At 35.2% G+C, this 72,089-nt stretch overlaps 2 protein-coding genes across 5 annotated transcripts; one reads left to right on the forward strand and one right to left on the reverse strand.

The window, feature by feature from the left end:
* Window positions 1-1,978: 1,978 nt before the first annotated feature.
* LOC127100853 (uncharacterized) lies at window positions 1,979-4,222 on the forward strand. Its single transcript, XM_051038154.1, has 7 exons — window positions 1,979-2,117; window positions 2,203-2,289; window positions 2,512-2,610; window positions 2,679-2,820; window positions 3,096-3,300; window positions 3,845-3,905; window positions 4,017-4,222. Exons 1-7 carry the CDS (start codon window positions 1,979-1,981, stop codon window positions 4,220-4,222), a joined length of 939 nt encoding a protein of 312 aa, XP_050894111.1.
* A 20,459-nt stretch (window positions 4,223-24,681) lies between these two features.
* Window positions 24,682-29,437, reverse strand: LOC127128522 (uncharacterized). Of its 4 annotated transcripts, XM_051057877.1 has the most exons (8): window positions 29,069-29,437; window positions 26,945-28,826; window positions 26,658-26,842; window positions 26,483-26,568; window positions 25,958-26,236; window positions 25,633-25,842; window positions 24,977-25,101; window positions 24,682-24,891 (listed from the first exon to the last, which is right to left on the reverse strand). In XM_051057877.1, exons 1-8 carry the CDS (start codon window positions 29,117-29,119, stop codon window positions 24,821-24,823), a joined length of 2,889 nt encoding a protein of 962 aa, XP_050913834.1. In that variant the 5' UTR covers window positions 29,120-29,437; the 3' UTR covers window positions 24,682-24,820. The 4 variants fall into 4 exon arrangements, 3 of the variants coding, with proteins under 3 accessions (XP_050913834.1, XP_050913826.1, XP_050913842.1); XM_051057869.1 differs by having other exon boundaries at window positions 26,658-28,826; XR_007805948.1 differs by lacking the exon at window positions 24,682-24,891 and adding an exon at window positions 25,424-25,540 and having other exon boundaries at window positions 24,976-25,101; window positions 26,658-28,826.
* Between the last annotated feature and the right edge of the window lie 42,652 nt (window positions 29,438-72,089).

The raw sequence follows: 72,089 nt of genomic DNA on the forward strand, positions 1-72,089 counted from the left end.
TATTTGCATATTTTTATCTCTTGACACAGATCAAATTTATGAAATCATTGAAAACACTGTCCAAGTGAACCAACCTCTCAATGATGTTCAAGTGGATGAAATGTTCCTTGAGATCAATATGACCCAGTCGAATGTTCCCCGAGGTCATGTGGATAAATTGTTCCCTGAGGTCATGTGGATGAATTGTTCCCTGAGATCAATATGACCCAGTCGAATGTTCCTTGAGGTCAAGTGGATGAAATGTTCCCTGAGGTCATGTGAATGAATTGTTTCCTGAGATCAATATGCCTCAGGAACATGGTCCAACTGAACAGGTGAATTAGCACGTATGAGGGTTGTCACCTGATCTCTTTTGGGAGAAAAAGATCACCTGATCACTGAAGGGAGGAAATCAAGTTTTGGTAGAATGTTACGCAAATTCTAACAACAAAATATATATATTATGTTTTTCATTTTTTATACGAACTTAGAATCTAATGTTAATATTAACTGACAAAAACTCATACTATGCAGCATTTCCCAACCGAGGTTAGATGGAGAGGTATTCGTCCAGACCAAACTGAGTGTACCCTGATGGATTTTGACATTATTGACTACTATGACTGTGAGATCATTAAATCAGAGAGATACATGATGGATCTGTACCTCGATTATGGGTGGTATGAATACGCTAAAGGAAAAAAACCTTAAGGTGGGAGATATGTTATTATGTCACTACCACTCTGATTCTCAGATGATGTACATCAGGTTGTGGAAACATCCCCGAAGGAACATTGTTGGAAGGAAACGTTGTTAATTTCATATGTCTTTCTAATTCTTATTAATGAAGTTTAATGTTGCTCTTTTAGTTGTTTAATGTGGCATATGTTATTTGTTGTTTACCAAGTTTTTTTTGGGTTTTTTTTATCTAAGTTGAAGTTGTATATGAACTCCTGCAGTTGATCTACTTGATTTGTTTCATTTCATTTTTATTTTTGCTGTTGAGCTTTATGTAGTTTAGAAATATCGATCTTCAGTGTTTCCACTTATCATACATGTGTTGGTGAAGTTATTTGTCGATTAAAGTGTCACTTGAAATATTCAATCATTTTAGTTGCTAATACTTATTATGTTTTATACTCTGAGTTGGAATCCAGAAATATTAAAATACAATATTTAATTCAAAATGTGGCCCATTTATACAGTACAATATCACTGTTATACTTTAATGAATGTAATTCAAACAAATAAGTCATTCCATTGAATTCAAACAAATTTTGTATTCCCTTGGATTTAATAAGTCACTTATGTTTCCAAAGCATATATTGCATAAATTCACTTTATTATGTATATTTTCAATGAACTTCCATGATTGTTGCCGCCTATATAGAATTAATGCAAGTGGTTGTTTAATCATTTTGCATGTTTTAAGGCTATTTTAGATTACTATGATACTGACCATCAATAAACTGCCATTTGCATGCTAATCAATGTCATCTCATCATAAATTGTATAATATCATTACTAAACCATTAAACATCATAATATATTAACTAAATGTTTGATATTCCATGAATGGTGTTACTTATATATTTATAATTTACAATATATATGTTACAATCAGATAATATTATATATCTTTGGAAACCATGGAACAAGCAAACATGTGCTTTTTACAAATACTTTGAAGAAGAAATTGGCTAAAAGAGCAAGGATTCTTAGAAAGATAATTCTTCAATAGAAAAAATGCAAGAGATTGAAGACCATAAACGAGGAAAATAATATATGCACGTCTAAATGCATCAGCATAACATCTTCAAGTAAAAGAACACCATTGGCTAGAATTGGTACTAATATTCTAACTCTTATAACTATGAACACTCAATTTCAAGGTACCAACATTGCTTCAACAAGTTCTTTTCGACACAACCAACAACTTTCTGGATCCAGAACTCAGTCAACTACAATGGTTAATATCAAATCCAAAAAATGAACAGCAATGCAGATTAACAAACTTGGAGTTAATTTGGCAAAACTATTTGATGAGACATTGGCTCATAGAGAGCCAAATATAGGTTATGATACACGTCTTGAACCTAATGATCTTTTCGATGACTCTTCTGAGGATGAATCTTATGGTACATTTATACTATATTGCGTATTATTTATTATTTAGATTCTTAATTATAGTGTATATAATATTTTATACTTTTATTGGTTTAGGTTATAGTTCAGAGTCCGATTCAGCATTCGAGGGGGGCGAAAATTTGAATGCAACAGATTATACTAACAATAAATCATCTGATTCAGGTTTGTTAAGAGAACATTATATTATATTAACCGTGCAAATACTTATTATTGAATATATAAGAATATTACCTTATACATTGTTATTAGGAGGTTACTGCGATATATGAGATCCAACAATACAATGTCAATAATATGGAGCAAATATGTGGTATCACGAAAGGACATGAAAGAATTGAAACGCGTAAAATCCTAAGTTTTCTATGTGTTGTGGTGATGGCATAGTTAAACTGCCTTTGTTAAAGCAGTCACCAAAGGCTTTGCAAGATCTTTTGTCTGACAATGAAAATAATGAGTCAAAAAAATTCAATAACAAATTCGAATGTATAACATGATATTTGCATTTACATCTCTTAGTTCTAAAATGGATCATTATTTTAACAACGATAAAGGTCCTCCTAATTCTCGTATTCAAGGTCAATCTTGTCACAGGCATTGTAACATGTTACCAATTCCAGGATACAGTCCAAAGTTTACGCAGCTGTATATATATGATATAGAGAAGGATATACAAAATAGAATTCACAGAATCAAGTATGTATTACCTATATATTTACAGTCGCAAACAATGATATTAGTTTTAAGTGTTTCCTTGTTGTTCCACCGAATATGGATTTATGACACATACTCTTTATCCATGTTTTATTGAAACGTAGGACCAAAAGTTGTGTTGACATTGAGATTGTAAGCAAATTGTCTAAGATGTTATATGAAAACAACGTTCATGCTCAATCATTTTGAATGGCCATGGATATATTGAAATAAGGGAATGTTTCTGATTTGAAACTTTATCTAATTTATGAGCGTAGTACTGATGGAAGGATATATAATCAACCAACAGTTTCTGAAGTAGCTATTTTGATTACTGGGGATGTTAATACCGCGGAAAGAAGAGATATTATTATGCAAAAACAATACGGTGAAGTTCAAAGGATAGATGGGTACCATACCAGCTATTTAGGGTATCAATATCCATTATTTTTTCCGTATGGCGAAGATGGTTATAGACCTAATGTAAAATATTGAGATACATCTCCTAACATTCATATTGATCCAGAATCTAAACATTCAAAAATTCAGCATGAAGATGTTTCGTGGGAACAAGCAACAAAGAGAAACGGAATTACAATCAAAGAGTGGTTGGCATTTATAATACAATCTAGACCAAATGAGCCACCTAAAATTTTGAGATCAAGAAGGTTCTACCAATAATTTTTGGTCGATGGATTTATAATGATGGAGTCGGAGAGGCTTAGGTGGCTTAGAAAAAACCAATTGAAACTCAGAGTTGGAGAGTATCACAATTTGAGTGAATCAATTTCTAACGGTGATACTTCAACAATCCAGCATCAAATTAAGTGATTATGAACTAGAACAGTTTTCAAATTAGATATTAAAAGTTGGAGATGGAAAATTGGCTGAACCTAATGATGACTGTGCAGATATTGCCATTCCATCGAAATTCTTAATCACTGAATTTGACGATCCCATCGATTCCATAGTTTAGTACACATATCCAAACTTTGAAGAAAATTACCAGAATGAACATTTCTTATAGTGTAGAGAAATTTTAGCAGGAACTATTGAGACAATTGATGTTATCAACCAGTATGTTTCAGGTTTGATTCCAGTTTTTAATTTCTTTACACGTTTCTTATATTTAAATATTTTAAATATCATTGATATATTATATTATATTATGTATTAACCTTATATATTCTATAACGTAGGAGAAGAAAATGAATATTTAAGCTCAGATACAATGGAAAAATATGATGTCGATGACAACGAAGACTTTGATGTTTTGACCACATATTTTCTTAATGCACTTACAACCTCAAGTATTTCTAATCACCGGATTAAATTGAAGACTTTCACACCAATAATGCTTCTTAGAAATATTGACCAGTCTGAGGGACTTTGCAATGGAACATGACTTATTGTTACAAGATTGGCAAACCATGTTATAGAAGTGAAGATTATATATGGAAAGAATGTTGGGGATTTAATATATATTCCAAGAATGGACATTTATCTCACACAATCTCCATGGTCGTTTAATCTAACAAAAAGACAATATCAAACAATACATTGATTGTAGATATGTATCTCCAAGTGAAGCATCTTGGAGAATTTTTTCATTTCCCATATGTGGAAGGAAACCATCTGTTGAAAGGTTATTTTCAGTTATGAAGGGGAGAATTATGTATATTATACATAAACTGATAGTATTAATACCATTTTGGATAATCGAAGTGTCATAGAGTTGATGTTTACAACATGGTTTGAAGCAAACAATAAATATTTAGAGGCTAGAGACTTAACATACAATAAATTTATTTTGAAGTTTTTTTATGTCAAGAAAAAAAAGAGTGGAAGCCCAAAAAAGAGGTTACACAATTGGTAGGTTAATTTGGGTTCCTCCTGTCACTGGTGAATTGTATTATCTACGAATGATCTTAACCCATGTCAGAGGGCCGCGTAGTTATGACAAGATAAAATTGTTAACAACGTCAAATATGATACTTTTCGTGATGCATGTTTTGATATGGTGTTTATAGGAGATGATAAGGAATTCATAGCAAAATTTACAAAGGCAAACCATTGGGGATCGGGTCATTTTTTTAGAGTACTTTTTGTCCATATGTTGTTGTCGAGTAGCATGAATAGGCCATCATATGTTTGGAATAAAACGCAAGGTTTATTATATAACGGTGTACTCTACAACCAAAAAACACTTTCAAGAAATAAAGGTATCAATTAATGAGTTTAAGGATAGTATTATGCATGTGTCTGTATTACTATTCAAATTATATTCATAACAGAATATCAGTGCTTTTACAGGATTGAGTTTATCTGATGAAAAAATTGCCAATTTAACATTGATTGAAATTGAAAAACTTCTTCAAAAGATTCGCAAAAGTTTATCTGACTATCCCAGAATGCCTAAACCATTAGGATATATGCTTGAACAGTTGAGGAATAAGCTGATTTATTAACAATCTAACTATGATCCAGCTGATCAACACGCTGAATTCAATCAGTTGTACCAACGTCTAACAGGTATTATAAAATATTAGAACTTTTCATCTAGTTAGCTCTTTGACAACTCAATAATATTGAGTATTATGGTTGCAATTATGTTACATGTAAAACTTTCACTTATCTATGTGTGAAAATATAATTGAAATCATGATATGGCTTTACCTTTTATGTTAATTGATGTTAACTTTAGCAAAGTTATAATACATCACCAGTTATTGCATATGTATTGACTTCTTATAGATGCATGCTGATTATTTGATAAAGAATGTTGTATTTGGCAGAACTAAAGCATGACTGATAAAATACCATGTAGATTGCTTATGAAGTCATGTATAAAAAATTGAGCATCTCGTTATTATATAATAAGTTTTGCACAAAGGCCTTAATAGTCTGTTTATTGATTTAAGTTTGTTGAGTTTTTGTAGCATATGTTAATATTTGTTACAGTATTAAATTAAAAATAATATGATCTAATACATTATTATTGTGTGTTTATAACATTGTCGTAGAAAAAGATGAACAAAGAGATGTGTTCAGATCAATCACCAATGTCGTTGAGAATCAAAGAGATGGAGTATTTTTATATGGATATGGAGGGACTAGAAAGACATATATGTGGAGAACTTTAGCTTGTTACATACGACCACAAAAGTATATTTGTTTAACAATTGCTTCGTTCGGAATAACTTCAATTTTACTTCCAGGAGGTCAAACAACACATTTGATGTTCAAAATTCCAATACCGACATTGGAATCATCTACATGTAATGTAGAACAAAAAAGTGATCGTGCGGAGCTACTCAAGCTTGCCAAGTTAATAATTTTGGACGAAGCTCTAATGGGTCAGAAGTATTTTTTTTGAAGCATTGGATAAAACACTCAAAGACATTATGACGGGGTTCAAATCTTCAAACATAATATTTGGAGGAAAGATTGTTGTCTTCGATGGTAATTTGCGACAAATTATATCAGTTGTACCAAGGGGAAGTTGTAATACCCCAAAATTTACCCTTCATTTTTCCTGGAAGCATGGGATTATGTCTTACATTTCATTAGCATCATACTAGGTTATACTCATTGCATACTGCATTAGTGACTTGGAAATCAGGGTTTGATTGACCGTTCCTTAACCAGAGGGAGCCCACACGAAGCAAGACTGAGAATTGAACTTCATTCTACAAGTATACAAGTCTCAAGGGTCTCAAGGTGGTCCAGGTATCTCATTTTGGTCTATAGTTAATCAATGGAAGATTCAGAGCTCTCAGAGTGTGCATTTTCATTTAATCAGAAATTAGGGTTTCATGGCTATCTGCAACAGGCAATTTTTGGTTGGAAGTAAAGGGGGCTCATTAATGTAATGATTAGAGAGGCATCTTGGCCTAGGAAGATTCACAATTATCTCACAAAGATCCATTGGCAATCAGTGCAATCAGTTCCTAGTCATTTTTGCCCTAAATTAGGGTTTGGTATAAAATCGGTTTATTTCCGATTCCTTGGGTAAAACTATTTTCCATGGCCATCCATATGTCCACAAGGGTCTACATACAAAAAATCAGCTCTTTATTTGAGCCAGAGGTGCTTTAATTGATCAATGGAATCGGGAATCAGACAGTTTGGGAAAACTCAACTATGGGGCCAGAAAAGTCAATTCTTGACATTTTGAAAGTGGAATCTCAAAATCCATGCCTAAGGGGGCCTACATGTGAAATTTGATCAAGGTTGGATCATGTATTCATCATTTAATCAGGAGTTGGAAAAGTTACTAAATTTAGAAATAGTTGACTTTCCATTTAAGGCAAGTTTTTATGATTTTTGCACCCACTTTAAGCCCATTTTCCATCAAGATTCAAGCTCCATTTGAACATTTCTCCAACATGAACATTGTTCCTCCTGTTCCAAGCATTCTAGAGATATAAAGTTTGTTTCATTTGGATTAAAATTGAGAAAGTTATGCTTGGTCAAAGTGAGACATTATTTTAGGACACTTAGAAAATTTTCTAAGTTCAAAATCTTCAAGATTTGTCAAGACTTATGGGCCAGATTTCTTGCATTTCAAGGCATCTTTTGAGAATACTTTCTTCATGACAATTGTACCTTGCTATGTCCTCTTTCACATCCTTTTGGAATCATCCCATTTGGATCATTGGTTTGAGAGATGCACTCATCTAAAGTTGGCATCATGGACTGTATTTTTAGGCAGCATTTAGGCCAAACTGGCCCAACCATTTTGCAATTATGGAACCTGAACTTTAAGGTCATTTTTCAACTATTTCCATTCACCATTTCAACTTGTGTTCAATATGAAAGATGTTAAGCTCCATGCCCTCTTCCTACTGTTTGCATTGCCTTGCCATTTGGTCACATAATCATCAAGATACAAGGTCTCAAAGTCACCTTGTTGGATTGTTTTCTTGCCAGACCAAGACAACCAAGTCAGACCACAAACCAACCAACACACTTTTTACCTCATTTGGCCATTTGCTTTTGTTTCACTCACTTAAGTTTTGCCACAATTAGAGTTTCCTTTCACACCTCACTTTTTGCACTTTTGCTCATGAATCCAAACCAAACATTTCAGCCCATTTAAACACTTAAAACCCTACATATTTAAAGCTTGGAAACCCTAATCTGAAAGAGGGAGGCTGCTATATTTCGATCTAGGCAAGGCAAGAGGAAGAAGACCAACTTTCATTCCCTTTCCATTTTCACAAGTTCTTGAAATTTCAAAGCACCAAGAGCATTTTCCTTCTCTTTCCATTCCTCCAATACCAAGAGGCAGTGGACCTTGCATCCACTAGGTAAACATTTTATCACTCTCTTCCATGCTCATGCTATGCTTGCTCATCATATTTTCCATGTTCATTCCATGCTTGTTCACCATGCTTATCATGTTACCATGCCATGCCATGCTTACTTTATGATGTTTAACAATATGTCATGCTTGTTTATGAAGCCCTCACCATGAGGCATTGTCTTTAAGTTTGAGTTTATGTTGATAAATTTCTGTGGAATCCGTGTGCATGAGGGTGCCTTGCTGTTCACTTTTCTCTATGTTCAAGTCACTATTTTTCATGAAACAAAATACCATGGTGTTCTACTCATTTTGATTTTGCACTTGAACTTTGCTTTTTATACCATGTCATTTGGTGCACTACATTGTTAGCATTGTCGTGTGGAAGATTGAAAGAGTATGCTGCGTTTTTTCGTTTTTTTTCCTGCATTTGCATGAGGTTAGGGTTTGCATGAAAGGGACGATGAGGTGTCACGCTTCGTGCCCTTAGATCTCGCGCTTTTCTTTTAATCCCAGCCGCTGGTCATTATTTTGTCATTTAGTGTTTAAATGAAGCCTTGCCCAATCGATGCACATGTTCACATAACTTATTAAAATGTACATTTATTTTTTTGTCACGCTGAATTTTAATGAGCACTTGGACCGGGCCTGGCGCATCAATTACTCTTCACACACCACTCATCTGGCCCATTATCACATTCATTTTCATTTCCTTTTTTTAATTCATTTTATTTTTCTGTTTTGTTTTTAAATAATAAAAGTATTTTATTTATTCATAAAAATACCAAAAAATACTTTTCCCATTTCTTAATGTTTTATTTAATTTTATTTAATTTTATTTAATTTTATTTAATTTTTATTTTCATATTTATTTATTGTTAATATTTTATTTTAATTATTTATTTCAAGTGGTTTATTTTAACACATTTTTTTATTAATTTTATTTTCATGACTTAGAATTATTTTTAGGTTCTGATTTTTGGGATGAGGAATGACCAATGTCTTATGGTCAACCTGACCTTTTCTTGGAATTTTATTTCCCATTTTCAATTTATTTTGGATTTATTTTTGACCTAGTTTGCTTGGTTGACTTTTCCTTTGACTTCTGTTTTATTTCAATTAATTCAATAACCAATTTTCATTATTTTTAAAATCTTTTTGGGGGATGATGATGTCCTGACCCCACCTTACTTATTTTAATTTTTCATAATTTTCTTGATTAATTTACTATTTATTTGATAATTTTTAAGTTGACTTGACTTTTCAGTTGACTTTTCTATGATTGATGTTTGACTTAGGGATTGCTTATGGAAATTGAAGAGGTCTTTCGATCCTCCCTTGTTCATCTCATATGCCATATATTAGAGGCCTCTCATCTTGATTTTATTTGATCCTTGCATCATTCCCCGATTAAATTATTCAGTGATCCTTTGTGTGTATAGTTGCATCTGTCTGATCCATCTGATTTTTTGTTATATTTGTTTCTTTCATCCATACTTCTATTGATTGATTGTTTAACATGTTTATACTTCTCATGCATTGTCTGATGCTCATTCATTTCATTCTTTGATTATTTGATTTGATCATATACTTGTTTATATATCTGATTGTTTGATAACTGTGGCCTACTTGTATGGTGTATGAGGCATATATTATTATTGTTTGATTGCCATGAACAATCCCCATTCATAACAAATGTATCCCTCTCCCACGAATTTTATAATGTTTATTCTTTCATTCTTTATTCATCTGTTAATATAAGAACTAAAACGAACATCCGATAACCATTTCAAAACAAGATCAAAAGCTCGATCCAACGTCGAGTAATCATTTTCAAAACTTAAAAGAACCAACACGTATTCATCCATCCTTTTGTAAGTCGATTGCTTCATGCATCACCATTTCTCTTGTAAGTCGATTGCTTCAGGCATCACCATCTACCACCTGTAAGTCGATTGCTTCGTGCATCGCCATCTACCCTTATCCCTGGTTCCTTTCCTTGCTCCATCCGTCGATTCTTATTCTGTTTAGGTAGAACCCATTAGATAGAACCCTTTGTATGATAACATAGGTAGCATTCCCTTATTTCTTTGTATGATAACATAGGTAGGATTCCCTTATTCTTTGTATGATAACATAGGTAGAATTCCCTCATTCTTTGCATGCTAACATTAGGTAGATGCTCCCATTTGTAAATCCTAACACATAGGTTCACATTGCATGACAACTCTAGGGCAGAGCTCCCCCATTTTTAGACCTTCCATGCGTCTCCAATCCTGTGGCATGTCAGTTCGTCCTATTGCAAAGAGGTAACTGCCTAAGACTCGATTCAGCGAGCTGCGACACCTACTTCTAGGATGTGAGCACATTGCCACTCTCCTTTGACACAACTGGTGTCCTCCTTTATAAGTCCATGTTCAGATGGCAACCCCTAGTTAGTTGAACTACGACAACTCTGATTCTCATGTTCAGATGAGATACGTAGGCACGAGATGCGATGTCTTGCCGAGTTTTTTTTACTGACGACTAACAACTAATCTTTGCTTGCTTTTGCGCTTGTTGCGATTCTTTTCTCTCGCCCTCGTTGCGATCGAGACCTTCCATTTCTCTTGCCCTAATTGCAATCGAGACCCTTGTTCCCGTAGTTAGCTGAACTACGTTTTGCTCTGATTCTCATTCCAGATGAGATACGTAGGCCTAAGATGTGATGTCTTACCGAGCACACTCCTCTTTAAACCATAGGTAGCCGACCTACGAAGACTCTGATTCTCATATTCAGATGAGATACGAATGCAGTGGATACGACATCCGTGCGAGTCATTTTCTTTTGACCCCTCCTTTAGTAAATAGTACATTAGATAAACACACACCCTTTAGACAAGAACAACAAGAGTGGATCCCGTAGACTACTACGGATGCGTATGGATGCTAATACCTTCCCTTCGCATAATCGACTCCCGAACCCAAGATTTGGTTGCGAGACCTTGTCTTTTCCTTTCCTTTTTCTCCAGGTTTTCTTCGAGCGTTTCCTTTCACTCCTTTGGGATAAATAACGCACGGTGGCGACTCTTCTGTCATTTTTCTTTTTTTCGGCGGTTGTTTTTTTTTCGCATGGTTGCGACAGAAGTCATTCTGATATAATTCATGCCACTCCTAATTCGTCATACATATGGGATCATTGCAAGGTTCTTAGGCTTATAAAGAACATGATACTTCAACAATCCAACATCAAATTAAGTGATTATGAATTAGAACAATTTTCAAATTGGATATTAAAAGTTAGAGATGGAAAATTGGCTGAACTTAATGATGACTGTGCAGATATTGCCATTCCGTCAAAATTCTTAGTCACTAAATTTGACGATCCCATCGATTCTATAGTTTAGTACACATATCCAAACTTTGAAGAAAATTACCAGAATGAACATTTCTTATAGTGTGGAGAAATCTTAGCAGGAACTATTAAGACAACTGATGTTATCAACCAGTATGTTTCAGGTTTGATTCCAGTTATTAATTTCTTTACACGCTTCTTATATTTAAATATTTTAAATATCATTGATATATTATATTATATTATGTATTAACCTTATATGTTCTATAACGTAGGAGAAGAAAATGAATATTTAAGCTCAGATACAATGGAAAAATATGATGCCGATGACAATGAAGACTTTGATGTTTTGACCATATTTTTCGTAATGCACTTACAACCTCATGTATTTCTAATCACCATATTAAATTGAATATTGTCACACCAATAATACTTTTTAGAAATATTGACCAGTCTGAGGGACTTTGCAATGGAACATGACTTATTGTTATAGAAGTGAAGATTATATATGGAAAGAATGTTGGGGATTTAATATATATTCCAAGAATGGACATTTATCTCACACAATCTCCATGGTCGTTTAATCTAACAAAAAGACAATATCAAACAATACATTGATTGTAGTCATGTATCTCCAAGTGAAGCATCTTGGAGAATTTTTTCATTTCCCATATGTGGAAGGAAACCATCTGTTGAAAGGTTATATTTCAATTATGAAGGGGAGAATTATGTATATTATACATAAACTGATAGTATTAATACCATTTTGGATAATCCAAATGTCACAGAGTTGATGTTTACAGCATGGTTTGAAGCAAACAATAAATATTTAGAGGCTAGAGACTTAACATACAATAAATTTATTTTGAAGTTTGTTTATGTCAAGAAAAAAAAGAGTGGAAGCCCAAAAAAAGGTTACACAATTGGTAGGTTAATTTGGGTTCCTCATGTCACTGGTGAATTGTATTATCTACGAATGATCTTAACCCATGTCAGAGGGCCGCGTAGTTATGACAAGATAAAATTGTTAACAACGTCAAATATGATACTTTTCATGATGCATGTTTTGATATGGTGTTTATAGGAGATGATAAGGAATTCATAGCAAAAATTACAAAGGCAAACCATTGGGGATCGGGTCATTTTTTTAGAGTACTTTTTGTCCATATGTTGTTGTCGAGTAGCATGAATAGGCCATCATATGTTTGGAATAAAACACAGGGTTTATTATATAACGGTATACTCTACAACCAAAAAACACTTTCAAGAAATAAAGGTATCAATTAATGAGTTTAAGGATAGTATTATGCATGTGTCTGTATTACTATTCAAATTATATTCATAACAGAATATCAGTGCTTTTACAAGATTGAGTTTATCTGATGAAAAAATTGCCAATTTAACATTGATTGAAATTGAAAAACTTCTTCAAAAGAGTCGCAAAAGTTTATCTGACTATCCCAGAATGCCTAAACCATTAGGATATATGCTTGAACAGTTGAGGAATAAGCTAATTTATTAACAATCTAACTATGATCCAGCTGATCAACACGTTGAATTCAATCAGTTGTACCAACGTCTAACAGGTATTATAAAATATTAGAACTTTTCATCTAGTTAGCTCTTTGACAACTCAATAATATTGATTATTATCGTTGCAATTATGTTACATGTAAAACTTTCACTTATCTATGTGTGAAAACATAATTGAAATTATGATATGGCTTTACCTTTTATGTTAATTGATGTTAACTTTAGCAAAGTTATAATACATCATCAGTTATTGCATATGTATTGACTTCTTATAGATGCATGCTGATTATTTGATAAAGAATGTTCTATTTGGCAGAACTAAAGCATGACTGATAAAATACCATGTAGATTGCTTATGAAGTCTTGTATAAAAATTTGAGCATCTCGCTATTATATAATAAGTTTTACACAAAGGCCTTAATAGTCTGTTTATTGATTTAATTTTGTTGAGTTTTTGTAGCATATGTTAATATTTGTTACGGTATTAATTTAAAAATAATATGATCTAATACATTATTATTGTGTGTTTATAACATTGTCGTAGAAAAAGATGAACAGAGAGATGGGTTCAGATCAATCACCAATGTCGTTGAGAATCAAAGAGATGGAGTATTTTTATATGGATATGGAGGGACTAGAAAGACATATATGTGGAGAACTTTAGCTTGTTACATACGACCACAAAAGTATATTTGTTTAACAATTGCTTCGTTCGGAATAACTTCAATTTTACTTCCAGGAGGTCAAACAACACATTTGATGTTCAAAATTCCAATACCGACATTGGAATCATCTATATGTAATGTAGAACAAAAAAGTGATCGTGCGGAGCTACTCAAACTTGCCAAGTTAATAATTTTGGACGAAGCTCTAATGGATCAGAAGTATTCTTTTGAAGCATTGGATAAAACACTCAAAGACATTATGACGGGGTCCAAATCTTCAAACATAATATTTGGAGGAAAGATTGTTGACTTCGGTGGTAATTTGCGACAAATTATATCAGTTGTACCAAGGGGAAGTCATTCTGATATAATTCATGCCACTCCTAATTCATCATACATATGGGATCATTGCAAGGTTCTTAGGCTTATAAAGAACATGATACTTCAACAATCCAGCATCAAATTAAGTGATTATGAATTATAACAGTTTTCAAATTGGATATTAAAAGTTGGAGATGGAAAATTGTCTGAACCTAATGATGACTGTGCAGATATTGCCATTCCGTCGAAATTCTTAATCACTGAATTTGACGATCCCATCAATTCCATAGTTTAGTACACATATCCAAACTTTGAAGAAAATTACCAGAATGAACATTTCTTATAGTGTAGAGAAATTTTAGCAGGAACTATTGAGACAATTGATGTTATCAACCAGTATGTTTCAGGTTTGATTCCAGTTATTAATTTCTTTACACGCTTCTTATATTTAAATATTTTAAATATCATTGATATATTATATTATATTATGTATTAACCTTATACATTCTATAACGTAAGAGAAGAATATGAATATTTAAGCTCAAATACAATGGAAAAATATGATGCCGATGACAATGAAGATTTTGATGTTTTGACCACATATTTTCTTAATGCACTTACAACCTCATGTATTTCTAATCACCGGATTAAATTGAAGATTGTCACACCAATAATGCTTCTTAGAAATATTAACCAGTCTGAGGGACTTTGCAATGGAACATGACTTATTGTTACAAGATTGACGAACCATGTTATAGAAGTGAAGATTATATATGGAAAGAATGTTGGGGATTTAATATATATTCCAAGAATGGACATTTATCTTACACAATCTCCATGGTCGTTTAAGCTAACAAAAAGACAATATCATATTATTGTATCATATGTTATGACAATTAACAAAGCTCAAGGACAATTGTTGGATTATATTTGCCACTGAGTGTCTTTAGCCATGGTCAATTGTATGTTGCAATATCGAGAGTAAAAAGCAAAGAGGGCCTCAAAATATTAATCCACGACAAAGAAAATCAAGCATTGTAGTCTACCACCAATGCTTTTTTCAAAGATGTTTTTGAAAATGTATAAAGTGTAAGTTACTAAATGCATTTGACCATGTTGATATATGCTTTCAATGTGTATAACAAACATATTAGTTAGAATCATTTTAAACCATGTTAGAAGTTTAATTTTATTAAGTTTTACATCTCATCAATTTGGATAATCATTGAATTTTATTTTTGTGTCTATTATGATAATTTATTCAACAAGAAGTAGTTGTGAATGAAATGAAGAGATTCATATAAACTACATTGGGTTCAGTATGATATCTCATTTAGTAGGAAGTTGAGATGAATGGATGAAGAGTCCTACAAACTTTTGGTAGTAATTAATATTCCAGTCTATTTTAAAAATTCATATCTAATAGTTGATAGGAGTTAAACCTCAATGCAATGTTTTTACTACAAAGAATTTTCATTCAATTTTGTTTTGGTTTATAATTCAATTCGGTTTTTTTGTAGATTTTTGATTGAGGATTCAAGTTGCAGCAGATAAACAAGTTGCAATAGATAAATAGGTTAATGTATTGCCTTATTGCATGATTTTTGGTTATGGAACATTGTTAACGATGTTTACATTTATGTATTGTTATTTATGCAATATTTGACACATGGATTATCTCTAAATATTTGTTCTTGCCACATGGAAATTTATCTGCCTTTTGCAAATTCAAGCAACATATAAGTGGTTTTTTAAACTATACAAAATTTGTAAAATTATGAAAAATTCTGAATTGCTTATATGAAATATATACTCAATATTAACTGTTAAAAATATAGTCACAAAATGGTTGAATATTTTTTTCTTTAAAACATCTTTTGAAACTGTTATATATTAACCACTTCAATTTTCAAACAATTGTATGTATTAAATACTTCAATCTTTTATCAATAATATAAAATAACAACCTCAATTTTTTATTTAAGTAATACAAGCAAATACCATCTTAATACATATATTGATTGTTCAAATGTATACAATGGAATATTATGCCATGCATCAACATAATGAACTTGGTATAAAGCATGCATCAACACAACTAACATCAGACAAACTTTGAAATAAAAAACCCCTTCCACCAACTAATTCCATTAACAATAAAAGATAGAACACCAGACATCAACCCCTAATTAAAATATTGACATTAAATCTGCATGAGTTCTCATGCTAAAAGATAACACATCTCTGATTTCAAACTTATTCTCTTTTGAAAATTCGCATAACTTCTTCTCATATGAATTATGTCAAGCTATATGAATAACACAATTATATCCATTTCTAGTTTCTAGATTTATCATCTTTATCACGTCTTTCTTTTCATCAAATGCTTTCTTTTATATGTGGATTGGGATGTGTTGCAAAAATTATCAAATTTGATTGATATGTGAACTCTCAATTTGATAAGAATAAAATGTATACCTTGATAACGGTCAAGACACTTACCATCATATTTTCCTGACTTATTCGATTATGTTATATTATAAACCTAATTTACATCTGTAAAACCCCAATTTTAACCCTAAGATCCCTCATGTTATCTCATCATATGCATTGGCTTTAGGGATCACACCTTGGCATCCTCTTCACCCCTCATTCATTGGATTTGTATTGAGAGAGATCATCAAGCATATTTGATTGTATCATACTTTGTTTTTCATTATTTACTAACCAAAATACCAAAAATATATCTATGTATAGCTTTGTTTCTTTTGTGGGTAGTGTGTGCATTCACCAATGCCTCATCAAGCTCATATCTAGGGTTTGAGACCCTCAATGCAAGGATATCAATCAAGAGATGGTTTAAATTGATTCTAGACATCATATATGGATCCCCATGATCTTCATTTATCATTTTGATCAATAATTCATCAAGAGTTTGAAGCTTGTTTGCCTTGGAAGCCCTAATTCATCTGGGTATCTTGTGAGACTTCCTCAACAAGTTTCTTCAATATTTGATTAAATTATTTTAAGGGATACTTCATATTACATCATCTTATACATATATGATCCTCCATAAGTCCAATATATCAAGATAACTTCAAGTTTACAAGTTGGTTCATGGTGGTTGACCATAGAAAGTCAACTGATAAAAACTAGGGTTCCCTAGACCCTATCTCCTACAATTTTTGTCATATGAAAATCATTCCAAGATAAGATTTACTCCTTATGACATTCCAAACAACTTTCATGTTGAGGTCAAGAGCTAGTTTTTCTTGGAAACTCATTTTTTATGGTGAAAGATTATAGGTCATCTTGTCTGAACCCTAATTAGGAGGTCAACTTCCAAGGACCATAACTTGCTCAATTTTTATGAGATGAATTCCATCCAAGTTCCATGATAAAATTCAAGATGTCCTCTCCAACTGTTATTCTTTGAGAAACTTCAAATTCAACTTGCAAGGGCATGTACCAAGAGGAAACATTATAGGTCATTTTGGGTCATTACCATTGAACAAGAGATTTTCCTCAACTTCTAAAATGCATAACTCCTTCTTACCAAATCCAAATGAGGTCATATTTGTGACCAAATTGAAGATGTTTGAAATATCTACAACTTTGATTAAGGAACTCTTTCTATTTGAAGCCCATAGCAAAAGTTATTAAAGGTGGAAGAGTTGAACATTTGGCTTGGTACTTAGAAAATTTTCATTTATGTTTGATTTCCCAAGCTTCCACCTCAAAATTTATCATGATAAAAGTTTCAAATCGAAAAGTGTTCAACATGAAAGTTGTCCCCCTTGATCTCACCTTTCCAAAAAGTCTAAGATCACCTCATTTGGCCAAGGATTGAATGACTTGCGCATGGATTTTCTTCAAGGTTCCATTTGGATGAATCTCATGACCACTTTTCATTTCCAATTCCATGACTCCATGATAAACTTTCAGCATTGCTCATGATCAATTTTGGACCTTTTGACATCATTTGATAGGCCTATCACACGCCCATGCATCCATGCAAGTGAGAATTACTATTTTTGTCATTTAGATGGAAGTGTGTGGAAATCAATTGCATTGCCTAAAAATACAACCCCTTCTGCTCAAAATTGGGGACACCTTGCCCAAGCTTTGATCATGCACCCATACCCCTCACCATTAGAGGATAAACTTGAAGGTTTTCAATTGAAAATCGAGTTTCAATTTCACTTCTGTTTTGAAGTTGAAACTCCAAGAATCCAAGCCATTCTTTGATCCAATTCACTTCTCGCAAGCTTCTGAAGTCAAGCCAAGGCCAATTGGAAGCAAGATTCGAGCTCCCACGAAGGTGATTTTTCAGAAACTTTCTCTCTTCGAATCTCTCTTAATTTTTCACCGTTCTCTTTGATTTTTGGTTGGCTGAAGTCCTACCAATGTAGGCAACAAGATTGAGTTGCTTTGAGGTCAAGTCGAAGCAACTCAGTTCATGATCCTCAAAATTCAAATCCTTGTATCTTTTGATATACTTGGAATTAGAGAAAATTAAGGCCAAATTCGAGATTTTGAGCATTTTTTCTTTGAAATAGTTTCCTTATTTTTCATTTTTCATTGAGATGAAGGTGGACCAGTCTAGTGAGGTTCACCGAAGAAGATGACCGTAGCCCTAGCTTTGGTGGTGTATTGGCACGCCTCCTGACCATCTGATCATGTTTGAATGTTTTAATCTGAGACATTCCTTTTAAATACCATGTGTGTGGCGCGTTGACTAGAGCGCATCGTGGATAGCACACGCTTGGCTATCGGATCTGCCACCTCAATTAATGAGGGAGATCTGATGGCCCTCGTTTTTTCCAATTTCTTTTTATTTTCTGAATTTTCAATTAATCCATTTAGTTTGTTTAATTCATAGAAATTTTATTTTTAATCCAAAAAATATGGGACTTCCACCAAAAATCTTTAAATATTTTCCTTTTCCATACTATGAATTAAAATTATTTTTTGGATTAATTTTGATATTTTTCATGAATTAAATGTTTTTGTGCAATTGTTTAAAATTACTTCTGACTTTTCAAAAATAGTGAAATTTTTTGTCTAAGGTTCTTTGACCTTGTTTGACCTAGGATAAATGCCTTGGCCATTTATTTGGTGTTTTGAAGGGATTTTAGGTTTTGACCAAATTAAAATGCATTTTAATTCAATTTTAAATTGATTAAATGTTTAAAAATATTGTTCAACCATTTTTATGGTTTTGTGATGTTTGACTTTCTGTTTAGGTCTTTGTCAATGTTGGTTTGACTTTTGTTGGATTAAAACCATTGGATTTATGGGATTGATGAAATGTACATTTCATCTCCCAAAATGAATGAATGGTTTTGATTTGATGAAACTCCTCTCATGATCAATTTGTATTTCTATCTTCCCCTCCCTCTTCATCTCCATACATATTCTTTCCCATTCCTTCATTTGACCAATGAAATCTCTAATGTCTAAATGCTAATTGATTCATCAATGACTTTGTGTCAGATGAATCAATGCAAGTATGACTGAGATATGTCCACCCTCTTGATCTTTTCTTTTAGTGTGTGGTATGTTTTAGGAGGTTGGTTCTTCATACAAAATCTCTAACATGCATTAACACCTAAATTTTTATTGCCCAGCCTCAGATAGTTGTGACTTCTACATAAGTCCAATTATGATTGCTTAACATAGAGCTAAATTTGACCCTTAAGACATAGCATTCTAGTAAGTGAGATTGTAAGTCTCCCATTCTTCATGGCATTGTATGGAGACTTGACCTTTTTCCTTTCATGGGAGCTAGTGGCATACTTGTTGAATTATCCAAGTTGGAGCTCTTCTCATGGAAGATGTCTTGGTTTAAGGATTCATACTTGTGAATGAATGGTTGAGTGTTCTCCAAAGAATCACTTAATCAACTAAAAATCACCACTAACACTTGACTAACTTTTGACTAACATTTGACTAATTCTTGTTAATATTGCTTTACTTTCAAGTCATTTACTTTATGCAATTTAAATTTTAGTTATTTACCATTCATTGCCATTTATATTTCATATAACTTGTTTATGTTTATGTTTATGTCATTTTCACTTTGCTCACTTGAGCCATACTTTGATATTGTATATATTGTTTGTGTATTTTAATTTTGTTTGTGGTCTTAGGACCCTAAAACACTTAATAACAACAAAAAAACACTAAAAAAACATTTGGTGGACTATCGAACTTGATTTGAACTTTTGGACTTAGAATTAGGCAACATTCCCTATGCAAAAAGGACCTGACCAATGCCAACATTCTGAGACTGAGCTATTGTGAAGTGTGCCTTCATCTGATACAAGCCTTGGAATTTGTTTAAATTCATCTGTTACTTTATCTTTGTACTTAATTGTTATTTTGATCTTGTGTCTGATGCTTTGCTCTGAGTTGATCAAGGAATATTTCATCTGATACATTGGAAGACAAAGAAGACTGCTAGCTATGGGAATTGCTTGCTTGGATGTGGCTATCTTTATTTGATGTCTTGATCTTCATGATGTATGGATATTTCTCATTTCTTATTGATTATTTCTTGATAAAAGTTCAAAGGAAAAATTGGGTTTCTATATGACATTCTTGTCTGTTGGATTGCATCTCATTGGTCAGATCTTTTCAACTCTTAACTTTTAATTTTGTGCTTAGGATAGCCTCTTCATCTCCTCCCACTTCTTAAATTTCAAAATCTCTCCCTCCTTTTCAAAACCTTCTTTGCTTGTGATTTTCTCAAACTTAGACTTTGTTTTAATGATTAGAAACTTCGACCTTATGCCAATGAATTTTTAAATATTTTTCTTAATCAAATTTGTAAATAAACTTAACCATGTTGACTTAAAATTTCAAAAGACAAAAATAACTAACAACTTCATTCAAACTTTTGACCCTTTGTGCCTTTTCATGTAAATTTTTGTTAAAATCAATTCACCCACTTTCTTTGAAATTTTTACCATGAACTACGAGGTTTTGATCCCTTATTTTTATGTTCGTACATAGGCACAAGACCGAAGGTTTTGTCAAACACAAAAATATAATCAATGAATTCTTTTCTCATCCCCACACTCTATTTTTACCAAACATCATTTATATCAAAAACACATACACACATAAAAAAGGGCTCCCTAGGAGTATCTAGGACACTTTGGGTGCTAACACCTTCCCTCTGTGTAACCAACCCCCTTACCTGTAATCTCCGGCATTTTATTATTTTTGATTTGAAAACTTCTTATATTTGGGTTTTGTTCGTACTTTTCCCTTTTCCTTTGGAAACAATAAAAGCACGGTGGCGACTCTGGTTTTATTGACGTCAAGTTTATCCATAACTTGATGATCATGAATTTACCGCTACAACATTGTTGTTATCATAAGCTATTTTCTCAACCTCATTAATCCAACCATCCTTAATGAGAGCTTCAATCTTTTTGTCCTGCTCTTCTTTGAACTATTTTCTTATATTAAGCACATGTGTCTTTATTTCATCAATCATGTAGCTGCAATACGATTATTATTGGATCAACCATAAATTTCAAGACAATTAAAATGCAATTATCATGCAATGAAAGAAACAGTACAAATCATACAAATAAAGTATATTAATGTCCGTTAGAATACAGTTCATAAATTATCATCCAAACTATTGTATCGGATTCACAAATTCTAAAATGAGGATTGAAAATAATGTTGAAACCATAACATTAAAGTTGAACAGGCCTTCAGATAATTAAAAAGAACAATCCAAGCTGACAAAATAAAAAATGAAAATTCGAGCATACCTTCCTGAAGAATACATGTCGTAGATGTTGCATTGTTTGTTGTCAGTACTTCCAATGATAGTATATTTATGAACATGAAACCCTAATCCACAAAATAAATAGCCATATGTATATGGGCTTGGATATGGGTGGTTATTAACCCGCATACCCATAAAATTTTGTGGGACCCTAATGCACATAAAATATTAAGACATGACAAATGAAAATATATGGTCACTTATTGATCCATAATTAAATTATTATTTTTTTTGTATAAATAGACATGTTTCATTTACTACATCAGTAATTTAATTTATTTATTTTTTACTCAAAAGTCAACTTTTTAGTAAATTAAATATATTTATTTTCTTATAAATTACACTATAAATTATATAGTTCAAAACTATTTTCCTTTAGTAAGGATACCACTGAATATAAAAATATAGATTAGTGGGATACTAAACTTGGCGTACTTTATGTGCAGAGATTTTAAACAGAAAAAAAGGCAAAAGCAATGTGTACTTCAAAATATTACAAAACCACATTACTGATAATTGACGCATATACGGCTACCAGTACATTTCTTGTTTTTCTGCTTGCATTTTCTACGATGTTTTTCCTGACATATATATTGGTACCCATGTAGCTTTCTTCACGAACATCATTTGAAACAATATTGTTCAAAACAGTTTGTTTTCTCCCTTCTGTTCGCAGTACATTACCTCCAACCGGTTTCTTATTTGCAATATGTGTGTTCTTTGCAACTGATTTTTCAATCTGACTCACCTTCTTCATGCTTTGCGAAATATTGTTACTGTCATCGATCTCATCTCCTACCTTAATAGATTTCATAACAACCTTTCCTTTTTCCGAAGTTGATTTTGCAACATGACCATCGTTGGTAAAAACGCAGTTTTGTTTGGTCTTTGTAACAATTGCATTATCATTCCCACCTTTCCTAGAAATCCTCCCTTCAGTACTCGTCACATTACCTATAACTGGTGTCTTCTCAGCTACCTGTTTTTTTCTTTGCAATTGATTTTTCAATCCTACTCACCTTCTTCATGCTTTGTGAAACAACGTTATTTTCATCGATCTCATCTTCTATCTTAATAGGATTCATAACATCTTTTCCTTTTTTCAAAGATGGATTTGCAACCTCAACATATTTGGAAACCAATGTGGTGTTGACGCTCTTTGTAACAACTGCATTATCATTCTCACCTTTCTTAGCATATTTTTTCTTTACGGAAGGTTCGGTAACTTCCATCACCATACACTTAATCATATCCATAGTTGTGTTCCCATAGAAAAATCAATATCGATATTATAAATGTCAATGTATAAGATCTACATAAATATATAATAGATTACGAAATAGTAAAAAAAATATACTTCCAAATATTGCAATCGTTTCAAACAGTAATATTCCATGACTAAAGAATTCATTTTTCAAACATATTGTACGCAAGGTATGGACGTTTGATTGCAATTTTTGCAGGAAATTAAAAAAGCAATGGTAATAAGTTGACCCATTATAAGCAGAACAAATTAAAAATTTCTTACCTTATATCTGACAAAGAATCATCTAATATGTAGCCATGGTATGGATCAATCTCTCGAATTAAATGTTAATATATTTGTTTTACATAATTGAGAGATATTTTGACGATTTAGTTTATGAAATGATTTCCAATGACCTTGCCATAAGAGTTAGGGTTGAAGAAGCTGAGTTTTTGATATTTTCCTCCACAATACTCCCAAGCCAATATAGGAGTGAGTTACATTACATATATATGCTACTTCATTTAAACTTTATTGTTTGTTAACTATGTTAAAACTTTTGAGTTTCTCATCTTACAGGATTTCAATCAAAGTATTATTTGTGGGTAATTTTTAGAAGAAAACAAACATTGTCCTATATGTTAGGATGATGTTTTAATCAGACAGTAGTTTCTAGTAGTTTGAGGATTAGTGCTAGTTTTGTATCAATGCATAGTCCTAATGTGCATCTAATCATAGTTTATGTATGGTTCCAAACTATTGAATTTATCATACTTTTGTTTAAGGTTTTGTTAGAAGTTTTTTTTAAGGTTTATTCATAAAAAATTATCAGATATTTCAATGTATTTAAAAAGTGATTTTTTTAATAATAAAGGTTGATGAACTAATAATTATAAATTTGTCAATACTATTTTAGTTATTTATTGTTGGTAGAAAAATAAATAAAATAAAATAATAAATGAAAAAATATTGTTGAAAAAAAGTGAAATAACAATATTAAAAAATAATATTTTTTTTATAAATAAAAGTTAATCTTTCACATTTATTAAAAAAATTAAATCATTGTGTTTTTTTAAAATATGTTTAGGAAAGAGAAAAACAATTTCAACTACTTGTCGATTATAAGAAAGTGAGACATATAACAGATTAAATATAATTTATATTTAATTTTATTTTAGAATAAATGTACTTTTAGATGTACTTGTCGAATAAAATTAAAATTAAATTATTTTTTTAATTTTATTCTAAAAATGCGTCTATTCTAAAATAAAATAAAATATAAATTATATTTAATTTGTTATATGTCTCACTTTTTTATAATCGACAACTAATTGAAATTGTTTTTCTCTTTCCTAAACATATTCGAAAAAAACACAATAATTTACTTTTTAATAGGTGTGAAATATTAACTTTTATTTATAAAAATAAGATTATTTTTTAATATTATTATTTCACTTTTTTTCAACAATATTTTTTCATTATTATTTTATTTTATTTATTTTTCTACCAACAATAAATAACTAAAATAGTATTGACAAATTTATAATTATTAGTTCATCAATCTTTATTATTAAAAAAATCACTTTTTAAATACATTGAAATATCTAATAATTTTTTAAGAATAAAACTTTAAAAAAAAAACTTCTAACAAAACCTTAAACAAAAGTGTGATAAATTCAATAGTTTGGAACCATACATAAACTATGGTTAGATGCACATTAGGACTATGCATTGAAACAAAACTAACACTAACCCTCAAACTACTAGAAACTACTCTTGGATTAAAACATCATCCTAGCATATAGGATGATGTTTGTTTTCTTCTAAAAATTCCCCACAAATAATACTTTGATTGAAATCCTGCAAAATGAGAAGCTCAAAAATTTTAACATAGTTAACAAACAATAAAGTTAAAATGAAGTAGCATATGTGTAATGTAACTCACTCCTATATTGGCTTGGGAGCATTGTGGAGGAAAATATCAAAAACTCAGCTTCTTCAACCCTAGCTCTTATGGCAAGGTCATTGGAAATCATTTCATAAACTAACTCGTCAAAATATCTCTCAACTCTGTAAAAAAAAATACATTAACATTTAATTCAATACTAGATATATAATCAGTTGCAAAAGTAGATTGATGCAGCGAAATAGTTAAATTTATATAGGATGTTTCTAAACATGGTTTTAAATTGCGGTTGCGGTCACAGATGTGGTTACATTTGCAGTTGTTGCAATGCATAATGATAGATATTTGAAATACAAAACTTAAAAATGCTTACAGATAAGACTTTTCATTATATTTAAAGATTGAGAATTGTAAGCTCTAAAATTTTCATTTTTGGTGAGAAGAAATGACCGAACATAGATGAAATTGTCTGATGTCGTTGCATACGTGATTTTAATATACACCGAAATTGCGGCCTGATACCGTTGAGGAGACAACCGCATCAGCAATATTGCGGCTGCAATTCCAGCTGTGGACCGCACTCAATCTTGACTGCATTGCGGCCTGATGCCATTGCAGAGGCGATCATATCAGCAATTTTGCGGTTGCGGACCGCAATTTACACCATGTTTCTAAATTTATAAGAAAAACATCACCTTTCATTCTCCGGAAAGAAATAAAGGTCAATGCTCTGATTATTTGTTCCATATTTCCTGAAACTTTGTGGCCACACAGCTGATCTTTGAAGCAAATCTGCATACAACACATTAGGGAGATGTCTTGTCTCCTCTAGAACTTTAGGACATGCTAAAGTCGACAAATGGCTCATTAATTCAAAGCTTCTGTTGATAAGCTGCAAACTTCCCCTATTTCACAGAGAATGAATCCAACTTCAGACAATGTTTTCGCTTTAACAACTACCGAAAATTGATTAATTTCAAAAGACGGTAACAAAAGTCACAAAAAAAACAAATTTCTTACCTCCATATTGGATCAGCAATAGGCAGTGGATCAACTAAAGTAGAACATCCATATCGGGAATCAGCTTCATCGTTTTCGGAACCTGTAGTGCTTTGATCATAGTCCACGTTGGAATCAACTTCGTCTTTCTCGGAATCTGTAGAGCCTTCATCATAGTCCTCGATGGAATCAACTTCGATCTCACTATCAAGATAATCTACGTCTACTACCTCTGCTTCACAATCCTCACAAAACCAAATAACTTCATCTGTAAAAACCACAGGACCATCTAAACAATACCTGAAAAGGGAAGTTGGGGTACATTTGGCGAAAGGTTTTTAATATTGTGAAACAAACATTTTAGAAAATGCGAAAGCCATGTTAAGAAAAAATATGATGACAAAACACTATTGCTTCTGATACAGAAATGGAAGTTCATTGTGTTATTAACACCATTGCTTCTAATCAAAGGAAGAGAATGATGGTATTCACACGCTATGTTTCAATAATGCTGCTATAACATAATTGTGAGTAACTAACAAGTACCTATGCAGTGCATAATATTCACATTTATTGCAATATACCAATGTCTCTTCAAAGCCTTTATTGCCGCACTTAAGACAAACAGATACCTGCAACAAGTAGGCAAAGTTATAAAGCAATCGTTCAAAAAAGCTGTATAACTCCAGATGAAGAGATATTTTAAGAAAATAAGAAACACCTGAGGCAACTGAATTATTCCCATTTCCGCTTCCGCTTGAGAACTTTCATCTTCAGTTTCAGCACTGATCTCTGAAGCGGCATCAATCTCCATTTTTGAAGGTTGCTGATCATTTTGATGAACAATGTGATTTTGAATCTCATTCAGAACTGTGCTTTCTGACATTTCTGTCTGTTTAACAGCTACTGGTGCAGATAACTGAGTATCAATAGGAGATTGCGGTGGTGCTATTACTATTGCATCAGAATCAGAACATGAATCTTTGATCAAAGTATTAATATCAGAACCTGCATGAGCATGAGACTCTATTGAGATTGAGTGCAGCTGATCATTTGTTTCCACACCACAATTCTGAACCCCGTGATGTTCTTTGCCTTCTATTTCCAACTGGGAATCGATTTGAATTGGAGGTTCAAAACTTGATCCCACTACTGGAGATGGTGGTGTGAATACAAGAGAAGACACAGGGACTTGTGGTGGTACTATTTCGGCAAAATCACATCTCATAGGTTCTGTCCTATTAGACCCTGCTGAGGCATTCGACTCTACCTGAGTCGAATGTGGCTGATCATTCTTTTCCACAGTAGTATTTTGAAACTTGAGATGTTCTTTGCCTTTGGATTTTTTAGTTTGTGAGCTTGAGACATGTTGAGACTGTACCTTAAAACTAGATCTTTTTACAGGGATCGGTGCTATTTTAAGCGAAGCCAAACGCCCTGATGGTGGTGTTAATTCAGATACTTGAGATTTGACTGAATTTGACAGAGCATTGACCTCAGATTTTGATGATTTCATGGGCTTTCTTATCCCATTATTCGTCTTCATGTACTTACCTCCTGTTGCTACTCCAATCTCATGCTCGAAACCATGATCCTTTGCATCAGTGTTATCGTTGAGTATCCTTTTAGAACTTTCAGCTGGAACTTTCTTGTTCTTGAAACTAGGAGCTTCATGACTCACATTTTCTCCCTTCAAACCGCAATCCTTTACACCAGAATTATCCCCGAATTTCCTTTTAGAACCTTCAGCTGGAACTTCTTTGTTCCTAATACTAGGTGCTTCACAACTCACATTTTCTACTGCGTGCCCGTTTTCAGATTTTGAAACTTCCTCACGTTGAACTATCCGATTGACTTGAGAAGAATTTGGAATTTGTCTCCTCTCTTTTCCATTTGAAGCTTTTTGTTTCATTGATAGCTCACGTAGTGCTAATAACATTTGATGTTTCCTTCCGTTATCATGTTCTACAAAATTCGTGCGACCAAACTTAACATCACAAATTTTACAATATACAGAACTTGACCCCGGCATTTGATGTGGTAAGTACTTATCAGCATAGACTCCCGGTGTTTGTTGTGGTAAGTTCCTCTTATCAGCATAGTGTTTTGGTATTGGAAGTCGCATGCCCTTGCTATAAGCATAATCTTTCGGCTTTTGATGTGGTAAGTGCCTCTTATCAGCATAGTGTTCCGGCGTTTGTTGCCCAAAGCACTTTCTATCAGCATAGTCTTCCGGCATTTTATGAGGTAAGTGCCTCTTATCAGCATAGAGTTTCGACGTTTGACGTGGCGGGTACCTCTTCTCAGCACAGGGTTCCCGCATTTGTTGTGGTAAGTCCCTCTTAGCAGCATAGTGATCCGGCGTTTTATGCGGTAAGCACTTGTTATCAGCAAAGTCTTCTATGGCTTGATGTTGGAAGCATTTTTTATCAACAAAGTATTGTGTTTGATGTGGCAAATGTCTCCTATCAACACGTGACGGCATTCGATGTAGTAAGTGCCTCTTATCTACATACCGATCTGGTGTTTTATAAGGCAAGCCCTTGTTAGCAGCATAGTCTTCCGGCATTTGATATGGTGAGTGGCTTTTATCAGCAAAATCCTCTGGTGTTTGATGTGGCAAACACTTTTTATCGGCATAGTCTTCCGGCATTTGATGTCGTACGTGCCGCTTCTCAGCATAGTGTTTCGGCCTTTGATTAGTTAAGTGCCTGTTACTGGAATAGCGTGATCGATGTCGTAAATGCCTGTCATCATCAGCATAATGTGTCGGCATTTGATTCGATAAGTAACTATTATCAGCATCATGGTGACCCCTATCATAGTGCATAAGATCTTTGAATGACTTAGAATGCAAACCATCTCTATAACTGTTCTGAAGTTCTTCACTCTGTAAATAAGCATTCAAATATAAAGCAGTGTGTTAGACATAAAATAAGTCATGCCTTTCACCTTATTTAAGCTTTTAAAACAATTGATTGATACTGCATTGTTAATCCCATACAGTAACATCAATACTCAAAATCACGGTAGAAAATAAACATGAATACTCAAAAATAAACATGAATACTCAAAAATAAACATGAATACTCAAAAATAAAAAATTACACAAAATTAAAGAGAACATCATACTTCATAATTAAAGAGTACAATAACATCAACACAGCCACGGTTCGATCCCATGACTGCGATCAGGAGGGGGCTGCAACCATTTAATGGAAGAACTGTCCCCGAAATGGATTAATCGATCCAGTGGACCGGAATGCGGATACCGGTGGTGAAAACAAACAAAAATGCTAGAATATTATCAGTTTATCACTACGATCACAACAAGTCCAAACCTAAAATTTTAACATTTAAAACAAACATCTTTTTTATTTGCACATTATGATAGTTAGGATATTGTCATTTTTAACCGTACACAAAAAAAAAAATCAACCTATTTCAAAAAAAGATAGAAAAAGAGAAACAAGAATCTAAAAATTCACTTTAGAAAGAAAGAAAAGAAAAACAGAACATTGATAGAAAAATTATTTATGAACAAAAAAAACAAAAACCTACCATCGTGTGTGTCGTATTGATGGGTTTCTCCAAAAAGAACGACGAAAAAATCGAAAAGACGGTTTTTATGGGGCACTGAGCCCACGATTCTTGAAACTGTGGAGTGGGGAGTGAGAAGAGAGAACATTTAGTTATATTTTGTTCTGTCCATTTCCGAAAATAATAATAATAATAATAATAATAATAATAATAATAAGGGTAATGCTAATTTGTACCTAAAGTATAAGGTAAGATATTAATCACGGTTATATTTGAAAGATTTGACTTTTATTTTAAATATTTAAAAAATAATATAAACAGATAATTGTGATTTATTGTCCGTGTAAATTTTTTTATACTCATAATATATAACAATTAATCTTATATAAATTATTTTCTTTAGTTCTTATTTTGTGTCTTTATAACACAAGTTAGTTACCTTAATAATAATTCTTCTATTTTATTTTTTGAATTTTAGTTTTTTTTATTAAAAAAATGACATGTAATAATTTCTTGGATTTAATGATAATATTCTGAAAAGTGTAAATAAAAAAATTTTACATTTTCATTCAATAAAAATATATTACTTTATCATAAGTATTTTAAAAATTTTAGTCTGATTTAATGGAATATATGATCGAACAGTATAAAATAAATTTATATTATAAATGAATCATCCATTTTCTCTAATTTTTTTCTCAGAAATACGAATATTTAATTGTTGAAAATTGAAATAAATTAAATTTTAAGAGAAATATTATTTTTATCAGATATTCTCAAAGAGTGGTTTGAGATATATTATCCTGACTCTTTGTGTTTTAATAATCTACATATTGGGAGTGACGTGGGCATTGCCAACTAGCCCATCTCATTTTACATATTATTTTCATTTTTTTATATTATTAACTTAACATAAAATAATTAAAATATTTTTTTTCTGTCTCAAAATAATTATAATAGTTTGCCATATATTAAAGAAATATAATAAATAAAAAAGAAAATATTATTTTTAACAGCTATCCTGATTTACTATTAATGTATTTGAATTATCATAATATAGAATGACAAAGTAATAAATTAAAAATATTACTTAAAAAGCATACTTAAAAAATAATAAATATTAAAATTATATTAAAAACTAAAAATAATTTTCTTTTAAAATAAATAATTTTATAAGATACATAATTGTTATGGGATAATACTTTGGGATAAAAGAAATAATATATTTTATATTTTATTTTGTTAAAGATTGTGGACACATATCCTTAAGTTACCGTGCTTCCAAAATAATTTTAAATAATTTATTTCATGTTTCAAACAAAACAAAAAATTTAATGGCAAGAAGAGTGGTAGTGGTGCATGCTTTAAAAATGCACAAAAGAATATTTGTATCATACCTTAAATTTTATTCTGAGTTTTTATCTGCATCAACATAGTAAAAATTATTTTATTTTTATCATGCACTCTTTTAGTCAAAAGTATTCATCAAGGTTTAGATGAAGAGTCAGGAGTTCTGGCATTGTATTTAGTTTTGATGACATTCATTCAATCATTTATGGATTAAGAAGTCAAAAGATTTGATTTCTCAATTGTAGTGCATCGTTAATTCCATTACATCATGTTTCAAAGGTCTAAAGGGTGACAGTCAAAAGTATTGTCGTCATCTAAAACTTTGTAAGTTTTGGTTTTAATTGAGAATCAATAAGTAAATGGTCGAAGAGCAATTTATTTGCATCTAATTGTTTATTCACTATTATTCGATTAGGAAACCAATACATTCACAGTTCATCTGCATTTTCTACTTATCAGAGCATGCATTTTGTATCGTATAACGCTTAAAATATCAACCAGAATAATTTTTTGGATCTACAAACAAATCAATTGAATCGTTTCTCAACTGTATGTCGAATTAGTGGACGAAAAATTTCAAAATCAAGCTTGCAGATATTAGTATTCTTAATCTATGATTCACATAGTTTAATCTGATGTTCTCGTTTTAATTTTTCGACTATTTTTTCGGTTGCATATTGATCCGTCCGAGTCTTCTAACCAGTCATTTTTTATTTCAAAATCTAATTAAAACTTGTATGTTTTCCGAGAAGTTTGTTTCACGCTATCATTTTAATGTGTTCAGTTTATTTTTTGGGGACATTTTTCATCCGATTTTTATTTTTTATTTATCCGATTATTTTTATTTTTATTTTCCAAAATAATCGTGAGAATTATTTAGAATTGTCTATGTCTTCGATTTGATTTTTTTTTTCATGTTTGTGTATTTTAATTTAATTAATAAAATTTTAAAAAATATTATTTGCTTCTTACCAACCAATTAACATAAGTCTTTTATTTTTATTTAAAATTAATTTTAAAAAATTTGACCAAGGGAAGGATGCCACTTGACTTTGTTTTTTTCTCTTCTTTTCTTTCCTCCCTTTCTCTATCCCCACGTACGTTGCTCTTTCTTTCTCGCTATTCTTCTTTCTCTCTTTTTTCCTTTCTCTCTCTTTCATTCTTTCTTTTCCTTTTTCTTTTCTCTTTTACTGTTACCTCATTTCTCACACATAAAAATATCTCAACATCTCATTTTCACAACATAAAATAACTTTCATCTCTCCATAAACTCACAACATACAATCTTCTCTTTTTTATCTCTTCACCAACTTCAAACTTAACTCTTCAATAACATCATCATCTTCTTCACTTCCATCATCATCAAGAGTTAAAACCACCGTCCTTTTACACCAACCGAACACCATATTAACCACCCTTCTGCCGCCTTGCTTCAAAACGTGTTTTAGGTTGATAGTATTGATTGTTCATCAAGAGTTAAAACACGCTAATGAGAGAGGTGAGAGTTTTTCTTTAAAAAAAAAATATGTTTGTTTGTGTATGGAAAGAGAGTGATGAGAGGAGTGAAAGTCTTCATTTTTTTTCTTTCGGTTACTACACCGTAAAGAATAAGAAGGGGAGTGATTTATTTGTTTTTGTTATTATTTCAATATTCCTTGCCATAGGTCAGAAGTCTATTGAAGAGTTTTAATTTTAAATAAACTCCTTTTTCTCTATGATCCACCAAACCGCCACACTATTTTTCTTTTATTTTTTTTTTATTATTAACATTATTATTTATTTATTTATTATTATTATTATTATTATTATTATTATTATTATTATTATATTTGTTTATTTACTCTTACTATTGTTATTTTTATTATAATTATATTTATTTATTTACTATTATTATTATTACTTATTGTTATTATGTTTATTTATTGTTATTATCCTTATTCTTATTCTTATTCTTTTATTATTTATAGTTATTTTTATTATTATTGATTATTATTAATATTTATTATTATGGATTATTTTAGTAATTTTTATTATTAATTATTATTGTTACTATTAATTATTATTATTATTATTTATTATTATTATTATTATTAATTATTAATGTTATTGATTTATTATTATTATTGCTAATATTTGCATTATTACTAATTTTTAGTTACCTTTGTTAATTATTATTATTGATCATTTTATTTTACTAATTACTATTATGGTTGTTGATTTTATTATTGGTAGTTATTTGTTTTTATGTACTATTATTATTTATTATTGTCATTATAATTATTATTTTTATTGTTGATTATTATTATTATTATTTATTTTTATTATTTATCATTATTATTTATTATTATTATTTATTATTTATTATTTATTATTTATTATTTATTATTTATTTGATTAAATTCATTATTATTTAAATTCTTAAAAAGAAAATTTGATTTATTTGTCTCATCAATTTTTCACAAATACGTTACAATTTTGAAGTTAAAAATTTAATTTAACTTCATAAACTCTTTAAATGCAGAGAGTTTATTGACATGTCTCAAATTGGATAATTCATACATGAATCACTTTACGACTGCTTAAAATAGCGCTAAATTCAGTAGTCTAATTGTCGTTTCTTTTTACCTTTAAAAATATCGTTTAAATCATCGAGTGGTTGAATGTTTAGATGCATTGCAATTTCGGAGTTAAAAATTTAATTTAACTTCAGAAATTGCTTAAACGCATAAAGTTTATTGGCCGGCCTCAAATAGGGTGATTCCTACATGCATCACTTTACGATTGCGTAATATATCGCTAAATTCAGTAGTTCAAAACTCTGATTTATTTCTGGTCCCTTGACTTTCTCTTGGATCTTCTTACGATGAGATCGTTGTCTATTTACAGTTATTTATTGAGGTTATATTGTTAATTATTGTATTGTATCCCCGTGGGATAAATTATACCATCATTCTCGTGATGGGTAATAAGTTTACCCCTTTTCTATTTACTATTATTATTTCAGTTAATTGTTAATTCAAAGATTAAAATCAATAACTTTCAGAAAAGAAAAAAAAATAAACACTCGATCCAACGTCGAGTTTTTTCTCCAAATTAAATCCAAATTGAATGCAGCGTTGAGTACCTCTTTCAACTAATTTAAACTCTTTTCATAATCAACTTGCGATGTTTGATCCAACGCCAAGTCGTTGATGCAAAATATTTTTCGTAATAAAAATTGAAAGACAAATAATCAAGAGATGCACATCTCTTTATACCTCATGATCAGGGTGGGCCCTGCGCAAGTGCAACATGTGCTGCAGCATAGGCCCCCAAATATTATAGGGGCCCAAATTTTAAAATTTTCAATTTTTTTTCATAAATATTAATAAAAATAAATAAAATATTATTAAAAAAAGTTAATAATTGAAAGAAATGTTATTATAAAAACTCAAAATAATTATAACAAAATTTATTTTTAATTAATATATAATTGTAATTTTTTATATTTTTTTAATTATTATAATTGTATTTTTTTTTTAAAATTGAGCCTATTTTTATAATTAGAACGGAGTCTCCGATATGATTGGGCCGACCTGTGCAAGTGTAACATGTGCTGCAGCAGGGGCTCAAATATTAGAGGACCCCAAATTTTAAAATTTTCAATTTTTTTTCATAAATATTAATAAAAATAAATAAAATATTATTAAAAAAACTAAATAATTGAAAGAAATGTTATGATAAAAACTCAAAATAATTATAATTAAATTTATTTTTAATTCATATATAATTATATTTTTGATATATTTTTTAATTATTATAATTGTATTTAAAAAAAAAATCGGGCCTATTTTTATAATTAGAACGGGATCTCCGATACGATTAGGTCGGCCCTGCTCGTGATGGTCGAGTGTTCGAAGCGCACCGGATTCAAAATGATTATTAGTCTTTCAAATAAAAAACATGTTAAACAAACTTGGAATAAAGGGACAATGGAAACTATGAAAACCTTGAGTAAACGCATGTTTGATGCACACCTCTGCTCAAATTTTTACTCACCTTCTGTAAAGATCAAATCTTTATAATAAAAACAACTTAACCAATCTAACTTGTTTTTCGTCCTTGTGCGACTTCGAAAATGTTTTCAAAAACGAGTATGCTTTATCCATATCGATGTGAAAGAAATAAAGGCTTCAGTCTCCAAGAGCGAGCAACAAGCAAATGTTTAACCATTCAATATGTCTAAAAGATCAATCCTTAAAAGCAATCAATTTGTAGTTCTTTCTAAGTAGAAATATGTAGCCTTGAGTTCTCCATATCACTTGGAGATATGTAGGAGCAGGATTTTAAAATCTTGTCAGACACCCATTTAACAAAAAATGTTCTTCTTCTCTTTTTTCTCACTTGATAGGTAGAAGATCATAAACTAATATCATGCTAATACTCTTACACAAAACTAACTAAATGGGTCTTGTTGAATACAACGAATGTGAGGGAAGTTAATACATTCCCCTTGCATAACCAACTCCCAAATCCGATCTGATTGTGAAGATCAGTTTCTTTTTATTTTTGTGGATTTTATCGATATTTTCCCTTTTCCCCTTCGGGCATAAATAAAGTTCGACGGCGACTCTATTTCGTTCATATTTCGAGTGTTTCTTATGTTGGGGTATTTTTTGCGCTGCGGCAACTTGTTCATTTTATTCTTGCATCTTGTTGCTACAAGCACGAGGTTGGCTGAGAATGTCATCACTCACCCCAGTCAACGAGAAGCCACTCATATTCCCCTTCGCAACAAAGTAAGTTTATTTTATTTCTTTGAATTGATTACTTTATACTACAACTAACTGTAAATAATTTATTTTCAATCTTTTCGATTTAGGTGGTTTGTTCTGGGATAAACTACAAAGATGTCACAAACACGCTATAATAGTCTATCATAATCTTATAGACCAACTTGGACCAAACAATGTATTACAACAAAACAACTCTAATTTGGTTTTAATATTACCTAATTACAAATCTTTTAATCATGTATTTCTCTTATACAATTTATCTGGAGGTCGTATATGGGTCTCGACCATGAGGTTAACCCCGAGGATGTTGCAGTTTGGACAACAAAAACAACAATCATCAGGTTCACTACTATGGAGATGCACCAGAGTGGCCGTGTCAAACTATAGTTCGGCATGCAACAATAAATTCTAGACCCTCTGACGTCTTTAGGAGACTGACATCAACTAAGAGTTGATGCCCAACGAGGTTATTACGACTGGAAAGAGTTCGCTAAAGAGATGTGTCATCAATCGAAGAATCGACATCAACACATCTTAAACGAATCTATCATACAAGGTGCTAGACCAACTCAAAATTATATGAATTGGTATAGGTCGGTTACAATGACACAATTTGTGTCTGAGCTGGGGTATTTGATCGACCTACGCCAACGAGTTTCGTCATCATACGTCTAACAATAAACCCCCGCCCAACAACAAACCTCACAACATTACCAAACCCAAGAACAATGTCAACTCACCCAAACACAACAACCAACCTCACAACTTCACCATACCAGATACACCCAGCCACAAAACATCAAACTCTGCAACCAATTCATGTCACACATCCAAACACAAAATCAAGTGCATGACACATACATCAACAACCATATGTCGCCACCACATCTTACTATAGCCCTGATGATTCATATGATTCTACCATATCCCACAATAGTCCTTCACCAATGTACACTCCAACATCACATCACCAAAGCACCAAACAAACACATGACTTTCTTACACCACAAGAACCATTACTTTGTTTAAAAAACGATTCAATATCTCAATTCAACCAACCAACATGTCCATACATAATCCAACCGCCATGATCCAACTACGAGAACATGAGCACCAAACTCGACTACGACACCCCGGGCTCCTGGGGAGAAATGATTGAAAATTTGTTAAATATGTCAGGACACTCGCACCAACCACTTTTGCCTCAGGCCAATACTAGGAGACCCCAAACACTTTAGAGAAATCGTGGGAGACCCTGAAGGCAAGCAAATGCACCAAAATGTGGAACTTGGAAGGTGTTACAATCGAGCGAGTCATTGATTTTCTATTCAATTGTTGTGTAATTCAATTTTATGAAATAATATTATAAATTATTTTTAACTTTCTATTTTCTTTCAAAAAAATTTATTGTTAAATTAATTAAAAAAAAACTAAACGAAGCAGTAGCCACTATCTATGGTGTATACTCCTAGAGAATGCATGCATTCAAAAATAGAGTCACCACATATAATGACACCCATCTATACAAAATTTGAAAGCATGCGCCACTCATAGTGGCTACTCCTCTTACCACCAATTTTATTTGTTTGAAACATGGTTTAGTTTGATAAATTATTTAAAATATTAATTATTTTGGAATATAATTAAAAAATATTGGTTATTGAAAAAAATCTAAAATATATATATATATATATATATATATATATATATATATATATATATATATATATATATATATATATATATATATATATATATATATATATATATATATATATATATATATATATATATATATATATATATATATATATATATATATATGAGATTAATTACTATACACTGTCAGTGTAAAAAGTTTTACACCGTCGATTCATCACCATCATCCGTTTGTATTACTTTATAGATTTTTAAAATAAAAGTCAAACTTCTTTTAAGATCTGACGTTTATTATTAACTGACGGTGTAAAATCCTTTTACACTGTCAGTGTATTTCAATTAAACTCTATATATATATATATATATATATATGGAAAAAAAAGCTAAACCGAGATATTTATTTGTTCTTCACCTCTATTATTTCCGAATCATAAATCGATAACTTAAATCAAAATTGAAATCAAAATACCCTCGCCACCACCACCCCATCCCTGTCCAGTTCACATGTTCATCCCCACAAACATCCTATAGTTCTATGATCACTCTCAAAATCGACTCTCAACCTTTTGTTTTTATTGACCTCCAAACTCATGGCCAGCAACTTCTTATGATGTCATGTGGAGGACCCTTTGTCGTAATCTCGCTTGTGAGATGGTTAATCCATTTTTGAAAATCAATTTCTTCTTTGAAATCCAAATCTGGGTTCTGAAAACTCTCTGTCACTCTCACCGCCGCTTTAGAAGTGGAGAGAATCAAGTCTAAAAGTAGGTGAAAAACTTATGTCATGTTTGGAAACCATATTTTGTTTAGAAACTGCATGTTCATTATGTTTATAAACCTAGATTTTCTTCCCACCTATTTTAATTAGTTCCTAGATTTTCATATCTATGTACCATAAGATTCAAAAACTGTTGAGAATCAGATCTTATTTTAAATTTTTAGTTTTTGATTTGATGTTTTTTTCATAAATCTTGTATTCACAAGGATGAAGAAACACCATATTAAAATAGGATAGAAAAAACTTTTGAATTTTTGCAGAGAGAGAAGCTGAGTTTCAAAATATTGAATGAAAAAAAGAAAAAAAAGAAAAAAAATAGCCATGAGTAATCGTTAAACAATTGTGAATAATTTTAATCATAATTGTTTTATTAATAAATTTTTATTTAAGAAATATTCTAAATGACATGAAAAATGAAAAAAATGATATTATTTAATGTTAGCAGTGTGTCAAAAACAAATGACTCATCAATATTTTTTTAATCAAAAATGAAAAGGGATATCAAAACTGTTTAAAAATTAAATTGAGGGATTAATTCCATAAATATATTAAATGAGGACTAAAAGTGTAATTTAATCATATATTTATATTGCTAAAACATAATTAAATTATAAAAATTTAATTGTGTTTTATTTGATTTATTTTATCTTGTTTAATGGAAGAAATAACACTATTATAAGGTTTATAATTTATTGGAATAACACTATTATTTTAATGTTTATAGATTAAATATATCTGTTATTTAATAAATTAAAAATTAATTAATTTTATGAGATTTTAAATTTGAGTTCAAATAGAAGATTAATAATATTAGTATTTAGTGATAGATTTATAAATTTTAAGCATTTAATTAATTAATTAAAAAGAAAACTTATTTGATTGAAATTAATTCTAAAAGGATACAAGAATATTTAAATGAATAGTCAAATTGAATAAAAAAGATATTAGAATGGGTCGGTGAGTTTCAAGAGTATCATATATTTTTTTAATGCATTATTGTGAATAACTTATCATTACTTATAAATTAATTTTGTAGAAAACACATTGTACCAATATCAGATAATATTAAATTACTTTATTCCACCATTTTATTTTGTAAAAATGGATGAAATCACAGAAGCCACAATGAAACGAAGTTTCGTCGGCGATTTTACGATGCACACTATGGATTGAAGATTGTGATCTCAGTGCTCCTTGAATCAAAAATGTTAATCTTGAATCGACATTGTTGATCGGTGTCGATCTTGACTTGAAGTTGCTAACATCCGATATGATCTACTATAATGAAAGTGGAGATTAGAGATTGTGTACCCGATTTTTTTTTACAAAGGTGTTTATACCTTGGGTTTGATGGAGCAGGTAGAATAAGCGAGCCTTGTACCATTAGGCCTTTGGTCGGCTTGGAGTAGTGGGTCCCGAGGCCTTTGGCCGACACGAAACAGTTGCTCCCAAGACTTGTGGGGCATTCTGGGTGCCGAGGAAGTCTTTTAGTAATCGTGGCCAGCTTTTGAAAATGGTTGTGGAGTCATAGGTTGTCACGCGTTGCTTTGGTTTTGCCAAATTTTAGTGGGGGATGAGCATTAAATGCAATCCCATCATTGAAGCATTTCGATGTTTTTTCTTGAGTGTGACCTGAAAAGGTACAGAGTGGTGTAACATAGCTTACAATGCACTCGAGTGTACTTAAGTTTGGGTGAGTTCCCAAGATGAAATATGATTGTTTATTTATCCTTGCTTATTACTTTCAATCTAATATGTTTGATTGCCTTTGTCTATATGAGGATATGGAGAGAGAGAGAGAGAGAGAGAGAGAGAGAGAGAGAGATAAGAGAGCAGAGAAACTTGTTTGCCCACTTTTAGATTGAATTTCCATTGCCTTCTTGAATCTCTTCCTCTTCCCTTAGAGCATTTCTTTAAGGAGTAACAATCGTTACACATTCAAACGAGATTCCTTCCATGGACTCCCTGAAGAACGTCTCTTCAACGAAGTTAGATAAGGGTGAAAACCTTGTCGAGAAACGAATGCCCCATCTTGTATTGACTGGTTTAGAAATAGAAGTTACTCGTCAAAGGATGGAAAGCACCCGTGGCTTCGTTAAAACATACTGGGGTGATCGATAAGGAATCTAACGATGTTAGGGCGGTCTGATACTGTATCTTGGGTTACTCCCTACGTTAACATTGGGGGGGGGGGGTTGGAAGTAAGTAGGGGTGAAATATTAAAATGGGATTAATTGAGACTATATATATTTTAACGTGAAGTTTAGATATTAAGTAACACAAAAATATTGGAACTTTGGAAAGCAATAAATTATGGGAATTGGGAATACGTAAAGCGTTTGGGAGCGACAATAGGAACAAAGGATTTGTTAGAATTTATTAGAAAGCTCCAATTACGATGTAAGGGGGATCACTTACTTTAAGGTGAATTTTTAGGCAACATGATGATGATGATGATGGTTCCCTTACCCTCTCATCAGAGCCAAGAGTTTTTATTGGTTAACCCTATTTTATTTTGATCGTTCATATATGTTGTATGATTATATCGATATATTTATATTTTGGCCAAATGGGGTTTCCCTAACCCCTTTGGTAATTGATCGTATGGTAATATCTCATAAGTGTTAAAATTGTGAATTAGGTATACTATATATTATATATGTATGATTGTTATGGTTTTGGTATGGATCATTGTTACGATCCGTGATCAAATGGGATAAGTCCCATTTGGTCACTATTTGGTGATTGATAAGTATATCGATGTATAATTTGGGCGACCAAATGTGATTCGGGAAAATCTCTTTTGGCCACTGTGTAATGAAATTGATGGTATTGTTGCTATAACCTGTTGATGATGATAATTTTTTTTTGTAAAAATACCAAATGTTGTATGAAATCAAATTTTTCGAAAAAAAATCATGTTTTTGCCAAAAAAAAAATGAGTTTCGGTTCGGAACGGAATCGCACGACTCTATGGAAAAAGTTGAAAAATTGAGAAAACTCAAAAATCAGAAAAAGTCAAAAATTGGGAAAAAATCATAAATCAGAAAAATTGGGAAAAGTCGGAAAATCAGAAATCAAGCGGCGGCGGTCCGGCGAGTTCGGGAGATTTTGGGCATTTTCGACCGTTTTGGCATTTTTCAAGTTCTGAAGTCTCTTCCTTGTCTTTCGTGTAATGCTGGGAATAATTGCAACCCATTTATGAGATTAAATTCATTTTTGAATAAAATAAAATATTTATAGTTTTCTTTTGAAAAATATGATAGAAAGAGAAAAATGGATGACTTTGGGAGCAATAAAATTAAGATAACTTTCAATTGAAATATTAATGAAACTGTGATTCTTTTTGGAGGTCTTTGTTGGTGATATATGAGTCATACTCGGAACCTATTTTTGATGGATAATTATTTAAATAATTTTAGGGGATTTATACTTGTTTGAGTGAATTGTATTGCTTAACTATTAGCATTCTCATGTATGCATATATATTGGAGTTAGGTGGAACTTCGGTCTATTCCGTGGCCTCAAATCTATTTGGCGGGATCGTAGAAACCTAATTAATCCTGAGAAAAAAAATTAAAAACCAAATAACCCTCATTATCTAATAATAATAATCGGTTAGCATTAACTGTGCAAAATGGAATCACGGTTAGAAAAGTCAAAATGGTCCTCCTTTGACTTTTCAAGTCATTGAGGTTGACCAGATGACTTATATGGTTTAACAAATAGAAAGATGAGGTGGTAAAAATTTGGGTACGACAGTTGCCCCTATTTAATCAGCTTCAAACTGAGATGATGATGACGGTGAATCTTCGTCCTCTCATGGTGGACATGATTAAATATAAAGAGGGACCCTAATTTTGACCATAGAGTTAGTAGACCTCGAGAATGGGCGAGAACGCTCTAATGACCCCCAAGCCAACTTATGGTGGAACCCCTGATGAAACCCCTAATAAAATCCCTGCCAAGACTTTTAATGAAAATCTTGATACAACCTTCGATGGAATCCCTTATGAACCCTGATAAAATCCTGTAATGTAATTCTTTGATAAACCCATTGATATGATCCCTTAATATAATCCCTGGACACAATCCTTTGATATAATCCCTTGGTATAATCCCTTAATACAACCCCTGAAACTTAGTAAAAATCCGGATACATTTTGATGGAACGTGTCATACGGTGAACTGACTTGGGGTGTTTTGCTTTTTATCGCAATGTCGCGGATAGCAAGAGTCGCCACCGACTTTTCTTTTATCCAATAAGGAAAGGTGGAAAAGAACAGGAAAGACCTCAATAGATTTTGGGTTCGGGAGGTACATTATACAAAGGGAAGGTGTTAGCACCCTTTGTATCCATGGTTATCCATGGGCTCTTAATTGCTGGATCACTTATATTTTTGTCTGAAAAGTGTTCGTGAATTGTTTAAAAATGTTTCGAAAAGAGAGTTTAACTTTGTAATGATTCTCGTATGAATGTATACAAAGTATTTGTCTCGTTTGATTTTGAAAAACAGTTTAGAAAAATATAACTTGGTAATGATTCTAGTATGAATGTATACCAAGTGGTGATTTTCTAGGACTTGCAAAGTGTGAGGGGTGGAAAATGTTTTAGGTTATGATCCAGTAATTGAGAGTTATATCTTCCTAAGGTCGTTATGGGCATTTCCTATCCTTATGAGGGTAAAACTGTCCTCACTATTGAGAAGTAAGTAGTTTTATCCTTTGGATGTAAAAGGGTCATTGTAGGGTCATCGATAGGTCATTGAAGGCAACAGTTGTAAGGATACCTTAGCATTCGAAGGGACGATCATCATTTAACCGTAGGCTACACCGAAGGGTCATCGAGGGACAAAATCGTAATTTCGAAAGCAACATCCGAGGGACCATGATTTATTTTATGATGATTTAACCGAAGGGTCTTTGCTAAGTGTATCCCTACATTCGCGGGACATGACCGTTATACCGTAATACCGTAGGGCAGCAAAGAGAGGTCCAAAATCACATGTTTAAAGGTCATATTTTAAAGTCAATTAGGTGATTAGGATGAATCTCCACATTAAAATCAATACATTAAAATTAATACATTAAAATTAATTAAGCAATTTATGGTGGATCTTCATAAGGGTATCCCACAAATAAAGTGGAAGGCCTAAACAACACTCTTTTCCTGGGATATGTGAACCTTTACAAAATTCAGCAAACGGGTTAGAATACCAATCAGGGTGCAATCGAGGATTACACCGCAAAAGAAAACACAGCAGCATGAATGTCAGGCAAAACAGTGCATAATTAACATAGAATAGATCAGGTTACGCATAGGACATAACAAATATCAACGGCTGTCTCGTTCGCCTCTGCCTCGCCTAGCGAGGTCCTAGCGAATGCTCGCTACATGCTCGCTTAGCGATGTGCTAGCGAGCGGCTGCGGGTTTTGAATTTCAGAACAGTATGATCTCAGCATGCTGCATGCCTTATTGCATTCAATTACAGAAATAATATGGTCAAACACTCAGGATATTCAGGCGTACTGGAATTCACATGCAAAGTCTAATTACATATCCAAAAATTCAATCATGATGCATTATGTATTTAGAGATTTACAAATTGGAAGCATAAAACAATAATGATACACAAACCTGTTTGCAATGGAGTGGTAATGCTGAATTGGCAAGTCACTTTTGGTATCGGGTTGAGTTGGGCGGCGGTAACTTCGGTGCGGATGAGCGGCCGTCAGGGTTTCTTCACTCCGACTTCTCTGGGCTACTCTCCGGGGTTGCTATGCCAGGGTTTCCGGCCGTCTCCGTCTCCGTTTTTCCTTCTCCCTTTTCGTTCTGGAGTTGGGGTATTTATAATATTCCTTTGATGACCTAATGGGCTCAGAATGAAGCCCAAAATTTTCTGTTGTCTGTCAGCTTCGCTAGGCGAGCGTGTAGCGAACGTGTAGCGAATGTTCGCTAGGCGAGCGTGTAGCGAACGTGTAGCGAACGTTCGCTAGGCGAGCGTGTAGCGAACGTGTAGCGAACGTGTAGCGAACAGGCCAGTTTGGGCCATTTTCTGGATTGGGCCATTCGTGAGCTGAGCCTTCGTTCCTTTGAGATCAGTGTCATAAAAATGAGTCGGAGTGCCTTGAAAAAATGTCTTGAAATATTAATGGGCAAATTTTGGGGTATGACAACTGCCCCTGTTCAATATTCTTGAACCGAGAGAGTCAGAATGGTATGTACGCCATTCGTGGTCTGGAGGTGGAAGATTATTGAACACTTAGAATGCCCCAAAAATTTGCACTTGTCAATTAGTTAGTCTTGATGGAGATGGGCTTAAAGATGCCATCTAGGAAGTTTGATGATGAGAGCTTCAGAGTACGTCGTACGTTAGAAGATATCTGAAGTCATGGGTGTCACTGGGTCATACGCCAGACCGTATAGTGAGTCATTCATTAGGCCGTCGACTTCACTGGGGAGTTAGAATGGGTCATACGCCGCTGGGGATAATAGATCAGAATGGATCATACGCTAGATCGTATCTGAGTTGCAGAACGGGCCGTCTGTTAGGCTGTATCTGACGAAAAGTAGTCGTACGCTAGACTACACCTCGGGATGTACCGTACGCTAGGTAGTATCTGAGGAATGAAGATCCGAATGGGTCGTATGCTAGACCGTATCGGACTTGTTGGAGGAGTCGTATGATGTGCCGAATCAGGATGAGATAAGAATCCGAATGAGTCATACACTGCTGGGGATAAAGGATCAGAATGGATCATATGCTAGATCGTATCTGAGTTGTAGACTGAGCCGTCCGTTAGGCTGTACCTGATGATGAAGGGGGTAGTCATACGCCAGACTACACTTCAGAATGTACCGTACGCTAGGTAGCATTTGAGGCCTTGAAGGTCCAAATGGGTCGTATGCTAGACCGTATTGGAGTTGCTGAAGGTCGGAATGGATCGTACGTTAGATCGCATCTGAGTTGAAAGAGTCATATGTTGAGCTGAATCAGAATGAACCGTACGCTAGGCTATATCTGATAGTATTTGTATATGTTGTATTTGCAATAAATGTCTGGGATGGGCTTATAGATGCCATCACTAGGAGGACGTCAGGATGAATGTTGTCATGGAGTGTATCTGAAAGATGTATTTGAATCTGAACGTAATCGATGAAGATGTTCGTCTGAATGGCTCTCTATTTTGACTGTATCAGGAAGATAATTAACCTGAAAAATAAAGTTAGCTTCATGCCATGTCATGATGCATGAGACGTTTTATGCTTTCGAAAATAACTGCGAACGATGTATGCATGCGTATGCTGTGAAATGATGTAATGAATGAATTATGCATCTGAAAAGTTCTTCCAGAGGACTCTACTGGGGAAAACAAATCTCAATCTTCTGGTTGGAGATACTGGTATCGGTGATCCTTTCTTAGCTGGGGATACCTGATTCTGTCTGAGGGTAGAAATATTTAACAGAAGCCTGGCTGGGGGTGGAAGAGATGACCAATTTGTCTAGTAATGCCAATTGCTTTTGAGGAATAACTGGCTTTGCTGGGGAATAGAATTAGCAACGGATTCATTGGAAAGCATGGTTAGACCTTCTCCACGATCCTGAAGTCTCGTAGTAATCGCTATTTCTATTTTATGCACGCATTTTTGGTGAACATCGATCATATCCAAATGCATATATTAATTCGAATTAAATCAATGGACGTTTATGCAAACAAAACAGAGAAAGTAAAACAAGAGCATTTTTTTTTGAAACTAAAATTATATTGATTTCGAAAGAGGGCCTATAAACAGGCAATTTGTGTACAGGGAGACAAAAATCCTAGTAAGAGGAAATTGTCAAGAAAACAAAGAGAAAGCTATGCCGAAAACGTCCTATTGACTTTAATTCCACTACTGCCATTATGTCTTCAAGCCTCTCATCTCCTGCTGTCGGATAGAAGTGATTAGCTTGTTCAGTCCTTTGAACTTGGATGAAGCTGTCTGAGAACGGGACATAGTCATACGCTTTAATCCCTAATTTTTGCCTGGACCGCCTTTTCAGGTTTTCAATCCACCAGGATACCCCTTTTTGCCCAAGCCGCCTTTTCAGGTTTTCGACTTGCCGGGTGCACATTTTTTATGTTTATCCCTAATTTTTGCCCGAACCTTTTTGGTTCGCCGGGATGCCCTTACTTTTGCCTAGGTACGTCGACCTAGCAGGTCTCTTTTATGCGTAGTATTTTTTGACTATGTCTGCGTTCACGGGATGCGGGAAGTCTTCGCCGTCCATTGTAGTAAGCATCATGGCTCCAACAGAGAATGCCTTCTTAACTACAAATGGCCCTTCGTATGTGGGAGTCCATTTGCCTCTGGGATCACCTTGTGGTAGAATGATACGCTTTATTACCAAATCGCCAATTTGATATACCTGTCTCTTGACTCTTTTGTTAAATGCCTGGGTCATGCGCTTCTGATATATCTGTCCATGACACACAACCGCAAGTCTCTTCTCATCAATCAAGTTTATCTGATCGAGTCGAGTCTGAATCCATTCATCTTCATCTAAGCCCGCCTCTTTCATGATTCTTAGAGAGGGAATCTGGACTTCCACTGGTAAAACGGCTTCCATTCCGTAGACTAAAGAAAAAGGAGTTGCTCCTGTCGAAGTGCGTACTGAAGTGCGATAGCCATGAAGAGCAAACGGTAACATCTCCTGCCAGTCTTTGTACGTCACCGTCATCTTTTGTATGATTTTCTTAATATTCTTATTAGCAGCCTCCATGGCGCCGTTCATCTTTGGCCGGTACGGAGAAGAGTTATGGTGTTTTATTTTGAACTGCGTGCAGAGTTCAGTAATCATCTTGTTGTTCAAATTGGTACCATTGTCAGTGATAATTCTTTCAGGGATGCCATACCGACAAATGAGACCATTCTTGATGAACCGTGCCACCACATTCTTGGTGACAGAAGCAAATGAGGCCGCCTCTACCCACTTTGTAAAGTAATCAATAGCAACAAGGATGAAACGATGCCCGTTAGAAGCAGTAGGTTTAATCTCTCCAATCATATCAATGCCCCACATTGCAAAGGGCCAAGGTGCTGTCAACACGTTCAATGGAGCAGGAGGCACATGTACTTTATCCGCATATATCTGGCACTTGTGACAGGTTCTGGAGTGATGATGGCAATCAACTTCCATGGTAGACCAATAATACCCTGATCTCAGAATCTTCTTGGCCATCGTATGCCCACTAGAATGAGTCCCAAAAATACCATCATGCATGTCTTCCATAATCTTTTCTGCTTCCTTTTTATCCACACAGCGAAGCAAAGTCGAATCGTGGTTACGTTTGTATAATACTCCATTACTCAGAAAGAACTTAGCGGAGAACTTCCTCAGGAATTTTTTGTCATTGATGGATGCCCCTTCAGGGTATTCCTGAGCTTCTAAATATCTTTTTACTTCGTGGAACCAAGGTTTTTCCCGTACTTCAGCAGCGTTAAGTTCATAACAATATGCTGGTTCATCTAGTCGTTCAATGGTGATCCTGGGAGCTTCATTGTCCCATCTGACTCTGAACATAGATGACATGGTGGCCAAGGCGTCTGCCAACTGATTCTCTTCTCGTGGGATATGTTCGAATGTAATCTCCTCAAAGTATGGGATTAATGTTAACACCCGCTCTCGGTAAGGGATGAGATTCGGATGTTTAGTATCCCATTCTCCTTTGATCTGACTGATTACTAACGCTGAGTCTCCATACACACTCAAAAACTTGATTCGCAGGTCTATAGCAGCCTTGAGTCCCAAAATACATGCTTCATACTCAGCCATATTATTGGTACAATGAAAACATAGTCTAGCAGTGAAAGGTGTATGGTAACCCCCGGGAGAAATGATTACAACACCAACGCCATTGCCCAATGCATTAGAAGATCCATCAAAAACCATAGTCCATCGGGATCCCAATTCAGGTCCTTCATCCGGTCCAGGTTGTTCATAATCAGTAACAAGCATGACATCCTCATCCGGGAACTCAAAATTCATAGATTGGTAATCATCCACCGCCTGATGAGCTAAATGATCAGCTAGCACGCTTCCTTTGATTGCTTTCTGAGTAGTATACTGGATGTCATACTCTGTTAAGATCATCTGCCATCTTGCTATTCTTCCGGAGAGAGCGGGTTTCTCAAATATGTATTTGATAGGATCCATCTTAGAAATCAATAAAGTGGTGTGATTCAACATATACTGTCTCAGTCGGCGAGCAGCCCAGGCCAAAGCACAACAAGTTTTCTCGAGCAGTGAGTATCTTGTTTCACAGTCGGTAAACTTTTTGCTAAGGTAGTATATGGCATGCTCTTTCGACCAGACTCGTCATGTTGTCCCAACACGCACCCCATTGAATTTTCTAACACAGTTAAATACATGATTAGAGGTTTTCCTTCAACTAGTGGCATCAGAATTGGAGGTTCTTGAAGATACTTCTTGATTTTATCAAAAGCTTCTTGACATTCCTCATTCCATATCATCTCTTGATTTTTCCTCAGTAGCTTGAAGAGGGGTTTGCAGGTGGCGGTCAAATGGGAGATAAATCGGGCAATGTAATTCAAGCGTCCCAAGAAACCTCTGACTTCTTTATCTGTACTGGGAACTGGCATTTCTTGAATAGCTCTCACCTTGGCCGGGTCAACCTCAATCCCTTTACCACTGACAATAAAGCCCAGGAGTTTGCCGGACCTTACCCCAAAGGTGCATTTGTTTGGGTTCAACCTCAACTTGTATTTCTTCAACCTCTCGATCAGTTTGTATAAATGATCGAGATGTTCCTCCTCAGTATGAGATCTGGCTATCATGTCATCCACATATACTTCTATTTCATGATGGATCATATCATGGAACAAAACCACCATAGCACGCTGGTACGTTGCCCCTGCATTCTTTAAACCAAATGGCATTACTTTAGAACAGAACGTGCCCCAGTGCGTCACAAACGTAGTTTTCTCCATGTCCTCAGGCGCCATCTTAATCTGGTTGTAACCTGAGAATCCATCCATGAATGAGAACACCTTATGTTGAGCGGTGTTATCTACCAGAACATCAATGTGCGGGAGTGGAAAGTCATCCTTGGGACTCGCTTTATTCAAATCTCTGTAGTCTACACACATTCGCACCTTGCCATCCTTCTTCGGCACTGGTACCACATTAGCAACCCATTGAGGATAAGAAGTAACAGCCAGAAAACCTGCATCAAATTGTTTCATAACCTCGGCTTTGATTTTCTCAGACATTTCAGGACGCATGCGACGAACCTTTTGCTTAACAGGACGACAATCTTCCCTCGTTGGCAGCCGATGTACTACTATATCAGTATCCAGTCCCGGCATGTCGTCATAAGACCAAGCAAAAATCTCTACATAGTCATGTAACATCTGAATCAACCTTCTTTTGACACTGTTTTCCAAGCCTGCTCCTATTTTGACTTCTTTCTTGTCTACTTCGGTACCCAGATTTACAGTCTCAACTGACTCCTCGTGTGACTGTATAGTCCTTTCTTCCTGCAGTAACAGTCTGGCAAGTTCTCCAGGTACTTCACAATCTTCCTCACTTCCATCCTCGGCTTGGTAGATCGGATTTTCAAAGTCATAATGAACAGTAGTAGAACTATTGTCAATAGGATCCAGAGTGGGTATGGATCTGCAATTCGTTACGTGAGTGTGTGTAAGAAAACATAGCTCGTTTGGAAGATGACAGAAAAGATAAAGAGCGCAATATTTGAATGCAAAAAGTCCATTGATTTATTGAATATGAATATGCTTATGAAGATGACAAAACCCTTAACAAATTAGCTATTGTGCCCCGGGCATAGACACAACGCTTGGAGAAGTTCAATTGTAAAAAAAACAAAAATTTGCAACACCAAAATAGACAATAACAATTACTCCTGACTAAAGGAAATCGGGATAGTGTCTTCAGCCTTCCAATTATTGAGTCCGTCACCAATTGTTGGGAAAATCCAGCTATCCAGGTCGCAATCGCTGTCAGCATCTTCTACAACATTAATTTGACTCTTGTCAGAGCTGAACCCCAGGCCAAATTTGTCAGACTTGTACGGTACGTCGATCAATTGACCCCAGCCAGTACGACCACCATTTTCAACCACGGCTTGAGCGTCCTTCAGAGAAATCATAGCAGGAGGAGTCCGAATAACCTTGGGCACACCGGAAGTTGGCTTAAGGACAGGATTGGTCGGAGGAACTACTTCAAATGACTGACAAGGAGTCTCAATGAATTCACCATCCATCTCGACGTATCTGAAGGTATGCACACTACTGACAATGTACTCTTCTTCTCCACACACGGTGACAATTTTGCCCTTTGTGGGATACCTCAGCTTTTGATGGAGAGACGAGGCTACAGCGCCTGCCCCATGAATCCGAGGGCGTCCCAGTAAGCAGGAATAGGCAGGACGAATGTTCATTACATGAAAGGTAGTGTTGAAGACTTGAGGTCCTATCTTGATAGGAAGGACTACTTCGCCATGGACAACACTCTTCGCACCATCGTAAGCACGTACCACAATGTCACTAGGTTTCAGCTCAATGCTTTTACAATCCAGCTTATCCAACACAGCTGTCGGCAGCACATTCAAGGAAGAGCCATTATCGATCAACACATGAGACAAAGTGATTCCCCTACACTCAATGGAGATATGCAGGGCTTTATTGTGATTCTTTCCCGCTGGTGTCAGGTCAGCATCGGAAAAGCCTAGGCCATTGTCAACAGCCAAGTGAGCAACATAATTTTCGAACTGATCGACAGATGTTTCCTGAGGCACATGAGCAGTCTTCAAGAATTTTATCAATGCATTGGCATGAGATTCAGAAGATAACAGCAAGGATAACATCGAGATCTTAGACGGGGTATGCCCCAACTGTTCTACCACATCGAAATCACTCTTGCGGATGATTTTCAGCACTTCTTCCATTTCCTGTTTGGCAACATTTTCGGGAGTAACTTCGACTGGTGTCTCTGACTGAGAAGGATTGACTGGTTCCTTTCCTCGAGTTTCAAGGACAGGAGGTGAGATTTCTGGAGAGAAGATCCTTCCGCTTCGAGTAATTTTACTAGTCCCAACAATGCCACTAGTATTAGCAGCATTATCCACTTGCTTCACGCCATGGACGTAAACATCACCGCCATAATTCCACGGAATAGCTTTGCTTGAGGAATACGGGATCGGGCCAGGTGCAGTGATGATTAGGGGAGCAACCCTGGGCTCAGCAGTAATCTTCACAGGCGCCCTGGTAGCGGTAATCTTCACTGGAACTTTGGACCTAGCAATCACAGATATTTCTTCAATAGGGTTTTCCGCCTTAGGAATCCTTTCGAAGAGAACTGTACGATCGTCCATCAGCCGTTGAATACCATTCTTCAATTTTAAACAGTCCTCGGGCCGGCGTATGCAGAGATTGCAATCTTCAGCACAACCTGGAAATAAACCAGCTCGCAATAAATTTCTCTTTATGATCGGGAGAGGAGATGTTAAGTCCGCCACATTGGAAATGTGAGAATCGTCATCCATAGCATTAACAGTCTTGTCATGGTTAGGCATAGGAGCAGTGATGACATTAGGAGTCTCCGGAGGCTCAAACTCAATTTCTCCAGCTTCGATCATATCCTGAATCTTATTCTTCAATGACCAGCAATCGTTTGTATCATGCCCGGGGCTATCGGAGTGATATGCACACCTGGCATTGGGATTATAACGAGAAGAGGTAGTGTTGGGATTTGTAGGAGGATCTCTAAGGGTGATCAAATTTGCCTTTAGCATTCCCTGCAGTGCCTGTGCCAAGGTCATATTGATCCTGGTGAACTGCCTTCTTGGCCTGTCTTGTTTGGGCTGGAAGTTTTGAGATGGTGGTGCTGCAATCGTAACTGCTCCAATGTCGTGGTCACGGTTTTTCTTGTTACGACCCTTTTGACCGTACACAGCATTTGATTCATTCCTCCCCTGATAGGACCTTTTGGTGCTTGCAGAGGCAGCCGCCTGTATCTTTCCACTTCGGATGCCGCTTTCAACACGTTCACCTGTTAATATAAGTTCAGTGAAACCTGATGAAGAACTTCCCAGTAGATGGCTGTAGAATGGGCCGGTCAGTGTGCCCATGAACATGTCCACCAATTCTCTGTCAGTCATAGGGGGTTTGACTCTGCCAGCCAAATCTCTCCACTTTTGAGCATATTCTTTAAAGCTTTCTTTAGATCCCATAGTCATATTCTGCAACTGTAGCCGGGTAGGCGCTAGTTCAGAGTTATACTGGTACTGTTTATAGAAAGCTGTTGCTAAATCAGTCCAGGTGCGGATGTCAGAGCTCTCGAGCTGATAATACCATTCCAACTGTGTGCCAGACAGGCTCTCTTGGAAGAAATGGATCCATAGCTTCCTATCTGTGGTATGCGGCTGAATCTTTCTCACATAAGCTCTCAGATGCATCTGAGGACAGGACGCACCATCGTACTTAGTGAAAGTGGGGATTTTGAATTTGCGAGGAATGGTTACATCGGAGACCAGACCCAAACTTTCGAAATCCAGTCCGGGCGCCTTCTGACCCTCCATAGCTAGCATACGTTCTTCCAGCAACTTGTACTTATCATCTCTTGGAGAGTACTGTTCATTTTCATAATCTTCATCGTCATCCTCAGGGTTGGAGAAATCAGCATTCTCTTCCTCTGAATCATTCTCCGCCCCCTCTTCTGGACCATTCGGGATTCCAAACTTGACTCCTGCGGCCTGTCCTTTACGCCTTCTTCCCGGGTTAATGAAACTCACATCTTTCTTGTCTTTCTTCTTTTCGAGCAAAAGAGCCTTCAGTTCCTCCTGCCCCTTGGATAAGCTTAGCATCATCTCCTTGAATTGAGCATTCTGAGTCTGGAGATCTTTGACAGTTTGTTCGAGATCCATTTTTCTGTTTGTAATGAAGACCGTGAGAACATTGAACTTGTAGAATACCTGTTATGCAATGTTATGTCATGCTATGCAATGTATGAAATGTTTTCAAGGACTTTTGGGAATTTAACTTTGCATAAACCACCCAAAAGAGGGGAACTTTTATTAATAATTTCTTTAATCAATGTTCATTACAAAAAGGACATAATGAAAATACAATGAAAGCTCAAGTCTCCCAGGGACGGCTTCTTTTTGGGCGAAGATATGCATTGATTCTTCGTTCCTCATTAAGCTGGCGGGTGAGCTCGAGTACCTTCTTCCTTTCTGCACTGAACTGGGCTTCAAAAGTATCCCTTTCCTCTCTTAACTGGATCCAAGATCTCTTCAATTCTTCAACATTGGTAGGCATATCTGAATAAGGAATGATCTGAGGAGCACCTCCTTCAGCTTCAGGTTCGACAATCTGAGGTCCGATTGCAAGATATGGCATGACAAGTTCACGAGCTCTGGCGCGTACCCATCTGAGATAAGGTCCCATAGGAATAGAATTTTTCTGTCCTAACGTACCTCTATTCACCATGCCCCAAGCTCGTACAAATCTTTGACGGAGGCCTTGGGAATCGTTGTCATAGTCGAACATGATGCCTTCGATGATCATTTCATGTGGACAATCTCTTCGAGCACAACCAAACTGTCGCAGAGCTAAAGCAGGATTATAAGTAATACCTCCTCTTATTCCTAGGAGGGGTACATTAGGGAACTCGCCACAACGGTCAATGATGGTAACATTTTACTTGAACTGAGGACACCAACAGATGTCTGGGTGGGAGAGCGACATTATCCTTTGAGACCATTTAAAATTCTGCTCGTTCTTCAAGACTGATTGAGGAAGGTGCGAAATAAACCACCTAGAAAACAAAGGTATGCAGCACATGAGAGTCCCTTGCTTCTTCATGGTACGAGTGTGGAGGGAATGCAAAATGTCTCCCAGCAAGGTAGGTACAGGGTTATGAGTGAGAAATATCTTAATAGCATTCATGTCTATGAATTGGTCTGGATTAGGGAATAACACCAAGCCATAGATTAGCAATGCCAGGATGTCTTCGAAAGCACGGACATTCATAACTTTTAAGAATTCCCGGGCCTTATTTGTCAGGAATTTGGCAAGTAAACCCTTAACTCCACTCCTTGTTACCCAATTAGCTTCAATGTCGGACTTCGTCATGTGTAAAGCTGCGGCAACTTCTTCAGACTTCGGAACCTTTTCTAAACCACTGAAAGGTATTTGATCAAGGATAGGTATCCCAAGCAGTCTGGAGAATTCTTCCAATGTGGGTACCAACTGATAATCTGGGAATGTGAAGCAATGATGTTTAGGGTCGAAGAACTGGAATAAAACTCTCATCATATCTTCTTTGAAACCAGTGGTAACCAAATTGAGGAGAGAACCATGTTTCTTGATGAACTGGGCATGATCGGGGAGCTCTGACACTAAATTCTTCAGTTGAGGAGAGATTGCTACAAAATTAATCCGGATGGTCTTCCTGGGAGCCATAGCTTTACAAAACAGATCAAAGTTAAATCCCTAAGTCCTTGAAATGGTTAGTACAATGTTATGATGTTAAGATGTTATGATGTTATGAGGTTAAATAAATAACAAGCACAAGCAAGTCACACAACCATCATTCCTAGGTTTTAAGGCTTGCATGAGTTCCATAGGTAAGTACCCTCCCCACTGAAGTTTGGTTGGTTCAACCTGTCCTAGAATAGTAACCGGGTTCTAAAAGGATCTCCAATCATTGACCTTCCTTCAAGTCCACTTCAGTGCAACACCAAGTGGTTGACCGAAGCTTCCCTAAAGTCCAATCTCAAAGAGTGTAGTATCGAGTCTCAACCAACCCCAGTCGGAACCGAAGTCAGTTATCTCACTACTTTCTAATGGCCAGGATGAGTCAATTAGGGTTCTAAAGGTCTGGTTAATGCTTTAATGACACCACGCAGATGCCAAATTTTTCCTCAAGTGAACATGAGGAACATCAGGACATCCAAAGTGTCACATTAACCGTAGCCATCATTTTAACCATTCCAGTATACGCCGGATAGTCGCGATGATCTATTGCTACTTACCTAAGGTACACTAGATCCGGGTGTAGGATCTTTCACTCAAGAATACCCAAGCAATCCCTTAAAAGTAAATCAGACAATTTTAAATAAGTGATCTTGTTTTTTTTTAAGGTAACCTCTCTTTTTAAAGTGTCCCCAGCAGAGTCGCCAGTTCTGTCATACGGTGAACTGACTTGGGGTGTTTTGCTTTTTATCGCAATGTCGCGGATAGCAAGAGTCGCCACCGACTTTTCTTTTATCCAATAAGGAAAGGTGGAAAAGAACAGGAAAGACCTCAATAGATTTTGGGTTCGGGAGGTACATTATACAAAGGGAAGGTGTTAGCACCCTTTGTATCCATGGTTATCCATGGGCTCTTAATTGCTGGATCACTTATATTTTTGTCTGAAAAGTGTTCGTGAATTGTTTAAAAATGTTTCGAAAAGAGAGTTTAACTTTGTAATGATTCTCGTATGAATGTATACAAAGTATTTGTCTCGTTTGATTTTGAAAAACAGTTTAGAAAAATATAACTTGGTAATGATTCTAGTATGAATGTATACCAAGTGGTGATTTTCTAGGACTTGCAAAGTGTGAGGGGTGGAAAATGTTTTAGGTTATGATCCAGTAATTGAGAGTTATACCTTCCTAAGGTCGTTATGGGCATTTCCTATCCTTATGAGGGTAAAACTGTCCTCACTATTGAGAAGTAAGTAGTTTTATCCTTTGGATGTAAAAGGGTCATTGTAGGGTCATCGATAGGTCATTGAAGGCAACAGTTGTAAGGATACCTTAGCATTCGAAGGGACGATCATCATTTAACCGTAGGCTACACCGAAGGGTCATCGAGGGACAAAATCGTAATTTCGAAAGCAACATCCGAGGGACCATGATTTATTTTATGATGATTTAACCGAAGGGTCTTTGCTAAGTGTATCCCTACATTCGCGGGACATGACCGTTATACCGTAATACCGTAGGGCAGCAAAGAGAGGTCCAAAATCACATGTTTAAAGGTCATATTTTAAAGTCAATTAGGTGATTAGGATGAATCTCCACATTAAAATCAATACATTAAAATTAATACATTAAAATTAATACATTAAAATTAATTAAGCAATTTAGGGTGGATCTTCATAAGGGTATCCCACAAATAAAGTGGAAGGCCTAAACAACACTCTTTTCCTGGGATATGTGAACCTTTTACAAAATTCAGCAAACGGGTTAGAATACCAATCAGGGTGCAATCGAGGATTACACCGCAAAAGAAAACACAGCAGCATGAATGTCAGGCAAAACAGTGCATAATTAACATAGAATAGATCAGGTTACGCATAGGACATAACAAATATCAACGGCTGTCTCGTTCGCCTCTGCCTCGCCTAGCGAGGTCCTAGCGAATGCTCGCTACATGCTCGCTTAGCGATGTGCTAGCGAGCGGATGCGGGTTTTGAATTTCAGAACAGTATGATCTCAGCATGCTGCATGCCTTATTGCATTCAATTACAGAAATAATATGGTCAAACACTCAGGATATTCAGGCGTACTGGAATTCACATGCAAAGTCTAATTACATATCCAAAAATTCAATCATGATGCATTATGTATTTAGAGATTTACAAATTGGAAGCATAAAACAATAATGATACACAAACCTGTTTGCAATGGAGTGGTAATGCTGAATTGGCAAGTCACTTTTGGTATCGGGTTGAGTTGGGCGGCGGTAACTTCGGTGCGGATGAGCGGCCGTCAGGGTTTCTTCACTCCGACTTCTCTGGGCTACTCTCCGGGGTTGCTATGCCAGGGTTTCCGGCCGTCTCCATCTCCATTTTTCCTTCTCCCTTTTCGTTCTGGAGTTGGGGTATTTATAATATTCCTTTGATGACCTAATGGGCTCAGAATGAAGCCCGAAATTTTCTGTTGTTTGTCAGCTTCGCTAGGCGAGCGTGTAGCGAACGTGTAGCGAATGTTCGCTAGGCGAGCGTGTAGCGAACGTGTAGCGAATGTTCGCTAGGCGAGCGTGTAGCGAACGTGTAGCGAACAGGCCAGTTTGGGCCATTTTCTGGATTGGGCCATTCGTGAGCTGGGCCTTCGTTCCTTTGAGATCAGTGTCATAAAAATGAGTCGGAGTGCCCTGAAAAAATGTCTTGAAATATTAATGGGCAAATTTTGGGGTATGACAGAACGTATCCCACGTGCGGGATAGGTTGATAAGCTAGGGATAAGAGAGGTGGAGACCTACTCCCTGGTTGATAGCGATCATTCAGGATGACCGACTACAGGATAAATTTTGGGAAACTCACGATGAATGAGCTTGCTGGGGAAGTCCTTTTTTGAAAAGGTGTTTATGGAAGTTACTTACTAGGGAAGGCCAATAAGTGTCCCTGCTTAGGGAAATGTATCGATATAGTTGGGGATTGGACCTCTAAGGGCGGTCACGAATCCTATGTCATGTATGCATGTGTATATGTATGCATGTTTTGAATTGATGTATTTTTTTATGTATGATGCATTATTTAGGCTGACGTTTTTTTTATGATATGTGTATGAAATGTATGACTTTGTGGGAACCGGTGTTTCCGTGACATCCTGACTCCCCGACCTTTGAGACGTTGATATGTCCATGGAACAGGCCATGATGCTCTTGATATCCAGGAGTATGCAATATGCTTTCGAAAAATGAAGAACTATCGTGCTGGTTAGATTGTGATTGTTGATTTGTGTACCACATGTTTTACTTGGTAGTAAATGTTGGAAGAGTATGATCCCTATGACATTTTCGAAATCAAAGTAAAGTATGTTTTCTCTTATAAGCCTTTTTATCATGTCCAATATTTCAATGCATTATTCACAAATAATTGACACTTTGTAATCAAGCGGAAAAGTTGAAAAGCAAAGAATAAAATTTGAAAACCAATTTTATTTATTGAGATTTGGCCCGTAAACGGGCAATAGTATAAAAAAACATAATTCACGTAAGGAGAGATTACCGAAAACTGGTAAAACACAAAAATGAAAACGGCAACGAGAATAGATTTATTTATGTCCCTATTAAACCTAACACATGTTACTATCCATATGTCTTCGAGGTCACAATACTTTGGTTAAGACTACAGTGATTGGATTGATTGCTCCCATCTGAATTCCTATTGTAGTATGACCCAAGTGCTGCAGTCATATGCCTTTTGGATATCCCTAATTTTTTCCTGGACCACTCTTTTCAAGTCTTATTCCAGCAGGATGATATACCCTCTTTTTCCTAAGCCGCCCTTTTGGGTTTTCGACTTATCGAGTTTTATTTTATATAAGTCCCTAATTTTTACCTGGATTTCTTTTTAAAGTTTTCAATCCACCGAGATGCCCTAATTTTGGCATAAGTTTCCCTTTTTGGGTTTTTAACTTAGCAGGATTTTTATTCTCTTTTTTCTAGGCATATTATTTCTTGACTGCATCGGAGTTTATAGATCGTGGTAACTCCAAGCCATCCATGGTTGTGAGAATTAAGGCTCCGCCAGAGAAGGCCTTATTTACAACGTATGGCCCTTCATAGTTCGGGGTCCATTTTCTGCGGGGATCTTTATGGATGGGTAAGATCTTTCTTATCGAACGCTTTCTTGAGCCTTCACCGATATAGTTGCTCGTGACATACTGCAACCATGCGTTTCTCTTCTATGAGGTTTAATTAATCGAACCTGGTTTATACCCATTATGCCTTGTCTAATTTAGTCTCTATTAGGAATCTCAAATAGGGGATCTCGACTTCGATAGGGAGTACGAATTCGGTACCATATACCAGAGAGAAAGGAATTGCTCCTGTCGTAGTGTGAACTGAAGTTCTATAGCCATGTAGTGCAAAGGGGAGCATCTCATGCCGGTCTTTATAGGTTTTCACCATCTTCTGGATAATCTTTTTTATATTCTTATTAGACGATTCTACTGCATCGTTCATCTTTAGTCTATAGGGTGACAAGTTATGGTGTTCAATTTTGAAACTCTCGCGTAACTCATATATCACATTGTTGTTTAGATTCAACCCATTATCCATGATAATTTTGTTAGGAACCCCATAGCGACAAATGATCTCCTTTTTTATGAAACACGTGATTACTTGCCTCGTCATATTGTTGTAAGAAACTGCTTCTACCCACTTTGTGAAGTAATCGATAACAACTAGTATGAAACAGTGTCCGTTTGCATCTTTTGGCTCAATCATCCCGATTATGTCTATACCCCACATAGAGAAAGGCCATGGAGCAGTCAGAACATTCAAGGGAGTAGGTGGCATATGTACCTTATCTGCATAGATTTGGCACTTGTGACACTTCTTAACGTATTTGAAACAATCAGTCTCCATAGTCAACCAGTAATATCCTGCTCTGAGAATTTTCTTAGCCATGGAATGTCCATTGGCGTGAGTGCCAAAGGATCCTTCATGAATCTCTTTGATAAGCATGTCTGTTTCGTATCCATCTAAACATCTAAGTAATACCATGTCATGATTCCTTTTGTAAAGTATATCCCCATTGGGGAAAATTTGGGAGGCCAATCTTCTGAGTGTCTTCTTATCTCCATTGGAGAGATTTACAGGATACTCCTGCTTCTGAAGGAATTTTTTGATGTCATGAAACCATGGTCTACTATCAATTTATACCTCTACGGCCATGCAATAGGCAGGCTCATCCAAACAGTGAATTCTTATAGCTGGTGCTCCATTATACCACTTGACCTTGAACATGGATGACAAAGTAGCCAGGGCGTCTTCTAGTTGGTTCTCATCTTGAGGAATATATTGGAAAGTAATCTCATCAAAGTAGGTGGTCATCTTCCGAACGTGGTCTCGGTACCAGATTAGCTTAGCATTGTGAGTCCCCTATTCTCCCTTGATTTGATTGATGACGAGAGCTGAGTCTCCATATACTTCTGGGATCTTGATTCTCAGGTCAATGGCTTTGTCAATCCCTAGAATACACGCCTCATATTCTTCCATGTTATTAGTACAAGTAAATCATAACCTAGCCATGAAGGGAATGTGGTACCATGTTAGGGAGGTTATGACAACTCCGATTCCATGTACGGTTGCGTTTGAAGCACCATCGAATACTAGTTTCCATCTTGATCTTAGTTCAGGTCCCTTATCGGGACCCGGGGTCTCACAATCCCTTATTACCATAATATCTTCATCAGGGAAGTCAAGCTGTATAGGTTGATAATCTTCTATTGGCTGATGGACGAGATAATCCACTACCACACTCCCTTTTATAGCTTTTTGTGTGACATACTGGATGTCGTGCTCTGTTAGTAGCATATGACATCAAGATATTCTCCTAATTGCTGCCAACTTTTCGAAGATATACTTGATAGGATCCATTCTGGATATCAATAGAGTAGTATGACACACCATGTATTGTCTCAAACGTCGAGCGGCCTAGACTAGAGCACAATAAGTTTTTCCAAGAGCGAATATCGGAATTCACAATCGGTAATTTCTTGCTTAGGTAATAGATTGCGTGCTCCTTTCTTCCGGTCTCATCTTGTTGCCCCAATACACATCCCATAGAATTTTCAAGTACCGTTAGGTACATTATAAGTGGTCTCTCCGGAACTGGTAACACCAAGATAGGTGGCTCTTGCAAATATTCCTTGACTTTATCAAAGGCCCTTTTACAATCTTCATTCCACTTGATGGCTTGATTTTTCCTGCGCAACTTGAAGATTGGTTTGCATGTGACTGTAACATGTGAGATAAACCTATCTATGTAATTCAATCTCCATAGGAATCCACGAACCTCTTTTTTCGTCCTTGGAGATGGCATCTCTTAGATGGCTTTTACTTTGTCGGGATCAACTTTAATTCCCCTCTGGATGACTATGAACCCTAATAACTTTCCCGGTCTGACTCTGAAGTTGTACTTTGCTGGATTAAGTCATAACTTGAACTTTCTCAGACGATCAAATAAATTTTGTAGGTTGACTATGTGATCCTATTTAGTTCGTGATTTGGTAATCATATCGTCGATGTAGACCTCTATTTCTTTATGGATCATATCATGGAATAGAGTTGTCATTGCCCTTTGATATGTTTCCCCGACGTTCTTCAATCCGAAAGGCATTACCTTATAGCAGAAGGTTCCCCAAGGAGTGATAAACGTGGTTTTCTCCATGTCTGCGAGATCCATATTTATCTAGTTATAACCGAGAATCCATCCATGAATGAGAACACTGAGAACTAAGCGGTGTCATCTACCAGCACGTTGATGTATGGTAGTGGAAATTCTTTTTTAGGACTTGCTCTATTCAAATCCCAATAATCTACACACATTATGGCCTTACCATCTTTCTTCATAACTGGAATAATGTTAGTGTAGACGTCCCGGAACCAGTCAGGGTGAAGAAAGATAAAGCTCATTGGTCGAAAGATTGATATAAGAGTAAGAAACAACTGACTCCTTCTCCCAGCCCAAGTGGAGATCATAGTAGTCATGATCCTTCCTCGGCTCGAGCAAAGACTCATCCAAGAAAGATGCAACCGAAGAACCCACTGCTGTTAAGAATACTGAAGAGCAATATCCCAAAGTCTATGGAGAAACCACCTAAATTGAATTATTATGAAAGGATATGTGGATCTAGAAGAGCATATGCAGCTTATGGATGACCTACTGAGTTACTTCAGCACTGGAAACATATCCAAGTGTAGGATGTTTGCACTAACCTTGGTAGGGCTAACTCCATTGTGGTTAAACGTCCTATTTGATGGGTGTATTAATTCTTGGACAAAATTCTATAAAAGAATTTCTATGCAATTCAATGCTCAGAAGTAATGACTTGTAACTGAATCTGCCCTAAGCGGGACCATGCAGGAGAAGAGAGAGAGAAATTTTGCGATCAGATGTAGACCAATTCATATAGATATCTATTAAAGTAGAAGGAGCTCATCAAGGTCTTCATTTTTTGGATCTTTGAGAACAGTCTTCTGAGGAACCATCCTTTTAGGCAGTGATGTTTAGTAATCAAAAGTAAGTATTTTGTTATTGTATCCACAGGGACTAGTGCGATATTAATGTCGTTCAATAATTAATATAGTTTTAAGTACAGAATCGTAAGGTTGTTTAATTGTAAAAGTAATGGAATGTAAAAATAGTAATCGATAAAGTTTCAAAGATATGATAGCTTGTTAGAATTGGATTCCATCCACCGATTGCGTGCTTAGTTTATTAATCAATTATAAATAACTTATTGATTCATGAATATCATCATGTATCACTCACATACAATGCTTATGTCTAAACTCCTGATGAGATTTCAAATGTATTGTTTAATCGAAGATTTCACAGTCTATTAAACAATATGGTATCATTAAAAATCGATACTTAATGTGAATTTTTAACCCTAAATCTATGTCCAGAATTTAGAGTTTAAAATAGATTATTATCTTAGATCAAAACTTTAACCATATTTATCAATAACAATTCCAATCTATAAAGTTAACAGTAAAATAAAGATAACATTGATAATCATAAATAACTAGATTACATAAAGTTGTGATCAATAAACATGTATATATGGTACGATGAACTACATCCAATCCCCACAAGAAAGAGAATTAGCTACTCATTGTCATGGAAGCTTAATATAAAAGAGAATAAATAACATGAATGAGCATCAATGACAATTTCCTGATGATTGATGTAACAACCCAATTTTAGTAATTATTTCTTATATTATTATTATTATTATTATTTTATTTTATTTTATTTATTTGGAGTGTTAATTAATTAATTGGTTGTTAGGTAGTATAATAATCGATTATATTAATTAATTTGGTGTGTTAATTAATTATTTAGTTGATATGAGATATAATGAATAATTGAATTAACTAACTTGGTGTGCATATGGTGTTAGTTTAATTTAATTGAACTAATTAGAGATATTTTAATATTAGGTCTTATTGGGCCTATTAATTAAATTGGAGGTATCACTCTTTAAGCCCAAATATAATACTATATATAAGAGGTAGGAGAGTGAGAATTAGGATTCATTTGATCATTTGAAGGCAATAGAGAAAGAGAAGAGGAAAAGTAAGGAAAAGAGGGGAAGAACAAGAGAGAAGCTAGGGTTTCTAGAAATTTGAAGAGGTAAGGGGGGAATCCTTATTATTATGGGTTAGTATGATTGGGTCAATGGGTAGAAGTATGTTTAGGTTAAAATCCCTAATTTTTTATGGTTGTTTGAAATTGTTAGATTTTGATGAGTATTAGTGATTTGTGGTGATTTGATTGTGTTAAACTGTAAATTAATGTTATATACTTAGAGTATTGTATGAGTCATAATTTTCTGAACGTTTGGCTTTTTACGAAATCGAAATCGGAGATCCGAAAGTCCTCCAACGATGAAAAATGCAGAAAATTCTGCATTCTGTTTTTATGTTAACCGGTTACCCACCGAGCGTTAACCGGTTACTTGCTTAAAAATCTGTTGATTCTGTTTTATGTTAACTGGTTACTCACCGAGCGTTAACCGGTTACTTGCTCTGTTTTGTGTTAACCTGTTACCCACCGAGCGTTAACCGGTTACCACTGTTGAAAAATGAAAAATTGAGATTTTAAAAGTTGTATTCATTTGAAATGAAATCTAGTGTGCGTATTTGATATTTAGCCTATATTTGTGAATGATATATTGTTATGAATGTGTATATGTACCATTGGTGGATAATTCATAGAGTTGAATTATGGTGATATGTGGAATGTTAAGATGGTAGAGATGATCTTAATTGCATATGTGCTGGTATTTGTACATTCATTCATGGCATGGTCGGCTTCATAGTGGAAGCGGTGAAACTGTGGGTTCACATGGTATTAGACGTTGATCCTTGAATGGAAATAGGTGTAGCAGACGTTGATCCTTAATTGGAAATAGGCGTAGAGGCTTTGATCTTGTCCGGATCGGAAGCATGGCTTGGATTCTAGATATTGAATCGGAAAGCGGTGAAACGTTGGGTTCACATTGAGGTACCGCATGCATAGAGTCACATGTCTTGCATTGAGTCACATTAGAGTCGTGATAGTTGAATGTATGCATTGATGTGATTGTGAGGTGTGTATGAGATATGGTGATTGAATTTGGTGATGTTTGGATACATAACTTGGCAAAATATGTGATTATGTGATAATTGTAGTTATGTGTATATTTGGGAATATAGTATTGAATTTTAATATTATACTCCTTGAGTTTTGATGTATGCTTGAAACATGTGAAATAAATATTGGTTAGTATTATTTACATGGTTATACAAGGTGTGATGAATTCCGTTAATTGTTGATTTAATCATTGTGCTTTATTATACTTCTTCGTAATGATTTGAATTCTCACATTTTCTGTTTGAATGTTGCTTTTATATGAGCATCGTGCAGATACTCAAGAGTAGTATTGCTGAAGTAAGTGGAAGGTAGCTCATTCGAGATTTAGCTGGAGAGCTTCCGTATTTTAGTTTGGAGACTAGGTAGTGAGTCAATGCTCTGGTCATGTAACACTGGGTAGATTAGTAGTATTGAACTCATATCTGATTTGGGTACGTATTATGTTATTACTGATGAACAAGTTTATTTGCAATTTTCTGTTTGAGAGGCCATAATGCCAAATAGTCTGGATATGGTTTTATTTTATCTTGAGGAGATTATTGAGAGATGATCATGGTATGGGACATGAATCATTTTATGAAATGCATGAATATTCATTATTTTCCGCTGCGAAGGCATATTCTTGAAATATTCATGATAATTGAAATGTGTTATTTTAAATGACCAGGTGTATTGTATGTTGATGATGAATGATGTCGGTTTTTGAAAGCTTTTAGTTTTTGAAAACGTCGATGTGACGCCCTTTTGTTTATATGCGTGCTTATTTACTCTGATTATATGTTAAGTATTTTGGGGTAGAAAAAGGGGTGTTACAATTGATGTGTGTCGCTATGCGAAAAATACAGAGTCGTCATCGATTTTTATTTATTCCAAAGGAAAGGGAAAATATCGAGAAAACCTTTAAGAATGGTCATCGCAACCACGAACAAGTTCGGAAGTCGGTTATGCAAGGGGAAGGTATTAACATCCCTCACATCCATGGTACTCCATGGGAACCATCTAGGATGTTTGCACTTGAATGGATGTTTTTTATCGAATGTTTGCTTGCCAAAGGTTTACGGAGTGAAGGTAGATTTTAAATTAGTGTGCTCGCCAAGGATTGGGTCCTTGTGCCTACGTATGCTCACTTGTTGAAGTGAGAAATCAGAGCCCCATAGTTCGTGGGTAGAAAATGTTGTTTGTTTTGTTGATTTTATTACCTTGAAGAAGCGTTTTTGATTGTGATGCTCTAAGGCTCAAACAAAAGGTTTGAATGTGTTGAATTGTTTTTAGGTTATTATGAGAAATGTGTTATTGATTTCGGATTGCACTAAAGACTATGGATAAAGGTGAATACCTCGAACTACCAAGCCAAACATCTTGTGTTCGAAGCATTCAGAACGAGTGTAGGAAAGCTCCATTCTCATCCCTTCTTTACCACTTAAGGCTCGTGGCATACAATCCTAATCGTATTTATTGTATTTTTTAGTTTGATTTGAAAAAAGACCGCTTGACGTTGGATCAAGGGTTTACTTATTGCAAAAAAGTGTATGTAAAGAGTAGGAGATAAGATGAGGTTGAGGGGAGAAGGGAGATGAGATGCGAAAAATGGATCGTGGAACGAATGGGGAATGCTTGACTTTGAATCGAATATTCACGTTGCAATGATGTGAGTTTTATTCGGAAAATGACTTGACGTTGAATCAAGTACCTTTTGTTTCTTTTGGAAATGCTTTGTTTATCGTTTTGTATTTTATCTTGGTTGTTAAAATGCATGGTGAACTAACTAGAAGGAAGTAAATATAAGTTATTACATGACTAGGGGGTGGGGGAACATTTAACCCATGATGGGGGATGGATCCACATAATACAACATGAAGGCATGAAAGAGAAATACAATTTACAAACTCATGTGCCATGCCTAACCTATACAAGTGGCATGGCACTTCGCACACTACAAACTAATGAACAAAAATAAAAGGAACTCGGATAGTATTGAGGTCTCTTGTTCACATGTCGCCGCAAAACAACAACGATTGGTATCTGCAAGCTGTCCATGGTGGACAACATGAAGCAAATGGGGATGAGGAAAACAAACTAATATAAATAGAGTAAGGAATGCTAAGTTAAAGAACATAAAACAAGCACACTTTCATTACACACTCAACAATTTCATAGTCTCACATCCATTCATAACAACATGTATACAATCGCAAACAATCAACAACATTATGAACAATCTATTTATTTTATGTTGAAATAATCAAATAATATTATTTAGAACTAATCATAATTAATATAATTTGACTCAAAAATCATATTATCTTAAAATTGTCCCCGTTATCCTTGTCATTATAGTTGAGTGGTTTGGTTGTGAGGATATTGTATGTGAAATTATGGATTCAAAATCATTTCGCTGTATTTCTCTCTTCTATAAATGTTTATTTCCATATATGTTGGTCATTAGGCCATCACAATCAAGACTAAACTCTTTCGAATCAACCCATACTTAGAAGTACCAGTCGGAGAAATTTCTTCTCCAAATAACAACATATATAAGAAAAAATAATTTAACATTGTGATTGAGATTTTCAATTACCTAACTTTGATTCATGTAACTTATTACACTAATGAGACTTACATGTTAGGAAACTGTTGAATTAAGAAAGGTTTGAAAATAATGCTCTTTAATTTGAGTTTAATGATAACAAAAGGTAAGATAATATTTTTATTGTCTAATGTTTTTTACGTGTAGAAAACATTAATATAAAGTCACTATCTTTTATAAAGTATATATATATATATATATATATATATATATATATATATATATATATATATATATATATATATATATATATATATATATATATATATATATATATATATATAGACACGAAAGATATCATATAATAACAAGTGATCATTTCAACATCTTGATACTGAATTTATGAAGCTAGACATGCATCATGATGACTTTCTCTTATGTACTTGTGTCATCATGGTCCCCTGGCCGACTACAAGTTTAGAGTCAACAATTTGGTCCTTTAAAAGAAGGTCAAGTTGCTAACCTCTAGTTTGTTCATTTGAAAACAATCAATAAAGTTTATTCTTGGAAAGAATATATCTTAGTTGTATTCTCTCTCAATGTTCAAATTTGAGACATCTTAAGCAATAGAATACAAGGTATATTGCTCTATGTTTTAGATGAAAAAGGTACAATCTCGTCTAGGACAAGACCTTCAATGGGCACGAAGGATATAAAATAAGATATGTTTGATAGAAAAGAGTACAATAATCAGCTAATTTCTTATTTAGGAGTCCCTTTAGTGGAATAAGTCATGAGAATTAAAGATTTATTATTTAGATTATCTATCACATCATTGAATTGTTTTCTTATGATATATGTGATAGTTATTGGAAGTCCTTAATAATTCAAATGTTTGATAGGAGCTTTAAAAGGCACTGCAGTGAAAACAGCTTATTAAATAAGCTGTTTTTGCAATTCTGTTTTTTCTGTTATTCTTGGGCCTGTTTGTGGTTCCAATTTGTACCGTATAAATAGACATTGTATGTCATAGTTGAAAGGTTAATGCCATATGATTCAATTCTCTCAATCTTTCTCTATTTCTCTATCTCTCTCTATTCACATTATCATCTTCATCTTTCCCAAACACACTGTTTTCACCATTCCATTTCTGGTTTTTTCCAACATTTGGCATCAAGAGCTTTGGTTCTGATCCAATTCCGCTGCAATCATGTCCGTTTCAAACGATAAAATACCTACCAATCTTCCAATCCTTGACTCGAAAAACTACGACAAATGGGCGAAGCAAATGAAGGTTTTGTTCGGCTATCAAGACGTTCTTGAGGTGATCAAAGATGGTGTTACGTCTCTCGTCGAAGGAGCTACGGATGCTCAAAAGGCTACGTTCAAAGAAGAGAAGAAGAAGGATTACAAAGCGCTGTTCTTGATCCATTCTTGTGTCGATGGTGACAACTTTGAAAAAGTAGGCGATTGCGATTCCGCAAAGCAAGCGTGGGAGATTCTTGAGAAGGCTTATGCAGGGGCTGCCAAAGCCAAAGTGGTGAGGTTACAAACTCACAAGCGACAGTTCGAGTTAATGCAAATGGAGGACAAGGAGTCGATAAACGATTATGTGACGCGTATTACGCGTGTGGTGAATCAAATCAAGTCGTGCGGGGAAACTACGGTAGAGCAGAATGTTGTGTCGAAGATCTTGCGTTCTTTAACGCCAAGATTCGACAACATTGTCGTTGCGCTTGAAGAATCGAAGGATTTATCGTCGTTGTCGAAGGAGGAGCTTCAAAGCTCACTAGAAGCTCATGAACAACGAATGGATGAGAGGGGAAACGATAAAGCGAAGTCGGAAATAGCATTGCAAGCGCGACTTCATGAGAAGAGTAAACGATCGGAGAGGAAAGGGCATCCGAGAGGGAAGTCCAATTTCCAGAATTTTGGTGGTAGAGATTCACAAAATTCAAAGGGGCAAAAAGGTGAGGGAAGCTCCAAGGAGGGTGATCAAGGAACCCACAAGCCATTCGACAAAAGTAACGTGAAGTGTTACAATTGTCAAAAGCTTGGGCATTTCGCAAAGTATTGCCACGCGAAACGAAGAGAAAATCGCGCGGATGAGGCGAAGTTTGCTAAGGAAGAAGCGAATGATGATAATACGCTTCTTGTGATGATCACGGAAGAGAATTATGGCATGAGAAAAGGGCTGGACAGTAGTGGCAGCAGTGCAAACAATTCTGCAGAAACGCGTTCGGAGAAAAACGCAATGGTAACGGTTCGAGATGGAATTCAAAGTAGCGATGAGTGGTACTTGGATTCTGGTTGTTCGACTCATATGACGGGAAGAAAGGATTGGTTTGTCAAGATCAATCAAGCCACGAAGAATAAAGTGAGATTTACCGATGATACGACGTTATCCGCCGATGGCGTTGGAGATGTCTTGATCGTGAAGAAAGATGGTGGTCGTTCATTGATCAAGGATGTGCTGTACATTCCAGGAATCAAATGTAATCTCTTGAGCATTGGCCAACTACTCGAGAAAGATTACATTATTCGCATGGAAAACAAGGTATTGCGCGTTTTGGACCGAAAGGGAGTTTTGGTACTTAAAGCACCGATGGCTGCCAATCGAACTTTCAAGATAGCATTGAAAGTAATGGAGCATCGATGTTTAGCTACAACGGCAAGTCGTGAGGAGTGTTTGTGGCATTACCGTCTTGGTCATCTCAATTTTCGAGACCTCGACGCGTTGCATAGACATGGTATGGTGACCGGGCTGCCAAGAATCGTGGTTCCAGCTGAGTTGTGTGTTGAATGTGTTCAAGGGAAGCAACACAAGAGTGTTTTCAGCAAGGATACAGGTCATAGGACCAAGCATATTCTTGAGGTGGTGTATTCGGACGTGTGTGGGCCGATGCAAGTCAACTCGTATGGAGGTAACCGATACTTTGTCACGTTTATTGATGATTTCAGTAGGAAGCTGTGGATTTATCTAATCAAGAGGAAGGATGAGGTGTTTGATATGTTCAAACGATTTAAATCCATGGTTGAGCGACAAAGTAGTCACAAACTCAAAATTCTCAAAACCGATGGAGGAGGAGAATTTACTTCGAGGGAATTTGGGAGTTATTGTGACGATGAGGGTATTGTGCGTGAGGTTGTACCACCCTATACGCCTCAGCAAAATGGTGTTGCCGAGAGAAAAAATCGGACGATTATGAACATGGTGCGTAGCATGTTGAAAGCGAAAAATCTTCCGAAAGAGTTGTGGGGAGAAGCTGTTTCTACAGCTGCCTATTTGATAAACAGGTGTCCTACAAAGAAGCTGGACAAGGTTACTCCAGAAGAGGTATGGTGTGGACACAAGCCAAGTTTGAGTCACTTGCGTGTTTTCGGTTCGGTAGCATTTCGACATATTCCGGGTCAGATTCGAAAGAAATTAGATGACAAGGGTGAAATGATGTTGCTGGTTGGTTATCATCCTACCGGAGGCTACAAGCTGTTTGATATGAGTAACAAGAAGATTGTGATAAGTCGAGATGTGATCGTGGACGAGTTTCGGCAGTTTGACAGCAGAAAATCTGCCATATCAGCTCAGGAAATCGATTTGCCTCAAGATGAAATCGATTTCATGCAGGAAAATCAGCATTCTGAAGCTTCTGGAACTGGTTCTGCAGAGGTTGAAATCGATTTGCCTCAAGGTGAAATCGATTTCATGCAGGAAAATTTGAATTCTCAGCCTGCTGAAGGTACTGTACAGCAACCTTTTGTAACCGAAACAGGTGAATCAAGTAGACGACCAACAAGGCAAAGAGGATTGCCTCAAAGACTCCGTGATTGTGAATTATTCCGAGATAGCGAGATCAACAATGAGGGTGATCTTATTCACTTCGCTCTAATGGCCGAATCCGAACCGGTGAATACGGAGGAGGCATTAAGCGATCCAAAGTGGATGTGTGCGATGAAAGAAGAACTGGATTCGATTGAGAAGAACAGTACTTGGATGTTGGTTGATTTACCGAAAGGAAAAAAGGCGATAGGTGTGAAGTGGGTCTACAAAGTGAAAGCGAATCCGAAAGGCGAGATAATCAAGCATAAAGCTCGATTAGTAGCGAAGGGATTTTTGCAAAAGGAAGGGATAGACTTCGATGAAGTGTTTGCTCCAGTTGCAAGGCATGAAACCATTCGGTTAGTTGTTGCGATGGCAAATAACAACAGCTGGCCGTTGTATCAAATGGACGTCAAATCTGCGTTTTTGAATGGTCCACTTGATGAGGAGGTATATGTGAGACAGCCACCTGGTTTTGTGATCAAAAATCAAGAGGCAAAGGTCTATAAGTTGAGGAAGGCACTGTATGGTTTGAAACAAGCTCCGAGAGCTTGGAACAAACGCATAGATGGATTTCTTAGCGATGTTGGTTTCAAGAAATGCGTATCCGAACATGGAGTTTATGTGAAATCGGATGCAAGTGATGGAGTAATCATTCTTTGTCTTTATGTGGATGATTTGTTGATTACCGGCAACTGTGAAAAGAACATTTCAAATTTCAAAGGAGAGCTTATGAAGGAATTTGAAATGAGTGATCTTGGTATCATGAAATATTTCTTAGGCATAGAGTTCCAAAGGACAAAATTGGGACTGCTCATGCACCAAAGAAGGTATGCCATGGAAATTCTGAAGAGGTGTGATATGGAGCATTGCAATGCTGCCACAACACCAGCCGAGACTCGATTACAGCTGTCCAAGAGTGAAGAAGAACAAGATGTGGATCCTACTCAATACCGGAGATTGATAGGATCATTGCGTTACTTGTGCAATACGCGGCCAGATTTGGCGTTTAGTGTCGGTATTGCGAGTAGATTCATGGAGAGGCCGAAGGTATCACACTTGGCAGCAGTTAAGAGGATCCTTAGATATGTGAAAGGTACTCTTGGTTGTGGAATTTTGTTTCCGGCAAGCGACATGGGCAGAAGTTGTGAGTTACTCGGATACACCGATTCCAATTGGTGCGGAGATAAGGATGATCGAAAGTCTACGGCGGGGTATCTCTTTATGTTCGGTAAGGCACCAATCTCTTGGTGTTCGAAAAAGGAACCGGTTGTAGCCCTCTCTTCTTGCGAGGCCGAGTATATAGCAGCGTCGATGTGTGCATGCCAAGCTGTGTGGCTGGTGAATCTATGTAAGGAGTTGGACAGCAGTAGAAATGGGGCTGTTTTGCTACTTGTGGACAACATTTCAGCGATAAACCTTGCTAAGAATCCCATAGCACATGGGAGGAGCAAGCATATTAAAATGCGATTCCACTATTTGAGAGAATTGGTGAGCTCCGGACAGTTGCGGACTTGTTAACGAAAGGCGTGACA

The sequence above is a fragment of the Lathyrus oleraceus genome, chromosome 1 (assembly GCF_024323335.1).
Source record: "Lathyrus oleraceus cultivar Zhongwan6 chromosome 1, CAAS_Psat_ZW6_1.0, whole genome shotgun sequence".
Classification (NCBI taxonomy): Eukaryota; Viridiplantae; Streptophyta; class Magnoliopsida; order Fabales; family Fabaceae; genus Lathyrus; species Lathyrus oleraceus.

What these genes read in the sequence shown, in the direction of transcription:
- LOC127100853 (XM_051038154.1), top strand. Translation starts at nt 1,979, where the DNA reads ATGCAGATTAACAAACTTGGAGTTAATTTGGCAAAACTATTTGATGAG. An exon ending in TTCTGAGGATGAATCTTATG is followed by an intron (nt 2,118 to 2,202) that starts GTACATTTATAC and finishes TTATTGGTTTAG; the next exon opens with GTTATAGTTCAGAGTCCGAT. An exon ending in AATAGAATTCACAGAATCAA is followed by an intron (nt 2,821 to 3,095) that starts GTATGTATTACC and finishes TTATGAGCGTAG; the next exon opens with TACTGATGGAAGGATATATA.
- LOC127128522 (XM_051057869.1), bottom strand. Translation starts at nt 29,119, where the DNA reads ATGGGATCGAACCGTGGCTGTGTTGATGTTATTGTACTCTTTAATTAT. An exon ending in TTGTACTCTTTAATTATGAA is followed by an intron (nt 28,827 to 29,068) that starts GTATGATGTTCT and finishes GCTTATTTACAG; the next exon opens with AGTGAAGAACTTCAGAACAG. An exon ending in GCTCCCAAGCCAATATAGGA is followed by an intron (nt 24,892 to 24,976) that starts GTGAGTTACATT and finishes CTCATTTTGCAG; the next exon opens with GATTTCAATCAAAGTATTAT.